The sequence below is a fragment of the Phyllobates terribilis genome, unplaced genomic scaffold, assembly GCF_046119375.1.
Source record: "Phyllobates terribilis strain yellow unplaced genomic scaffold, ASM4611937v1 Scaffold_7__3_contigs__length_470593459, whole genome shotgun sequence".
In the NCBI taxonomy this organism is placed as follows: Eukaryota; Metazoa; Chordata; class Amphibia; order Anura; family Dendrobatidae; genus Phyllobates; species Phyllobates terribilis.
In genome coordinates, this window is record NW_027362767.1 from 20,665,703 (window position 1) to 20,722,930 (window position 57,228).

Below are 57,228 nucleotides of genomic sequence, written 5' to 3' on the forward strand. Positions count from 1 at the left end.
CCACGTGGCTGTATGACCTCCCTACAGCGCCTGGGCATGCTCCTGATGAGGCTGAGTATTGTGTGTGGCCTCCACGTGCCCGTATGACCTCCCTACAACGCCTGGACATGCTCCTGATGAGGCTGAGTATTGTGTGTGGCCTCTGCGTGCCTGTATGACCTCCCTACAACGCCTGGGCATGCTCCTGATGAGGCTGAGTATTGTGTGTGGCCTCCATGTGCCTGTATGACCTCCCTACAACGCCTGGGCATGCTCCTGATGAGGCTGAGTATTGTGTGTGGCCTCCGCGTGCCTGTATGACCTCCCTACAACGCCTGGGCATGCTCCTGATGAGGCTGAGTATTGTGTGTGGCCTCCATGTGCCTGTATGACCTCCCTACAATGCCTGGGCATGCTCCTGATGAGGATGAGTATTGTGTGTGGCCTCCGCGTGCCTGTATGACCTCCCTACAACACCTGGGCATGCTCCTGATGAGGCTGAGTATTGTGTGTGGCCTCCACGTGCCTGTATGACCTCCCTACAACGCCTGGGCATGCTCCTGATGAGGCTGAGTATTGTGTTTGGCCTCCAAGTGCCTGTATGACCTCCCTACAACGCCTGGGCATGCTCCTGATGAGGCTGAGTATTGTGTGTGGCCTCCACTTGCCCGTATGACCTCCCTACAACGCCTGGGCATGCTCCTGATGAGGCTGAGTATTGTGTGTGGCCTCCACGTGCCTGTATGACCTCCCTACAACGCCTGGGCATGCTCCTGATGAGGCTGAGTGTTGTGTGTGGCCTCCACGTGGCTGTATGACCTCCCTACAGCGCCTGGGCATGCTCCTGATGAGGCTGAGTATTGTGTGTGGCCTCCACGTGCCCGTATGACCTCCCTACAACGCCTGGGCATGCTCCTGATGAGGCTGAGTATTGTGTGTGGCCTCCACGTTCCTGTATGACCTCCCTACAACGCCTGGACATGCTCCTGATGAGGCTGAGTATTGTGTGTGGCCTCTGCGTGCCTGTATGACCTCCCTACAACGCCTGGGCATGCTCCTGATGAGGCTGAGTATTGTGTGTGGCCTCCATGTGCCTGTATGACGTCCCTACAACGCCTGGGCATGCTCCTGATGAGGCTGAGTATTGTGTGTGGCCTCCGCGTGCCTGTATGACCTCCCTACAACGCCTGGGCATGCTCCTGATGAGGCTGAGTATTGTGTGTGGCCTCCACGTGCCAGTATGACCTCCCTACAATGCCTGGGCATGCTCCTGATGAGGCTGAGTATTGTGTGTGGCCTCCGCGTGCCTGTATGACCTCCCTACAACGCCTGGGCATGCTCCTGATGAGGCTGAGTATTGTGTGTGGCCTCCACGTGCCTGTATGACCTCCCTACAACGCCTGGGCATGCTCCTGATGAGGCTGAGTATTGTGTGTGGCCTCCACGTGCCTGTGTGACCTCCCTACAATGCCTGGGCATGCTCCTGATGAGGCTGATTATTGTGTGTGGCCTCCACGTGCCTGTGTGACCTCCCTACAACGCCTGGGCATGCTCCTGATGAGGCTTAGTATTGTGTGTGGCCTCCACGTGCCTGTATGACCTCCCTACAACGCCTGGGCATGCTCCTGATGAGGCTTAGTATTGTGTGTGGCCTCCACGTGCCTGTATGACCTCCCTACAACGCCTGGGCATGCTCCTGATGAGGCTGAGTATTGTGTGTGGCCTCCACTTGCCCGTATGACCTCCCTACAATACCTGGGCATGCTCCTGATGAGGCTGAGTATTGTGTGTGGCCTCCACGTGCCCGTATGACCTCCCTACAACGCCTGGGCATGCTCCTGATGAGTCTGAGTATTGTGTGTGGCCTCCACGTGCCCGTATGACCTCCCTACAACACCTGGGCATGCTCCTGATGAGGCTGAGTATTGTGTGTGGCCTCCACGTGCCTGTATGACCTCCCTACAACGCCTGGGCATGCTCCTGATGAGGCTGAGTATTGTGTGTGGCCTCCACGTGCCTGTATGACCTCCCTACAACGCCTGGGCATGCTCCTGATGAGGCTGAGTATTGTGTGTGGCCTCCACGTGCCCGTTTGACCTCCCTACAACGCCTGGGCATGCTCCTGATGAGGTTCAGTATTGTGTGTGGCCTCCACGTGCCCGTATGACCTCCCTACAACGCCTGGGCATGCTCCTGATGAGGTTCAGTATTGTGTGTGGCCTCCACGTGCCCGTATGACCTCCCTACAACGCCTGGGCATGCTCCTGATGAGGCTGAGTATTGTGTGTGGCCTCCACGTGCCCGTATGACCTCCCTACAACGCCTGGGCATGCTCCTGATGAGGCTGAGTATTGTGTGTGGCCTCCGCGTGCCTGTATGACCTCCCTACAATGCCTGGGCATGCTCCTGATGAGGCTGAGTATTGTGTGTGGCCTCCACGTGCCTGTATGACCTCCCTACAATGCCTGGACATGCTCCTGATGAGGCTGAGTATTGTGTGTGGCCTCCACGTGCCTGTATGACCTCCCTACAATGCCTGGACATGCTCCTGATGAGGCTGAGTATTGTGTGTGGCCTCCACGTGCCTGTATGACCTCCCTACAACGCCTGGGCATGCTCCTGATGAGGCTGAGTATTGTGTGTGGCCTCCACGTGCCTGTAAGACCTCCCTACAACGCCTAGGCATGCTCCTGATGAGGCTCAGTATTGTGTGTGGCCTCCACGTGCCCGTATGACCTCCCTACAACGCCTGGGCATGCTCCTGATGAGGCTGAGTATTGTGTGTGGCCTCCACGTGCCCGTATCACCTCCCTACAACGCCTGGGCATGCTCCTGATGAGGCTGAGTATTGTGTGTGGCCTCTGCGTGCCTGTATGACCTCCCTACAACGCCTGGGCATGCTCCTGATGAGGCTGAGTATTGTGTGTGGCCTCCATGTGCCTGTATGACCTCCCTACAACGCCTGGGCATGCTCCTGATGAGGCTGAGTATTGTGTGTGGCCTCCGCGTGCCTGTATGACCTCCCTACAACACCTGGGCATGCTCCTGATGAGGCTGAGTATTGTGTGTGGCCTCCACGTGCCTGTATGACCTCCCTACAACGCCTGGGCATGCTCCTGATGAGGCTGAGTATTGTGTTTGGCCTCCAAGTGCCCGTATGACCTCCCTACAACGCCTGGGCATGCTCCTGATGAGGCTGAGTATTGTGTGTGGCCTCCACTTGCCCGTATGACCTCCCTACAACGCCTGGGCATGCTCCTGATGAGGCTGAGTATTGTGTGTGGCCTCCACGTGCCTGTATGACCTCCCTACAACGCCTGGGCATGCTCCTGATGAGGCTGAGTATTGTGTGTGGCCTCCACGTGGCTGTATGACCTCCCTACAGCGCCTGGGCATGCTCCTGATGAGGCTGAGTATTGTGTGTGGCCTCCATGTGCCTGTATGACCTCCCTACAACGCCTGGGCATGCTCCTGATGAGGCTGAGTATTGTGTGTGGCCTCCGCGTGCCTGTATGACCTCCCTACAACGCCTGGGCATGCTCCTGATGAGGCTGAGTATTGTGTGTGGCCTCCATGTGCCTGTATGACCTCCCTACAACGCCTGGGCATGCTCCTGATGAGGCTGAGTATTGTGTGTGGCCTCCGCGTGCCTGTATGACCTCCCTACAACACCTGGGCATGCTCCTGATGAGGCTGAGTATTGTGTGTGGCCTCCACGTGCCTGTATGACCTCCCTACAACGCCTGGGCATGCTCCTGATGAGGCTGAGTATTGTGTTTGGCCTCCAAGTGCCTGTATGACCTCCCTACAACGCCTGGGCATGCTCCTGATGAGGCTGAGTATTGTGTGTGGCCTCCACTTGCCCGTATGACCTCCTTACAACGCCTGGGCATGCTCCTGATGAGGCTGAGTATTGTGTGTGGCCTCCACGTGCCTGTATGACCTCCCTACAACGCCTGGGCATGCTCCTGATGAGGCTGAGTGTTGTGTGTGGCCTCCACGTGGCCGTATGACCTCCCTACAGCGCCTGGGCATGCTCCTGATGAGGCTGAGTATTGTGTGTGGCCTCCACGTGCCCGTATGACCTCCCTACAACGCCTGGGCATGCTCCTGATGAGGCTGAGTATTGTGTGTGGCCTCCACGTTCCTGTATGACCTCCCTACAACGCCTGGACATGCTCCTGATGAGGCTGAATATTGTGTGTGGCCTCTGCGTGCCTGTATGACCTCCCTACAACGCCTGGGCATGCTCCTGATGAGGCTGAGTATTGTGTGTGGCCTCCATGTGCCTGTATGACGTCCCTACAACGCCTGGGCATGCTCCTGATGAGGCTGAGTATTGTGTGTGGCCTCCGCGTGCCTGTATGACCTCCCTACAACGCCTGGGCATGCTCCTGATGAGGCTGAGTATTGTGTGTGGCCTCCACGTGCCAGTATGACCTCCCTACAATGCCTGGGCATGCTCCTGATGAGGCTGAGTATTGTGTGTGGCCTCCGCGTGCCTGTATGACCTCCCTACAACGCCTGGGCATGCTCCTGATGAGGCTGAGTATTGTGTGAGGCCTCCACTTGCCCGTATGACCTCCCTACAACGCCTGGGCATGCTCCTGATGAGGCTGAGTATTGTGTGTGGCCTCCACGTGCCCGTATGACCTCCCTGCAACGCCTGGGCATGCTCCTGATGAGGCTGAGTATTGTGTGTGGCCTCCACATGCCCGTATGACCTCCCTACAACGCCTGGGCATGCTCCTGATGAGGTTCAGTATTGTGTGTGGCCTCCACGTGCCTGTATGACCTCCCTACAACGCCTGGGCATGCTCCTGATGAGGCTGAGTATTGTGTGTGGCCTCCACGTGCCCGTATGACCTCCCTACAACGCCTGGGCATGCTCCTGATGAGGCTGAGTATTGTGTGTGGCCTCCGCGTGCCTGTATGACCTCCCTACAATGCCTGGGCATGCTCCTGATGAGGTTGAGTATTGTGTGTGGCCTCCACGTGCCTGTATGACCTCCCTACAACGCCTGGGAATGCTCCTGATGAGGCTGAGTATTGTGTGTGGCCTCTGCGTGCCTGTATGACCTCCCTACAACGCCTGGGCATGCTCCTGATGAGGCTGAGTATTGTGTGTGGCCTCCATGTGCCTGTATGACCTCCCTACAATGCCTGGGCATGCTCCTGATGAGGCTGAGTATTGTGTGTGGCCTCCGCGTGCCTGTATGACCTCCCTACAACACCTGGGCATGCTCCTGATGAGGCTGAGTATTGTGTGTGGCCTCCACGTGCCTGTATGACCTCCCTACAACGCCTGGGCATGCTCCTGATGAGGCTGAGTATTGTGTGTGGCCTCCAAGTGCCTGTATGACCTCCCTACAACGCCTGGGCATGCTCCTGATGAGGCTGAGTATTGTGTGTGGCCTCCACTTGCCCGTATGACCTCCCTACAACGCCTGGGCATGCTCCTGATGAGGCTGAGTATTGTGTGTGGCCTCCACGTGCCCGTATGACCTCCCTACAACGCCTGGGCATGCTCCTGATGAGGCTGAGTATTGTGTGTGGCCTCCACGTGCCCGTATGACCTCCCTACAACGCCTGGGCATGCTCCTGATGAGGTTCAGTATTGTGTGTGGCCTCCACGTGCCCATATGACCTCCCTACAACGCCTGGGCATGCTCCTGATGAGGCTGAGTATTGTGTGTGGCCTCCACGTGCCCGTATGACCTCCCTACAACGCCTGGGCATGCTCCTGATGAGGTTCAGTATTGTGTGTGGCCTCCACGTGCCTGTATGACCTCCCTACAACGCCTGGGCATGCTCCTGATGAGGCTGAGTATTGTGTGTGGCCTCCACGTGCCTGTATGACCTCCCTACAACGCCTGGGCATGCTCCTGATGAGGCTGAGTATTGTGTGTGGCCTCCACGTGCCCGTATGACCTCCCTACAACGCCTGGGCATGCTCCTGATGAGGCTGAGTATTGTGTGTGGCCTCCACGTGCCTGTATGACCTCCCTACAACGCCTGGGCATGCTCCTGATGAGGCTGAGTATTGTGTGTGGCCTCCACGTGCCCGTATGACCTCCCTACAACGCCTGGGCATGCTCCTGATGAGGCTGAGTATTGTGTGTGGCCTCCACGTGCCCGTATGACCTCCCTACAACGCCTGGGCATGCTCCTGATGAGGCTGAGTATTGTGTGTGGCCTCCACGTGCCCGTATGACCTCCCTACAACGCATGGGCATGCTCCTGATGAGGCTGAGTATTGTGTGTGGCCTCCGCGTGCCTGTATGACCTGTCTACAATGCCTGGGCATGCTCCTGATGAGGCTGAGTATTGTGTGTGGCCTCCACGTTCCGGTATGACCTCCCTACATCGCCTGGGCATGCTCCTGATGAGGCTGAGTATTGTGTGTGGCCTCCATGTGCCTGTATGACCTCCCTACAACGCCTGGGCATGCTCCTGATGAGGCTGAGTATTGTGTGTGGCCTCCGCGTGCCTGTATGACCTCCCTACAACGCCTGGGCATGCTCCTGATGAGGCTGAGTATTGTGTGTGGCCTCCACGTGCCAGTATGACCTCCCTACAATGCCTGGGCATGCTCCTGATGAGGCTGAGTATTGTGTGTGGCCTCCGCGTGCCTGTATGACCTCCCTACAACGCCTGGGCATGCTCCTGATGAGGCTGAGTATTGTGTGTGGCCTCCACGTGCCTGTATGACCTCCCTACAACGCCAGGGCATGCTCCTGATGAGGCTGAGTATTGTGTGTGGCCTCCACGTGCCTGTATGACCTCCCTACAACGCCTGGGCATGCTCCTGATGAGGCTGAGTATTGTGTGTGGCCTCCACGTGCCTGTATGACCTCCCTACAACGCCTGGGCATGCTCCTGATGAGGCTGAGTATTGTGTGTGGCCTCCACGTGCCTGTATGACCTCCCTACAACGCCTGGTCATGCTCCTGATGAGGCTGAGTATTGTGTGAGGCCTCCACTTGCCCGTATGACCTCCCTACAACGCCTGGGCATGCTCCTGATGAGGCTGAGTATTGTGTGTGGCCTCCACGTGCCCGTATGACCTCCCTACAACGCCTGGGCATGCTCCTGATGAGGCTGAGTATTGTGTGTGGCCTCCACATGCCCGTATGACCTCCCTACAACGCCTGGGCATGCTCCTGATGAGGTTCAGTATTGTGTGTGGCCTCCACGTGCCTGTATGACCTCCCTACAACGCCTGGGCATGCTCCTGATGAGGCTGAGTATTGTGTGTGGCCTCCACGTGCCCGTATGACCTCCCTACAACGCCTGGGCATGCTCCTGATGAGGCTGAGTATTGTGTGTGGCCTCCACATGCCCGTATGACCTCCCTACAACGCCTGGGCATGCTCCTGATGAGGTTCAGTATTGTGTGTGGCCTCCACGTGCCTGTATGACCTCCCTACAACGCCTGGGCATGCTCCTGATGAGGCTGAGTATTGTGTGTGGCCTCCACGTGCCCGTATGACCTCCCTACAACGCCTGGGCATGCTCCTGATGAGGCTGAGTATTGTGTGTGGCCTCCACGTGCCCGTATGACCTCCCTACAACGCCTGGGCATGCTCCTGATGAGGCTGAGTATTGTGTGTGGCCTCCACGTGCCCGTATGACCTCCCTACAACGCCTGGGCATGCTCCTGATGAGGCTGAGTATTGTGTGTGGCCTCCACGTGCCCGTATGACCTCCCTACAACGCCTGGGCATGCTCCTGATGAGGCTGAGTATTGTGTGTGGCCTCCACGTGCCTGTCTGACCTCCCTACAACGCCTGGGCATGCTCCTGATGAGGCTGAGTATTGTGTGTGGCCTCCACATGCCTGTATGACCTCCCTACAACGCCTGGGCATGCTCCTGATGAGGCTGAGTATTGTGTGTGGCCTCCACGTGCCCGTATGACCTCCCTACAACGCCTGGGCATGCTCCTGATGAGGCTGAGTATTGTGTGTGGCCTCCGCGTGCCTGTATGACCTGTCTACAATGCCTGGGCATGCTCCTGATGAGGCTGAGTATTGTGTGTGGCCTCCACGTTCCGGTATGACCTCCCTACAACGCCTGGGCATGCTCCTGATGAGGCTGAGTATTGTGTGTGGCCTCTGTGTGCCTGTATGACCTCCCTTCAACGCCTGGGCATGCTCCTGATGAGGCTGAGTATTGTGTGTGGCCTCCATGTGCCTGTATGACCTCCCTACAACGCCTGGGCATGCTCCTGATGAGGCTGAGTATTGTGTGTGGCCTCCGCGTGCCTGTATGACCTCCCTACAACGCCTGGGCATGCTCCTGATGAGGCTGAGTATTGTGTGTGGCCTCCACGTGCCAGTATGACCTCCCTACAATGCCTGGGCATGCTCCTTATGAGGCTGAGTATTGTGTGTGGCCTCCGCGTGCCTGTATGACCTCCCTACAACGCCTGGGCATGCTCCTGATGAGGCTGAGTATTGTGTGTGGCCTCCACGTGCCTGTATGACCTCCCTACAACGCCAGGGCATGCTCCTGATGAGGCTGAGTATTGTGTGTGGCCTCCACGTGCCTGTATGACCTCCCTACAACGCCTGGGCATGCTCCTGATGAGGCTGAGTATTGTGTGTGGCCTCCACGTGCCTGTATGACCTCCCTACAACGCCTGGGCATGCTCCTGATGAGGCTGAGTATTGTGTGTGGCCTCCACGTGCCCGTATGACCTCCCTACAACGCCTAGTCATGCTCCTGATGAGGCTGAGTATTGTGTGAGGCCTCCACTTGCCCGTATGACCTCCCTACAACGCCTGGGCATGCTCCTGATGAGGCTGAGTATTGTGTGTGGCCTCCACGTGCCCGTATGACCTCCCTACAACGCCTGGTCATGCTCCTGATGAGGCTGAGTATTGTGTGTGGCCTCCACATGCCCGTATGACCTCCCTACAACGCCTGGGCATGCTCCTGATGAGGCTGAGTATTGTGTGTGGCCTCCACGTGCCCGTATGACCTCCCTACAACGCCTGGGCATGCTCCTGATGAGGCTGAGTATTGTGTGTGGCCTCCACATGCCCGTATGACCTCCCTACAACGCCTGGGCATGCTCCTGATGAGGTTCAGTATTGTGTGTGGCCTCCACGTGCCTGTATGACCTCCCTACAACGCCTGGGCATGCTCCTGATGAGGCTGAGTATTGTGTGTGGCCTCCGCGTGCCTGTATGACCTCCCTACAATGCCTGGGCATGCTCCTGATGAGGTTGAGTATTGTGTGTGGCCTCCACGTGCCTGTATGACCTCCCTACAACGCCTGGGCATGCTCCTGATGAGGCTGAGTATTGTGTGTGGCCTCTGCGTGCCTGTATGACCTCCCTACAACGCCTGGGCATGCTCCTGATGAGGCTGAGTATTGTTTGTGGCCTCCAAGTGCCTGTATGACCTCCCTACAACGCCTGGGCATGCTCCTGATGAGGCTGAGTATTGTGTGTGGCCTCCAAGTGCCTGTATGACCTCCCTACAACGCCTGGGCATGCTCCTGATGAGGCTGAGTATTGTGTGTGGCCTCCACGTGCCCATATGACCTCCCTACAACGCCTGGGCATGCTCCTGATGAGGCTGAGTATTGTGTGTGGCCTCCACGTGCCCGTATGACCTCCCTACAACGCCTGGGCATGCTCCTGATGAGGTTCAGTATTGTGTGTGGCCTCCACGTGCCCATATGACCTCCCTACAACGCCTGGGCATGCTCCTGATGAGGCTGAGTATTGTGTGTGGCCTCCACGTGCCCGTATGACCTCCCTACAACGCCTGGGCATGCTCCTGATGAGGTTCAGTATTATGTATGGCCTCCACGTGCCTGTATGACCTCCCTACAACGCCTGGGCATGCTCCTGATGAGGCTGAGTATTGTGTGTGGCCTCCACGTGCCTGTATGACCTCCCTACAACACCTGGGCATGCTCCTGATGAGGCTGAGTATTGTGTGTGGCCTCCACGTGCCCGTATGACCTCCCTACAACACCTGGGCATGCTCCTGATGAGGCTGAGTATTGTGTGTGGCCTCCACGTGCCTGTATGACCTCCCTACAACGCCTGGGCATGCTCCTGATGAGGCTGAGTATTGTGTGTGGCCTCCACGTGCCCGTATGACCTCCCTACAACGCCTGGGCATGCTCCTGATGAGGCTGAGTATTGTGTGTGGCCTCCACGTGCCCGTATGACCTCCCTACAACGCCTGGGCATGCTCCTGATGAGGCTGAGTATTGTGTGTGGCCTCCACGTGCCCGTATGACCTCCCTACAACGCCTGGGCATGCTCCTGATGAGGCTGAGTATTGTGTGTGGCCTCCACGTGCCTGTATGACCTCCCTACAACGCCTGGGCATGCTCCTGATGAGGCTGAGTATTGTGTGTGGCCTCCACGTGCCTGTATGACCTCCCTACAACGCCTGGGCATGCTCCTGATGAGGCTGAGTATTGTGTGTGGCCTCCACGTGCCCGTATGACCTCCCTACAATGCCTGGGCATGCTCCTGATGAGGCTGAGTATTGTGTGTGGCCTCCGCGTGCCTGTATGACCTCCCTACAATGCCTGGGCATGCTCCTGATGAGGCTGAGTATTGTGTGTGGCCTCCACGTTCCGGTATGACCTCCCTACAACGCCTGGGCATGCTCCTGATGAGGCTGAGTATTGTGTGTGGCCTCTGCGTGCCTGTATGACCTCCCTACAACGCCTGGGCATGTTCCTGATGAGGCTGAGTATTGTGTGTGGCCTCCATGTGCCTGCATGACCTCCCTACAACGCCTGGTCATGCTCCTGATGAGGCTGAGTATTGTGTGTGGCCTCCGCGTGCCTGTATGACCTCCCTACAATGCCTGGGCATGCTCCTGATGAGGCTGAGTATTGTGTGTGGCCTCCACGTGCCAGTATGACCTCCCTACAATGCCTGGGCATGCTCCTGATGAGGCTGAGTAGTGTGTGTGGCCTCCGCGTGCCTGTATGACCTCCCTACAACGCCTGGGCATGCTCCTGATGAGGCTGAGTATTGTGTGTGGCCTCCACGTGCCTGTATGACCTCCCTACAACGCCATGGCATGCTCCTGATGAGGCTGAGTATTGTGTGTGGCCTCCACGTGCCTGTATGACCTCCCTACAACGCCTGGGCATGCTCCTGATGAGGCTGAGTATTGTGTGTGGCCTCCACGTGCCTGTATGACCTCCCTACAACGCCTGGGCATGCTCCTGATGAGGCTGAGTATTGTGTGTGGCCTCCACGTGCCTGTATGACCTCCCTACAACGCCTGGGCATGCTCCTGATGAGGTTGCAGATGGTCTCCTGTGGGATCTCCTCCCAGACCTGGACTAAAGCATCCGCCAACTCCTGGCAGTCTGTGGTGCAACGTGACGTTTGTGGATGGAGCGAGACATGGTGTCCCAGATGTGCTCAATCGGATTCAGGTCTGGGGAACGGGCGGGCCAGTCCATAGCTTCAATGCCTTCATCTTGCAGGAACTGCTGACACACTCCAGCCACATGAGGTCTGGCATTGTCCTGCATTAGGAGGAACCCAGGGCCAACCGCACCAGCATATGGTCTCACAAGGGGTCTGAGGATCTCACCTCAGTACCTAATGGCAGTCAGGCTACCTCTGGCGAGCACATGGAGGACTGTGCGGCCCTCCAAAGAAATGCTACCCCACACCATTACTGACCCACTGCCAAACCGGTCATGCTGAAGGATGTTGCAGGCAGCAGATCGCTCTCCACGGCGTCTCCATCCTCTGTCACGTCTGTCACAACTGCTCAGTGTGAACCTGCTTTCATCTGTGAAGAGCACAGGGCGCCAGTGGTGACTTTGCCAATCCTGGTGTTCTGTGGCAAATGCCAAGCGTCCTGCACGGTGTTTGGCTGTGAGCCCAACCCCCATCTGTGGATGTCGGGCCCTCATACCACCCTCATGGAGTCGTTTCTAACCGTTTGTGCAGACACATGCACATTTGTGGCCTGCTGGAGGTCATTTTGCAGAGTTCTGGCAGTGCTTCTCCTGTTCCTCCTTGCACAAAGGCAGAGGTATTGGTCCTGCTGCTGGGTTGTTGCCCTCCTACGGCCCCCTCCACATCTCCTGGTGTACTGGCCTGTCTCCTGGTAGCGCCTCCAGCCTCTGGACACTACACTGACAGACACAGCAAACCTTCTTGCCACAGCTCGCATTGATGTGCCATCCTGGATGAGCTGCACTACCTGAGCAACTTCTGTGGGTTGTAGAGTCCGTCTCTTGCTACCACGAGTGTGAAAGCACAACCAACATTCAAAAGTGACCAAAACATCAGCCAGAAAGCATTGGTACTGAGATGTGGTCTGTGGTCCCCGCCTGCAGAACCACTCCTTTATTGAGGGTGTCTTGATAATTGCCAATAATTTCCATCTATTGTCTATTCCATTTGCACAACAGCATGTGAAATTGATTGTCAATCAGTGTTGCTTCCTAAGTGGACAGTTTGATTTCACAGTAGTTTGAACCACTTGGAGTTATATTCTGTTGTTTAAGTCTTCCCTTTATTTTTTTGAGCAGTGTATATATCTATAGAAATTTCATCTGGGGTTCAGTACCATAGTAAGGTGCATAGTGCTTATCCATAGATACAATATTCTAATTAATATGTCCCTACATAGTAAGTATCATACACTAAATTTGTTTCTCATCTCGGTTGTTTAGAGTGGCAGCATGATTCATATGTCCTATAAAATCAAAGCAAGTAAAATACATAAACTGACAGTGCATACTAAGCCAAAAACATCTCCTCCTGCTGGGATGGCACCACAAACGTCCCGACGCGCGTTTTGGCGTCTGCCTTCATCAAGGGCGTAGCGTCAGAGCAGCAGAGTTATATGCCATGGGACCAATCACAGTACGGTTGGTGGGCGAATTTTTATCGCTGCATAGTGCGTTCATCCATGCCGTCGAGTGCCTCATGCACCGCGTCGTCCAGTAGCGGGGTGGGTGACTCGAGCAGTCTCCCGATCACGTGGATGCACTATGCACTGATAAAACCTGCCCACCAACCGTACTGTGATTGGTCCCATGGCATATAAATGAACCCCTCTGCTGGTTACAACTATTTACATTTTATCCCCTCCTGTTGCCTGTCATTGTAATAAAGATTAATTTTTATATCCGATATTATTTGTGGTTATACTCTCTTTTTTTGTGTGAATTGGTGATATATGATGATAGTATATGTGCCATCGCAGCAGGGCTGTGGAGTCTGTGTCCATTTTGGTGGAGTCGTAATCGGAGTGGGTATAAAATGGACCGACTCCAACTCCTAATATATAGAATAAATTGGGTACAGTAGTTCAATGCAGTTCGTGGGGGATATTTTTTCATAAGAATTTGAGAAAGTTACGAAATATCCTATAAATGTCTGGATCTAAGGGTCTGGACTTTTAGCTGAGATGAATCTGTGCTACAGTAAATTTATCACTTACACATGAGCCGTGTATGAGGGAGTCGTTGTCGGTGGCATGGAAATTGAGGAGTCGGGAGGTTTGGCTTACCAACTCCACAGCCCTGCAACGCAGAAATGCAGCAGAGTTGGGTCAGGAATATGTCATCACACTGGTATCAACATGACCACGTTCATTGTTATTAGTAGCAATGAAGTACTTGAAGAACAATTATGGTGTTACATTGCACGAGTACAAGCCGTAGGCATCATTCACACGAGCATAGATGCTGTCCATGCACACCACGGACCATTATAGAAAGCGCACACAATGGCGTTAGGCTGAACTAGATCGTACAGATAGATGTACAAAAAAGGCACAACAAACTTGGAAAAGCATTAAAATTATGGAGTGTTTTACAACATAACACTGCAATAAAAAAAAGATTGGATTCCCATTGTTTCATTATATATTCGGGACTCCGTCAGGGGTGTCCATCTGTAGCCACATAAATCGGGATTCAGACTAATATCCTGACCAAGCCGTTCACTGTAATGAGCCAAACTCATAGTGAATGGATCCTTCAGGGGTTCTGTCCAAATTCTATTTTCAGTCATTCACTTCTTACAGAGTCCTGGACCTTGGGATCTAACATAACGTGAACATAGCTGTATGGAAGCCAAGAAAAATGCTCACTCCTTGGGTGAAATGATCTTTTAGTGTGAAGAAAAACCTCATTGTTCTCGGCAGCACATGTTCCGTTGTACATGCTGCCGAGAATAATGGAAGCTTATGAGCTCTGAACCATCTATTATCGATCTATTACTGATCGTTTAATGCAAATCTGAAGCGAGGTTGACATAGAAAACAGACTATTAAACAATTGCCAATCAGCAAAGAAAAAGTAGCTGATCGTGGCCTATTTAGTGCCGTTGGTCGGCTGATGTAAACAGACCTTTAATTTGCAAGTCTTATTAGAAAAAGAAAAGCCAACTAATAATTTAGACAAATTTTTGCACAATTTTGCCACAAGTCTTGATGAAGGTGTTGGAAAATGTATCTAAAAGTCCATTTATTACACAGGCAGACCTCGCTTCAAATTGCCCCCTGAACGACCTGCAACAGATCAGTAATATATATGACACAGCTACTCTGGAAAATTCCCCAAAACTTGGGGTAGATGGATTGATTCACCCCTGATTAACTGGTGGGGAAGTGCGCCGCATTAGCTGACCAGGGGGAGAGAGGGAGGAAGGCGTCTGGAGTATTCCTTCCTGCCCGTTATCAACCCATCTCCCAAACAGAAGTAGCAATGATAATTGTTTAACTTAGGCTGTGTGCCCACGTAGCGTTTTTCAAGCGTTTATGCTGCGGAACTTCCTTTAATACTGTTACTACTATGTAGTAAATGTACATTTGGTCCTGGTAATGATTTATTGAACACTAAAACTTGTTTTCCAACAGTTTCTGCACATCTTGCTTTTTTTTTTTTCCTCCAGCAAAATATACTCAATATTATTATATTTTCCATTCCTTTCATTCTTCCTCATGACTTTGGCTGAAAAAAAAAAAAAAATAGCAGAGAAGTACTGGCCTTAGTTAGCGGTGTGGTTTTGCTTCCTCACATATCAATCACTTTCCATAGGAATTAAATGTGCACAGTAAACAACAATTAGAGGGGAATGCAGCGTCTCAGTCAGGACTTTCGTCACGGCGCAGTATTTGTCATGTGTCCTTCCCCTTTAATAGTTATTGTTGCTGTTGTGCAAAGGACATTTTAACAATGAAAGTGAACTTTAGGAGGAAGGTTCGCAGAGTTTTGTGTAGATGAGGTATGTGCATAGTTCACCGCTCCCTGCCGGCTCCTAGCAACATGCAAAAGTGCTAATAAAGTGGCGTCCCTGCGGCTCTGCACCATGTCAGACAATTACTAATCTTAATGAGACGATTGCAGAGGTAAAAGTGTTAAAATTAAATATCAGAGGAAAAAGTGTCTCTTAAATGTAATTGTTCCTCCATATTTACCAAGACTTTTTTTTTTTTTTATACCAGTAAGTAAAGGAAGGCAACTGAAATTATTTGTTGCAAATGGATTAAAAGCATATCCTTGTCTTCTCGGTGTCGCTCCTTCTGGGGGCTGGATTGGATGTTGTTGTAAAATAGTGGACAATCCCTTTAATTTGAGTCACAATTTGTAGCAGTTTAGGCCAAGAGCAGAGCAGCTAAATAGAGCAAACAGTTTAGAAAAACTCAATGTTTATGTATAATGATGATGATGATGATCGGACACTGCTCTGGAAAAGGGGGATTGCAGGGTGCGCCGGGACTGCTAAATCTTACTAGGGGTTCGTTCAGACGTCTGTGAGCTTTCGCATGTGCTAAAACTGCGCTGAGTTTCATCAGTGTTTGCTCAGGGATTTAGCTACAATCAATGATTATCACATATGAAAAAACTAAATAAACTACAGCTTCTTCTATACGTTACAATGTTGATCACGGACAGCACACTGACGCCTTAAGTGATTTTCACAAACCCATAGACTTATAGGGGTCATTTTCATCCATGACTCCACTCAAAAAAACAGATTGGTCCTTGTGATTTAATCTGGCCACTGTCCCCAAAAAACATGGGACATAGGAACAGCCCTATAGACTATAAAGGGCACATGATCTCTCTGTGTGAATCCAAGGATAGAAGATGCATGCAATAATGAGGCCTAGCAGACGTTTTATGCACAAATCTTAGTCCAGAGATTGCAACGTGACTAATTTATTAAGTGGCTGGACTACTTCATGAATTTGTTGCATTTTTGTCTGTCCTTGAGTGTAAAAAGCAAATCTAACAGCAGGCAAAGATTTGGACTATGATTTTAACCAGTTTCTGGCATAAATCATATAGAATATATCCAGCAGCGATCGTGCTGTCTCTTTCTGCTGAGGTGCCGCCTAACTTTTTCAAGTGGTTTATAAATGAAAAATGCCAGTATTTGTACAAAACAGACATGCACCAAAAATATGCAGCTTTTTGCCACCAGATAACCGGAGTAAGTTAATAAATCGTGATGAGCGAGCGTGTTCTATTAACCCCTTCGGCGAGCACGCTAGGGTGCTCGCCGAGTATTTTGGCATGCTCGGTATTTCTTTTAACGTCGCAAGTGTCACGGCTGTTTGATGACTGCCTGTCAGACAGGCAATCTCTACATGATTGAGTGAGCGTGTTCTATCACTATTAATAAATCTCAGCGTTTGTTCTGTTTTCTCTACATTTTTCAAACCACTTTTTTTTTTTTTAATTTAGATATCCAATTTCTTACAAGTTAAGATGTCTGCTTAATATTAATTTAAGTAATGTTCAGTGAGCCGGACACAGCGACCATGAATCTTACTCCTGTCAATGGCACTATTTTGGGGTGTTAGCTTTTATCAATAACTATACAAATGAATGGGGAGTTATGGATTAATGTAGCTCAGCCGCTCCTGGCCGTGTCTGTGGTGGTCACAACCATAGATTTAGCCATGAAAGGCTTGGATCGGAATAGCCCATAAATCTGTTGGCATTTCTGGCAGGAGCCTGCCGTGCTACTATACCGATTTTGTTGGTACACAGGCGGTGCTCAAAGGTCTCATACACACGACCGATTTTCTCGTACGAGTGCTTTCCATGGTTTTCACGTATAGCACTTGTGCCTATGATATTCTATGGGGCCGTGCACATGTAAGAGTTTTTCAGCGGAAAAATTCGGACACATGTCTGATTTTAATCTAAGTGTCAGATAAAATTTAGCAGTGCAAGTCTATGAGTCCATGAAGCAAAATCAGACTGCACTCGGATGACATACAAGTGAGGTCCAATATACACGGACTGATAGAATGGAGAAACTTTTTTTTTTTCCTCTGCCTGGCCCAAAAAAAAAAACTGACGTCAGTCTGAGCAAACTCTGATCAGAATAATCGGACTATTTTTATTGGATGTGGAGGACACTGCTGTATGATCCTACCTGACATCTCTTTCAGGACCCTTTGACTAACAATTGCCCATCATAGATATGGGCCATTTTTCGCTCCCGTATTGACCCTTTTTTTAATCCCCTGCCAATCATGAAATTGTCATGCCGTGGTGTCATCAATTATACAGTACAGACCAAAAGTTTGGACACACCTTCTCATTTAAAGATTTTTCTGTATTTTCCTGACTATGAAAATTGTACATTCACACTGAAGGCATCAAAACTATGAATTACCACATGTGGAATTATATACTTAACAAAAAAGTGTGAAACAACTGAAAATATGTCTTATATTCTAGGTTCTTCAAAGTAGCCACCTTTTGCTTTGATGACTGCTTTGCGCACTCTTGGCATTCTCTTGATGAGCTTCAAGAGGTAGTCACCGGAAATGGTCTTCACTTCACAGGTGGGCCCTGTCAGGTTTAATAAGTGGGATTTCTTGCCTTATAAATGGGGTTGGGACCATCAGTTGTGTTGTGCAGAAGTCTGGTGGATACAGAGCTGATAGTCCTACTGAATAGACTGTTAGAATTTGTATTATGGCAAGAAAAAAGCAGCTAAGTAAAGAAAAACGAGTGGCCATCATTACTTTAAGAAATGAAGGTCAGTCAGTCCGAAAAATTGGGCAAACTTTGAAAGTGTCCCCAAGTGCAGTTGCAAAAACCATCAAGCGCTACAAAGAAACTGGCTCACATGAGGACCGCCCCAGGAAAGGAAGACCAAGAGTCACCTCTGCTTCTGAGGATAAGTTTATCCGAGTCACCAGCCTCAGAAATCGCAGGTTAACAGCAGCTCAGATTAGAGATCAGGTCAATGCCACACAGAGTTCTAGCAGCAGACACATCTCTACAACAACTGTAAAGAGGAGACTTTGTGCAGCAGGCCTTCATGGTAAAATAGCTGTTTGGAAACCACTGCTAAGGACAGGCAACAAGCAGAAGAGACTTGTTTGGGCTAAAGAACACAAGGAATGGACATTAGACCAGTGGAAATCTGTGCTTTGGTCTGATGAGTCCAAATTTGAGATCTTTGGTTCCAACCACCGTGTCTTTGTGCGACGCAGAAAAGGTGAACGGATGGACTCTACATGCCTGGTTCCCACCGTGAAGCATAGAGGAGGAGGTGTGATGGTGTGGGGGGGCTTTGCTGGTGACACTGTTGGGGATGTATTCAAAATTGAAGGCATACTGAACCAGCATGGCTACCACAGCATCTTGCAGCGGCATGCTATTCCATCCGGTTTGCGTTTAGTTGGACCATCATTTATTTTTCAACAGGACAATGACCCCAAACACACCTCCAGGCTGTGTAAGGGCTATTTGACCAAGAAGGAGAGTGATTGGGTGCTACGCCAGATGACCTGGCCTCCACAGTCACCAGCCCTGAACCCAATCAAGATGGTTTGGGGTGAGCTGGACCGCAGAGTGAAGGCAAAAGGGCCAACAAGTGCTAAGCATCTCTGGGAACTCCTTCAAGATTGTTGGAAGACCATTTCCGGTGACTACCTCTTGAAGCTCATGAAGAGAATGCCAAGAGTGTGCAAAGCAGTCAGCAAAGCAAAAGGTGGCTACTTTGAAGAACCGAGAATATAAGACATATTTTCAGTTGTTTCACACTTTTTTGTTAAGTATATAATTCCACATGTGTTAATTCATAGATTTGATGCCTTCAGTGTGAATGGACAATTTTCATAGTCATGAAAATACAGAAAAATCTTTAAATGAGGTGTGTCCAAACTTTTGGTCTGTACTGTATGTTGTCACTAAAGTTTTCACACTACCCTGTTCTGACGCCCAGTCCTCCATGGAAGCTGGGACAAGACAGTCTTCATTTCTGCGCCTGGTATCCTCGGCGCCTCTTGTGCTTGCTCGGCCCGGTGACGTGCATACGTACATCACCCACCTTTTGATACCTAGAAAATACAGGAGGCGCCCAGGATGCCAGGTGCAAAAGTAAAGCCTACTTTGGTCCAGCTGTCACTAAGGACTGGATGCCAGAAAATGGCACGGCAATTTATTTATTTTTTTATAAATCAGTTTATACCTAGTATCTAAGTTAATATTGCTTTTCCCTCCTGTAGTCTGATCTTAAACAATGCAAATACGGTTTTCTTGTCTGACAAAAGATATCACAGCAGAGGAAAACAGATATGTTTGACAATTTTGTGCAAAGAAAAGATGAAACCGATAAGCTGTGAACTGAGAGGTGCTTACACCCCAAACACGAGATTTTAACAAAGAAACTTCCATTCTTCTGCATCCCTGGAAAAGCACGTAACCATCACAAGAGGAATCACATTACATGAAAAAAATTTAATGGTCCCAAATATAGATTCAACAACTCATACACCCAGGGTGGGGGAAAAAAAAAAAAAAAGGAATACAAAATGATATAAATCATGACACGAGGTGACCACATCTAGAATTCCACTTTTTTTTGTTGTTGTTGCTGTTTTTAATCAAGATGGGGTTGAGATTTTCCCCTACACCTTCAAAAGAAAGCTGCAGTTTAAGGGCATAAGGGAGAAAGAGTTTGAAGAAAAAAAAAAAAAAGTCAGAATCGGCTCAACCCACCGAGGGTTTATTTTAAAACATTTTGTGACAAATGACAGAAAAAAAAAAAAAAATTCATATTCAGGATGTGAGAATCCTATATGGGCAGAAGAAATGTTCCACCCAGTCAGAAGTGCTGGCATCCATTGTATATATAGCTGCAGACTTTCCTCCTCTGAACAGCGCCATCTCAGAGCCTCTCTCCTTCTCTTGCTTTAAGCTTCGGAGCATCTGACCAGCCAATCGAGAGTTCAATAAAACTCCTGCCCTGTTGGCTTTTATTTTTTTTTATATATTTTTTTAATTTGACTTTTATTTCCTTCCCTGAGAAAAGGGCAATTTGTGGTCTGCGGGAGAGTACAAGGCGTCCAAGTCCTTTCCAAATGTCATGTCTTCCCTCCCTCGTGCTCCTGGAGATTGGCACTTGAGCAGATGTCTACATGTTGGTTTGCGTCAGACTCGCTCACAGCACGGTGTGCCCGGCTGCAGTAGTTTTTTTTTTTTCTGTATTTTTTTTTTTTGTGAGAGATCAGTTGTTTGATGGGATTTGATCAAACAAAATTGCTGGTATTAAGAGCCAAGCCTAGCTTTCTTACTGACTGGTAGAGTCTCTTCCTTCTCCTCCTCTTCTTCATCATCTTCTTCCTCATCATCATCTGGATAGTCTACTAGTCCCACAAGGCCTCCCTGGCAAAAATAAACAGGAATACTATTACATCAGAGATTACAACAGGCTAGCTACTCAGAAAAAAAAATCCTACAAAGTACCTTTAAAAATTAAAAAGCTTAAATGGGTCATCCGGCTCTGCTCACTTCTACATCGAGGGGTGAGCGGGGCGGGTGAAGTTATGTCTACAGATGTCTAGTATTTCAGGTATGTGATACCGATACCTGCCACTCGTGAGCCGGGGACGTTACTGCCCCTGCTCACCTCACAATAAAGAAGAGAGATTAGAGCCAGATTATCCCTTTATAGGACATTATCACTACTCCACAGGGTAAGTGTTTGATCAATGCGGGGCCACCACTACAATAGGGGTCACTGGTTCCCAGTTTCTCGGCCAGATGGACGGAATAGAACAGCAATGGCACCAGTTTTCTATAAATTTGGGGTGCACCAGGCTTGGCAAACGTCCGCCATTGTGTGATTGCAATATAGCTGGCACGATCAACATACCTTTGTAGTAATAGCTGCCGTCTGGGGTGTGCTTTTGGAAACTGATCCAGGAGAACCAGGAGATCCCGGTGAACCAGGTGATCCCGGTAAGTTGCTCGCTGTCGACTGGCTGGTGAGGTTTGTCTTTGTCCCTCCAGAAAAGGAAAGCTTAAAACTTGAACTCTGGCGGCCGGCGAGATTGGTTTTTAGAAGAACCTCTTTTTCTTCACTTTCCTTCACTGTAAATCAAGATGAAACAAGGGCGAGACAAAATGTTAGAACAGTCTCGGTCTCACCAAATGACATCTATTTATTGAACTCGCTAAAACTAAAACTTGGAAGAGGGAAAAAACAAAATAAAAAAAACTATCTAAACATTGCATTACTTTCCTTGATTACAGAGAATGAATCATATTTATGAAGCAAGAGTGAGTGCAGAACAAGTCCACTTTTAAAGGACCGGAATTGGCGCTGCTGAGACTATGTTATAAGAAGAGACACTCTTATAAATTACAGAATTTTATCTTAGATTTTTGGACAACACATTTTGGCTGAGAACCTCAGGCTTCATAACGTACAAAAAAAAAAAAAAAATTGTACTAGTTTAAGCTGAGCGACATTGTAAATGCCTCATAATACTGTGTAAGAAGTTGTTCCCATTCATAGCGCAACTCATCAAGGTGAGTGCACAGCTAAAAAGCGACCCCAGCATACAGTGGGTACGGAAAGTATTCAGACCCCTTTACATTTTTCACTCTGTTTCATTGCAGCCATTTGGTAAATTCTAAAGAGTTCATCTTTTTTCTCATTAAAGTCCACTCTACACCCCATCTTGACTGAAAAAAAAAGCAAATGTAGAAATTTTTGCAAATGTATTAAAAAAGAAAAACTGAAATATCACATGGTCTTAAGTATTCAGACCCTTTGCTCAGTCACATGCTGTCCATTTCCTTGCGATCCTCCTTGAGATGGTTCTACTCCTTCATTGGAGTCCAACTGTGTTTAATTAAACTGATAGGACTTGATTTGGAAAGGCACACACCTGTCTATATAAGACCTCACAGCTCACAGTGCATGTCAGACCAAATGAGAATCATGAGCTCAAAGGAACTGCCCAAGAAGCTCAGAGACAGAATTGTGGTAAGACACAGATCTGGCCGAGGTTACAAAAGAATGTCTGCATTACTCAAGGTTCCTAAGAGCACAGTGGCCTCCATAATCCTTAAATGGAAAAGTTTGGGACCACCAGAAGTCTTCCTAGACCTGGCCGTCCAGCCAAACTGAGCAATCGTGGGAGAAGAGCCTTGGTGAGAGGTAAAGAAGAACCCCAAGATTACTGTGGCTGAGCTCCAGAGATGCAGTAGGGAGATGGAAGAACGTTCCACAAAGTCAACTATCACTACAGCCCTCCACCAGCCGGGCCTTTATGGCAGAGTGGCCCGATGGAAGTCTCTCCTCAGTGCAAGACATATGAAAGCCCGCATAGAGTTTGCTCAAAAACACATGAAGGACTCCCAGACTATGAGAAATAAGATTCTCTGGTCTGATGAGATGAGGATAGAACTTTTTGGGGATAATTCTAAGCGGTATGTGTGGAGAAAACCAGGCACTGCTCATCACCTGCCCAATACAATCCCAACAGTGAAACATGGTGGTGGCAGCATCATGCTATGGGGGTGTTTTTCAGCTGCAGGGACAGGACGACTGGTTGCAATTGAAGGAAACATGAATGCGGCCAAGTACAGAGATATCCTGGATGAAAATCTCTTCCAGAGTGCTCTGGACCTCAGCCTTGGCCGAAGGTTCACCTTCCAACAAGACAATGACCCTAAGCACACAGCTAAAATAACAAAGGAGTGGCTTCAGAACAACTCTGTGACCATTCTTGATTGGCCCAGCCAGAGCCCTGACCTAAACCCAATTGAGCATCTCTGGAGAGACCTGAAAATGGCTGTCCACCAACGTTCACCATCCAACCTGACGGAACTGGAGAGGATCTGCAAGGAAGAAATGCAGAGGATCCCCAAATCCAGGTGAGAAAAACTTGTTGCATCATTCCCAAGAAGACTCATGGCTGTACTAGCTCAAAAGGGGGCTTCTACTCAATACTGAGCAAAGGGTCTGAATACTTATGACCATGTGAGATTTCAGTTTTTATTTTTTAATACATTTGCAAAAATTTCTACGTTTGCTTTTTTTTTCAGTCAAGATGGGGTGCAGAGTGCACTGTAATGAGAAAAAAAATGAACTTTTTAGAATTTACCAAATGGCTGCAATGAAACAAAGAGTGAAAAATTTAAAGGGGTCTGAATACTTTCCGTACCCACTGTATAGGCCATATCATACTGTCATATTGACTAAGCTCAGATTGCCCCTCTAGGTCTCTCTTCTCCCCTCACTTCCCTCTCAGGGTTCCTGCTACTTCTATATTTATAAAGTAATTTCTTAATGAAGAAGACAACACAGAGCAATCCAACCACTTCTATATCAGGATGATAAACATGTCAGACATAGAAATTTATGAAGGGCTGTGCTCCACTGTTATATGTTAAAATATTGCATTTTTTTGCACGAGCCATAAAATCTTTATTTTCAGAAATTTTTCCCTTGGCATAAATTATGGAAAAAGTTAACGCCAGCAACCTTAACAGCCTTAGAGCAGTGCTTGCAAGCTGTATAGCAAAGAACTTGCATGCACGCACTCCTCGCCTAAGAGACCAGCCACCGCTACAAAGCAGTACACAAAATTATAAATCAATCCAGTGCCGAGAACAGAGCGGATTTTTAATAAGAGGTAAATTGCAAAGTTGCTTGTTTTTTTCTTTTGAAATTTTTTTCTTTGCAATTTTATCCAATTACGATGATGAGACAACGCCTTTAAAGTGACAGGTGATTCTTTGAGTATTTGAGAAGGATCCCTAATGTAAAGTTGAGCACCTTCATAAACCTTCCCAAGTGCTCTGTAAAATAAAATGGTAACATCCATGTCTAGCTTAATAGACCTGATCTGTTTTTCTCTGCAGCATCAGACGTCCGCTTCCATAAGTTCTTACCACAAATGCTGACCAAATAACGTTCCTTGTTCCACTGCATCCACTCTCTATGTAGTAACTTCAGACGAGCCAAATGAAGCCAAAGGAACTGGAGCTTATATCTGAAAGCCAGGTCTGAACTGTTCATGCTCCAATTCATTCTTTGCCAAGTTGAAAGTTACTAATATAAAGATCAATGAGTGACCTTGATAAATATACGGCCTCCTCCACACGTTAATGGTTGAAATTGACAAATACTTACATTTTTTTCTCTCCATGAATTTGCTGATGGGGTCCATCAGATCTTCACTGCTCTTTATTTTGTCAGCAGGTAGCACCATTGGATCCCCATCCTCCAGATCTTCCTCATCGTTGTTGAACCACATCTCCTCCTCATCCTCTATAGAGCGAGCATCTCTACGGTACCGGTGATTCCTGAGGATGGACCGCATGCTACGCAGCAAACCAACATTAATTAGTTCACAGGTCTAATTAATCCTGTAAAGATGGGAATGGGGCAAGAGCTGACGTGTCGAATCTCTAATGATGAATATTCACAACTTTACGAAGTTGCCGATCATGAGACTAACAGGAGAAAAACTGCAGGAGGCAGCAGTAATAAGGTTCATTACTTTCCGTGCCTTCTCCATCGCTGTATACATAGTGCTAAGGAAGAGCTGTGTACACAGCAATAGGACGCTTCCTCCTCCATACACAGCGGTCATGATATGGCTGGGTATATTTAGAAGGCAAAAGAAGACCCCCTGACACTTTCGTTATGCAACCAGGAGGCTGAATTTCCCTTGTAACTAAGGTTAATATACCAGCCCCAGTTACAAGGGAAAGAAGATAAAAATATTTTAATATTTAAAGTATTTTATGACCTATAGTGGGAACAAAGTGTAAAATAAAAAAAAATGCCACTGTCAATCCACATTGCTGTTACTAGTCCCACCCAGTAAAAAAAATATATATAGACGTGTCCAATATATATATAAAAACATGTTACAGAATGGGTTAGCAAATTTTAAAATGTATTTTAGTGGTCATAAAAATAAATAAATAAAAAAAAAATAGACACTCATTTCCCTTATTTTTCCCACTGACATCGCCCGTTATCCGAGGAAAAAGAAATAAAAAAAAAATAAAACTTTATCATGAAAAAAAAAAAAATGCAAAGATTACTTTAATATATGAATGAGAAAAACATGTATAGCTCATTAAACCACATGTATGAAAAAAAAAAAATGTGCCTGGTCAGGAATGGGGGTAAATAGTGGTGAACTGGTGAATAAAATGCAGTCACTATTACTAAATGAATTTCTGGTGTTAGCATGAAGCAGATTCTCGTCAGTGTTATGCAAGCAGATTTCTCCATGCTCGACCAATCAGAGCCTAAACTAAAAAGTTATAAAATAAATACAGAGGACATTACTAAACATTACACAATCCTCCATAATAACACGGCTCTTGGACACAAACCTGTCAAGTTTGGGGTTGTCTTGTCTTTCACGTTGCTGATCATATCGCAGCTTAAGTCCTTTGAATGTCTGTACATATTCCACATCCTCTAATGCTTTCCAGTAATTCTCAATGACATGAGCCGTTAATGATTTGATGTCCTCCTGTAGGGGGGAAGGACAGGAATCGCATCCATCAATGAGGTGTAGAGTGCATAGATATTCAAGCAATAAGGCTTTTATTTTCCATTTCTCATCAATAGCATTGGGGGACACAAGACTGAGGGTATAAGCTCTGCCACTAAAAGGCTCAACAGTTGATAAAAAAAAAAATGCTGGCTCAGTCTGGTGGGCTATGCCCTTTCCTCAGACACTAGGCAGGTCCATTACTTTTTCTCTCTGCAGGTGCCGACGTCCCACACTTTATATTCACAATTCCAGGGAGGACAATAAGTGCGCTTTACAGTAGTGTACCTCTCTGCCAATACCATTTACTGCCAATCTCACAGATCGCTGCTGCAGTGGAGTGCCGGTGTCCCAATGATCCATGAGAATACACTGAAATATTGACCCTGTGGGTATCTGATGATGTCCAAAATACCCTCCCACCACCAGTTCATCCTGCCCTTATTCTTTAGGCTTGCCATGTGCTGCTCCCTGGGGTCTCCCTCCTCTTTATTCCCCTTGTGACATCCATCACCCTGCAAGTCTTCTGCTTTACAGCCACTCTTCCCGTGTTCTGTACTTTATCACTTCTCCTTGCGACTCTGGGGTCTATTTTGCTGTGTTCTAGGAGGGTTTTTTTTGTTGGTGTTTACAGAGCCTCTTCCTAGTCCCTTGTAATCTGTGGCCTTTCCTTTCAGGCCTCTGGGTTGCTTCTGCACTAAGCCAGGGAGCCTCACTAATCAAGCCCTCAGCTTTTCTCACAGGTAGGCCACAAACTTTGTATTTCCTTTAGACTAACAGAAGTTATGGCGTACCAGTGCCTGAAATTTGTGGCTATGACCGTCGACAGCCAGGTATGGCGAGTTTTTCTTGCACCACAGAAGCTCAACCTGCTTAAGGCCGGAGTATCTCGCTTCCGGACAGAATCTTGTGCTCCACACGTTTTTGTATGAGGGTTCTGAGCAGGGTGATTTTTTTTTTTTTTTTGTGGCTGTAGCCTTCGCCCAGTTTCACACACGCCCACTACAATATTCCATCTGGGTTCTTAGGAATAAGTCGGTGGACTCGTTGAATTATTTCATCCATCTCGTGTCTTGGTATTCGAGGCCACAGAGACCTTCTTTGGTAGTTAAGGGGAATCTGTCAGCAGGTTTTTGCTATGTAATCTGAAGACAGCAAGCGATAGAGGCTGAAACACATAATTCAGGGATGTGTCACTTGTCAAAGTGTGTGTGGTTGTTTACCATCTTTGACTAAGAGATTAACATTGCTGGACTATTCCGGCAATGCCCCCCTCCCTGGGCACCTCAATGTCAATGGACTTTTTACATATAGAGCCTGATGGGGGCAGAGGCAGCTTTCTCAGCTCTGCTTCATGCTAAATCTAAAAACTCTAATTGTGTCAGAACTGCTGCACCCAGTAAACTAAGTGATACATCATTGGATTCAATTTCTCTTTACCTAAATTATGCGGCTCGCAGAAGAGGTAGCAAAAACCTGCTGACAGATTCCCTTTAGCAGCCCCTGCTCTACATGGGCAGAGTTCTCGCTAATCTATTTCTTCTGCTTTGGAGTTCTCAAGTGGGCCAAAGGAAAAGGTATCCCAGAGATCACGATAGCTCTGCACTGGCCTCGGCCGGCACGGTACTCCAGACGTATTCCGCTAGTCACAGATGCTCCATAGCGACTCTCTTCTCGACCACCTTTTACAAACTTCTCTGCTGCATCCTATTACTCCTATGTTGTGTTTAGCAGCGTGGCTGTTGAAGGTGAGGTTCTGAGATCGATGTGTCTGTCTGACTATTGTCCAGATAATGTTGAAGACTTGAAAGCTGGGAGGTTCTACTTTAGCTGGAGGGACTTTCATCTCAGGGATTTCCCCATTTGTAGGATTCCTACCTTTCAACAATCAGGTGTGGATGTAAGCCTCAGCTTCGCCTCCTTAAAATGGACAGTTTCTGCCTCTTTCAGCTTAAGGTAACTTTTCACAAACAGGTTAAGACCTTCTTTTCAGGGGTTGGCTCATTATAAGCATCCGGTGGAGAATTGGGACCTTCCCCTTGTCCTGTCTCTGCACCAGGAGTCTCCCTTTGAGAAGCTTTGTAGAATCTACCCAAAGTTCCTTTAGTTGAAAATGGCATTTCTGTCAGCCATAACCTCCTTTCGTAGGATGTCTGAGTTTGCTGCACTTTCCTCCAGGTCTCATTTCATTTAAAGGTGGGTCTCTGCTTTCCACATCAATGAGAATACCGTCCTCACTTCTTTTTACCCATCTCATGTTCAACCCTAAGAGCATTCTCTCCACCATCTAGATCTGATCAGGGCCTTTAGGGTCCATCTTTTGCTTAAAGATGCCTGTCAGCCTCCAAGACAACTATGGCACAATGGATCAGCTTGGCTATTGTGGAAACTTAAAGGCCAGGGACAATTTTCCACCTGGGCAGTCAGGCATCAGGTCTCTTTCTCAAGCCTGTCACCTGTATCTCTGTTCAAACCTTTGTCAAATTCTACAAGATCCACTCTATGGCTTTTGCCGATGCCGGCTTAGGAAACAAGATATTGCAGGCTGCTGTCTACTAGGCGGTCCGCATGGTCAGCTTTTGTTTTTCTCATCCATTGGGAGTGCTCTGGAAAAGCCCACACTGAGCGTCGGGCCTTCTAATGGCAGGGCGTATACCCACAGTCCTGTCCCCCCCTCCCAAAGTATTCAATGACAAAGGGAATTTACAGCAAGTACAAAAATCCAATTATCTTCTTATATTGATCAAATACAACCCAGAACTCACCACTCGGACATATTCAAAGATTTCTATGATGGCAGAATTTAGAAGGTTATACCGGGAACCATTATTGAGAAACGCTTTAACCACAGGCTCAAACAGGAAGCTTTTCACTATGTATCTGTTATAGAATTCATCCTTCAGACCAACTATTTTCCGCATGAACCGCAGGGCACCTGAAATAACATCATAGTTGTATTAAAACAGGCTTTTCACTAACCATACTAAATTAAACCTTTGGTAAAAAAAAAAATATATATATATATCTATATATTATCTATAATATACTTACCTTGTAATGTCTTTACATCCTGTTCCATCCAAATGTGCCCGGATCCCAGAATTCCAAGAGGCGGAAGTTTGTCAACTGCCATATTGGGACACCCAAGTGATGGGTGTCTCAATATGGAAACCGCTGGTGGTACCAGCCTCTTGAGCGGTACCACCAGCGGAACACAGTCGCGAACACGCCGCCGCCAGGATCAGCCGAATGATTCACTGACCGCCGCCATCTTTGTACAGGAGGAGCGCATACGCAGTTTTAATGTGACCGCCGCTATGTGCCTGCACAAAGATGGCGGCGGCCTGATAGCTCAAAAGAGAGAACACATGAGGGAAGAAGACAGCACAGGGGTGGAGAGAGAGAGCAGACAAGGGGGAGAGCACATGGGGTACACAGGTCAAAGAAGAGATCACATGAGAGGAGAAGACAGCAGATGGGGAGAGAGACAGAGAACAGGGGGGAGACAGCTGAAACAGGACAGCACATGAGGGGAGAACACAGCACAGGAAGGAGAGAGACAGGAGACAAGGGGGATAGCACATGGGGTAGACAGGTCAAAGAAGAGAGCACATACGGGAGAAGACAGCACATGTGGGAAAGAGAGAGTGGATAGGTGGGTGAGCACATGGGGGGGGGATTCTCAAAGCTGCAAAGCCTGCCCTCATTGTGACATTACCGCCCTCCCGATGCGATAGCACCGGGCCTCAATCTAGTAGCAATAATAATCAGTTTTACCATATTTTGTTGTTCATCTCTATCTGAAAATTCATGCAGTCTACCTACGATATGGTATTCTGAATAACATATGTTGGGGGGGGGGGGGTTTCAGGGTATGGGGTTAAACACATTGGTTGAAAATGTTATTTGTATATGTGCAACTGTTAGAAAATGAATAAAAGTTTACTGGATTTAAAAAAAAAAAGAAGAAAATTCATGCAGTCTTCAAAAAAATGTGATTTCATAGTGACCCCCTGGGAATCCCTTCTGATGTATAGCACCATGGAATCAATGGTGCTATATAAATGAATAATAATAATTACTGTCCTTATTTACCAGTGTCCCATATGATAAAACTGCATGGACTGCACACCACACAGCTCTATAGAACACAGGTATAATGAAGACGACCGTTCAGATTATCTGACCGCATTCTTATTTAGGAGACTATGGGAAGAAAGGCACACTAATATCTGTAATTCAAGATGATGCGAGAAGCAAATATGAGGCTGAACGATTAAAAGATACAAGGGGCGATTCAAGACCGCCATTTCTCTAGCTGGTCTTGATGAAGGAGCGTTTTGAAGCAGACATTCATGATTCATTAAGAGGCGCGAGCCTCTACGTGCGTCACACTACAAATCTTACTCTAGCAGAGGATGGAGTAAGATTTGTGGCATAGCGAATGCCGCCGCTCGTCATGAATTTGGAGAGTGGGGATCATCAAGCCTCCGTCCTAGCTCTGCCTACTTTATCGAAGCTGGGGCGAGAATGGTGGGAAAATGCCAGAAATTAAAAAAAAAAATTTGCCCACCCCTGTGCAAAACTACTGTAAGACTGTGTGCCCACTATGCGTTTTTCAAGCATTTTTTCTGCGGAATTTCCGCAGTGAAAACGCTTAAAAAACGCTTGGTAAAACGTGTCCCATGGTCCCCAATGATAATCGGCATGTGCTGTGCACATGCTGTGGAAATTTCCGCTGTGGATTATCATTGCGGAAAAATCTGCAGCATGTCCATTATGTTTGCGGACACGCAGCGTAATTGCCGCCATTGACTTGCATTGAATCGCTTAATACCTGCATGACTACATGTGCACATGTGGATATTAAGCGATTCAATGTGCGGATGGTACCCAGGACTGGAGAAGAGGAGACTCTCATCCAGACCCGGGTACCATAGTATCTGTAAAAAAAAAAAGAACATTATACTTACCTTCCGATGTCCCCTGGTCTCCTCTGTGGTGTGTCCTGGCTGCCCAGCGGCTCGCGTTGGTCTTAAAAGGAACTTCCATGACGTCATTTAGTCATGTGACAGGTCTCGCGACCACTGACGTCGGCGGTCGCGTGACCTGTCACATGACTAAATGTCGTAATGGAAGGTCCTTTTAAGACCATCGCGAGCCGTACAAGAGACCGGACGCATCGTACAGGATACCGGGGGCCATCGGAAGGTGAGTATAATGTTTATTTTTGACCATTTTTATTCTTTTTTTAAACTGTTAACTTGGTCACAATATATAAATCAATGCCGGCTGCATGGATTTATATAGTGTGACCAAGTTATCAAGCACTTTTCCAAGTGATGCTAAAATCGCTTGGAAAAGCGCTAGATAACCCGCATGCAAAAACGCTTGACAAACGCTTCTACCTGGCGGGAAAAACGCATGAAAAATCTGCATGCGTTTTTCCTGCCAGGGAGATGCCGAAAAAAATCTGCAGCATTTCTGCATCGTGGGCACATAGCCTTATTGTGAACAGTTAAGCAAGTTGAAGATGAAATGATCTCTAAAAGGCCTATAGGTAAAGATGACATTTCCTTGGTATATATATTGTGAGGCAGTGACTGGGATCGTATACGAGGGACGTTATATCTCCCTCAGAATGTGTACAGAGACCTATTAAATCCATTGGAGTGCATTGCAGTCACAAGCACAACTGCAATGCAGGAATGAAAGTGAGCAATGACCTGGTCAGGCTATCTGGCTAAGGCAGACTAGTAAAACCCGGCAGGGCCTTCATTTCTTGGAGGAGGCTAGAGGAAGGCAGTGGGGCGGCTCCTCCCTCCAACCCGGGTTTTCCAGTGGCTCTTGCCACAGGTCCTTTAAAACCCTGCACTAAGGATTAGTGTTGTTCAGTGTTGGGACCTGCTAGGAACGAAGCGGGCCTGTGTGTAGCTGAACCCACGCCTGGTGAATGTTGGTTGTGCTTTCACACTCGTGGTAGCCGGAGACAGACTCTACAACCCACAGAAGTTGCTCAGGTAGTGCGGCTCATCCAGGATGGGACATCAATGTGAGCTGTGGCAAGAAGGTTTGCTGTGTCTGTTAGCGTAGTGTCCAGAGGCTGGAGGCGCTACCAGGAGACAGGCCAGTACACCAGGAGACGTGGAGGGGGCTGTAGGAGGGCAACAACCCAGCAGCAGGACCGATACCTCTGCCTTTGTGCAAGGGGGAACAGGAGAACTGCCAGAGCCCTGCAAAATGACCTCCTGCAGGCCACAAATGTGCATGTGTCTGCACAAACGGTTAGAAACCGGCTCTATGAGGGTGGTATGAGGGCCCGACGTCCACAGATGGGGGTTGTGCTCACAGCCCAACACCGTGCAGAACGCTTGGCATTTGCCACAGAACACCAGGATTGGCAAAGTCGCCACTGGCGCCCTGTGCTCTTCACAGATGAAAGCAGGTTCACACTGAGCACATGTGACAGACGTGACAGAGTCTGGAGACTCCGTGGAGAGCGACCTGCTGCCTGCAACATCCTTCAGCATGACGGGTTTGGCAGTGGGTCAGTAATGGTGTGGGGTGGCATTTCTTTGGAGGGCCGCACAGCCCTCCATGTGCTCGCCAGAGGTAGCCTGACTGCCATTAGGTACCGAGATGAGATCCTCAGACCCCTTGTGAGACCATATGCTGGTGCGGTTGGCCCTGGGTTCCTCCTAATGCAGGACAATGCCAGACCTCATGTGGCTGGAGTGTGTCAGCAGTTCCTGCAAGATGAAGGCATTGAAGCTATGGACTGGCCGCCCGTTCCCCAGACCTGAATCCGATTGAACACATCTGGGACATCATGTCTCGCTCCATCCACCAACGTCACGTTGCACCACAGACTATCCAGGAGTTGGCGGATGCTTTAGTCCAGGTCTGGGAGGAGATCCCACAGGAGACCATCCGCAACCTCATCAGGAGCATGCCCAGGCGTTGTAGGGAGGTCATACAGGCACGTGGAGGCCACACACAATACTGAGCCTCATCAGGAGCATGCCCAGGCGTTGTAGGGAGGTCATACAGGCACGTGGAGGCCACACACAATACTCAGCCTCATCAGGAGCATGCCCAGGCGTTGTAGGGAGGTCATACAGGCACGTGGAGGCCACACACAATACTGAGCCTCATCAGGAGCATGCCCAGGCGTTGTAGGGAAGTCATACAGGCACGTGGAGGCCACACACAATACTCAGCCTCATCAGCAGCATGCCCAGGCGTTGTAGGGAGGTCATACAGGCACGTGGAGGCCACACACAATACTCAGCCTCATCAGGAGCATGCCCAGGCGTTGTAGGGAAGTCATACAGGCACGTGGAGGCCACACACAATACTCAGCCTCATCAGCAGCATGCCCAGGCGTTGTAGGGAGGTCATACAGGCACGTGGAGGCCACACACAATACTCAGCCTCATCAGCAGCATGCCCAGGCGTTGTAGGGAGGTCATACGGGCACGTGGAGGCCACACACAATACTCAGCCTCATCAGGAGCATGCCCAGGCGTTGTAGGGAGTAGTGTTGAGCCACCCCCGTAGTGTTCGGGTTCGGTTCGGTTCGTCGAACACCGGGATGTTCGAGGAACTGTTCGTCGAACACCTTAGAACACCGTCGAACACCGTTAAAACCAATGGCAGGCAAACAAAAACACATAGAAACACATAGAAAACACCTGCAAAGGTGTCCAAAAGCTGACAAACTGCTCAGAAGACACTCTCTTTAAAAAAGCCGGCCGGCAAATTCAGCAGCGGCATACACCGGTACCCGACAATTTAGACAAGAAGGAATAGAGCATCACACATAGATTAGATAGATAGAAACATGTCAGTCACACATATAAGAAGCACAGTGACAGTGTTGGTTACTGCACTTGTCATTTAGTGTAAAGGATTTATTAAAAAAATAATAGTGTTTTCATGCACTGTCTCTTTAAAAAAGCCGGCCGGCAATTCAGCAGCGGTACCCGACAATTTAGAACAGAAAGATAGAGCATCACACATAGATTAGATAGATAGAAACATGTCAGTCACATATATATGAAGTACAGTGATAGTGTTGGTTACTGTACTTGTCATTTAGTATTAAAATAAAGGATTTATTATTAAAAAAATTGGCGTGGGGTTCCCCTTAATTTTAGGCTCTAGCGGAGGTTAAGCAGACGGCTGGGGCAGATGTTTGAAGCCTGGGAAGGGGTAATACCCACGGAGCTTCCCAGGCTACTAATATCAGCCCCCAGCTGAATACATAGCCTTTACTAGCTATTAAAATGGGGGACCCCCCAAAAAAATGACGTGGGGTCCCCCCTAATTTAATAGCTAGCAAAGGCTAGGCAGACAGCTGGGGGCTGATATTAATAGCCCAGGAAGGGAGCCATGAATATTGGCCCCCTCCCAGGCTAGAAACACCAGCCGTCAGCCGCCCCAGAAATGGCGCATTCATAGGATGCGCCAATTCTGGCACTTAGCCTCGCTCTTCCACGCTGCCCTGGTGCGGTGGCAGGGGGTAATAGGGTTGGGGTTGATGTCAGCTTATAATGCCAGCTGACATCAAGCCCAGGTTAGTAATGGAGAGGCGTCTATAAGACACCCCCATTACTAACCCCATAGTCAAAGTTAAAAAAAACACAAACACCCAGAATAAAGTCCTTTAATTGAAATAAAGACACAATCCTTTATTGTTCTAAATTAAACCATACTTACCATCACGCCCATTCCAGCTGAAGCCAACGATCTCCTGCAATAAAAGAAAAATAATAAAGCAACCTCATCCTTACCTTTCCATGGTTCCCACGACAGCTTCAGCTCTGCTACATCGAGATGACAGGCTGGACCGCAGCAGAACGCTGCCATCCAGCCTGTCATCCCGCAGACACTGAGAAGCGCAGGCTTGCTTGCGCTGCTCAGCGTCTCTCTGTGACGACATCCAGATGAGCCGAGTTCATGTCCAATGAACTCGGCTCACCTCATGCACGTCACTGACAGCGTGGGAAAATTCTCACGCTGAAGCGCTGAGTGCAGGAGAATTTTCCCACGCTGTCAGTGACGTGCATGAGGTGAGCCGAGTTCATTGGACATGACCTCGGCTCATCTGGATGCCGTCACAGCGAGACAGTGAGGAGCGCAAGCATGCCTGCGCTTCTCAGTGTCTGCGGGATGACAGACTGGATGGCAGCGTTCTGCTGCGGTCCAGCCAGTCATCTCGATGTAGCACAGCTGAAGCTGTCGTGGGAACCATGGAAAGGTAAGGATGAGGTTGGTTTATTATTTTTCTTTTATTGCAGGAGATCGTTGGCTTCAGCTGGAATGGGTGTGATGGTAAGTATGGTTTAATTTAGAACAATAAAGGATTGTGTCTTTATTTCAATTAAAGGACTTTATTCTGGGTGTTGTGTTTTTTTTAAATACTTTACTAGAAATTCATGGCGGTCATGTCTAATACTGGCGTGACCCCATGAATTTTGGGCTTGGGGCCAGCTGATAATACCAAGCTGGCCCTAACCCCTTTATTACCCAGTGAGCCACCGCACCAGGGCCCTGGATGAGTTGGGTACAGCGCCAGAAGATGGCGCTTCTATGAACGCGCCATTTTCCGGGGTGGCTGCGGACTGCAATTTGTAGCGGGGGGCGGCCCAGAAAGCTTGGGCCTCCCTGCGCTGCAGATTCCAGCCCCCAGCTGCCTAGTTGTACCTGGCTGGACACAAAAATAGGGCGAAGCCCCACGTACTTTTTTTTTAATTATTTCATGAAATTCATGAAATAATTAAGAAAAAAAGGCCTTCCCTATATTGTTGTGTCCGGCCAGGTACAAATAGGCAGCTGGTGGTTGGGGGCAGCCCGTTCCTGCCTGCTGTACCTGGCTGGACACAAATATAGTGCGAAGCCCCACGTCAATTTTTTTAAATTATTTCAGGAAATTCATGAAATAATTTAAAAAAAATTGACGTGGGGCTTCGCACTATATTTGTGTCCAGCCAGGTACAGCAGGCAGGAACGGGCTGCCCCCAACCACCAGCTGCCTATTTGTACCTGGCCGGACACAACAATATAGGGAAGCCCTTTTTTTCTTAATTATTTCATGAAATAATTTAAAGAAAATTGACGTGGGGCTTCGCCCTGTTTTTGTGTCCAGCCAGGTACAACTAGGCAGCTGGGGGCTGGAATCCGCAGCGCAGGGAGGCCCAAGCTTTCTGGGCCACCCCCGCTGCAAATTGCAGTCCGCAGCCACCCCGGAAAATGGCGCGTTCATAGAAGCGCCATCTTCTGGCGCTGTACCCAACTCATCCAGGGCCCTGATGCGGTGGCTCACTGGGTAATAAAGGGGTTAGGGCCAGCTTGGCATTATCAGCTGGCCCTAAGCCCGAAATTCATGGGGTCACGCCAATATTAGACATGACCACCATGAATTTCTAGTAAAGTATTTAAAAAAAACACAACACCCAGAAAAAAGTCCTTTAATTGAAATAAACACACAATTCTTTATTGTTCTAAATTAAACCATACTTACCATCACGCCCATTCCAGCTGAAGCCAACGATCTCCTGAAATAAAAGAAAAATAATAAAGCAACATCATCCTTACCTTTCCATGGTTCCCATGACAGCTTCAGCTCTGCTACATCGAGATGACAGGCTGGACCGCAGCAGAACGCTGCCATCCAGCCTCTCATCCCGCAGACACTGAGAAGCGCAGGCTTGCTTGCGCTCCACAGTGTCTCTCTGTGAGGGCATCCAGATGAGCCGAGTTAATGTCCAATGAACTCGGCTCACCTCATGCACGTCACTGACAGCGTGGGAAAATTCTCCTGCACTCAGCGCTTCAGCGTGGGAGAATTCTCACGCTGAAGCGCTGAGTGCAGGAGAATTCTCCCACGCTGTCAGTGACGTGCAGGAGGTGAGCTGAGTTCATTGGACATGAGCTCACCTTATGCACGTCACTGACAGCGTGGGAGAATTCTCCTGCACTCACCGCTTCAGCGTGAGAATTTTCCCACGCTGTCAGTGACGTGCATGAGGTGAGCCGAGTTCATTGGACATGAACTCGGCTCATCTGGATGTCGTCACAGAGAGACGCTGAGCAGCGCAAGCAAGCCTGCGCTTCTCAGTGTCTGCGGGATGAGAGGCTGGATGGCAGCGTTCTGCTGCGGTCCAGCCTGTCATCTCGATGTAGCAGAGCTGAAGCTGTCGTGGGAACCATGGAAAGGTAAGGATGAGGTTGCTTTATTATTTTTCTTTTATTGCAGGAGATCGTTGGCTTCAGCTGGAATGGGCGTGATGGTAAGTATGGTTTAATTTAGAACAATAAAGGATTGTGTCTTTATTTCAATTAAAGGACTTTATTCTGGGTGTTTGTGTTTTTTTTAACTTTGACTATGGGGTTAGTAATGGGGGTGTCTTATAGACGCCTCTCCATTACTAACCTGGGCTTGATGTCAGCTGGCATTATAAGCTGACATCAACCCCAACCCTATTACCCCCTGCCACCGCACCAGGGCAGCGTGGAAGAGCGAGGCTAAGTGCCAGAATTGGCGCATCCTATGAATGCGCCATTTCTGGGGCGGCTGACGGCTGGTGTTTCTAGCCTGGGAGGGGGCCAATATTCATGGCTCCCTTCCTGGGCTATTAATATCAGCCCCCAGCTGTCTGCCTAGCCTTTGCTAGCTATTAAATTAGGGGGGACCCCACGTCATTTTTTTTGGGGTGTCCCCCATTTTAATAGCTAGTAAAGGCTATGTATTCAGCTGGGGGCTGATATTAGTAGCCTGGGAAGCTCCGTGGGTATTACCCCCTTCCCAGGCTTCAAACATCTGCCCCAGCCGTCTGCTTAACCTCCGCTAGAGCCTAAAATTAAGGGGAACCCCACGCCAATTTTTTTAATAATAAATCCTTTATTTTAATACTAAATGACAAGTACAGTAACCAACACTATCACTGTACTTCATATATATGTGACTGACATGTTTCTATCTATCTAATCTATGTGTGAAGCTCTATTCTGTCTGTTATAAATTGTCGGGTACAGATGCTGAATTGCCGGCCGGCTTTTTTAAAGAGACGGTGCATGAAAACACTATTATTTTTTTTTGATAAATCCTTTACGCTAAATGACAAGTACAGTAAGCAGCACTTTCACTGTACTTCGTATATATGTGGCTGACATGTTTCTATCTATCTAATCTATGTGTGAAGCTCTATTCTTTCGGTTCTAAATTGTCGGGTACTGGTGTATGCCGCTGCTGAATTGCCGGCTTTTCATGTTTCACTGTTGGCACTGTTCCCATCGATTTGGGCAACCACTGTAATGCCACAACCACCATGGCTGTGGCATTACAGTGAGTGGCAGACAATCCCTGCATGATTGGTGCACTAAATAGCGTCAGACATGCAGGACACGCTTTTGGTGCACGAACAGTTATCGAACATAACCTCGAACAGCCGAATTTTTTGCAAATCGTTCGGGTTCGTCGAACAACTCGAACACCGCCCAAAACAGCTCGAATTTGAGATTGGCGAACAGTTCTAGTCGAACACCGCTCATCTCTAGTAGGGAGGCCATACAGGCACGTGGAGGCCACACACAATACTCAGCCTCATCAGGAGTATGCCCAGGCGTTGTAGGGAAGTCATACAGGCACGTGGAGGCCACACACAATACTCAGCCTCATCAGGAGCATGCCCAGGCGTTGTAGGGAGGTCATACGGGCACGTGGAGGCCACACACAATACTCAGCCTCATCAGGAGCATGCCCAGGCGTTGTAGGGAGGTCATACAGGCACGTGGAGGCCACACACAATACTCAGCCTCATCAGGAGCATGCCCAGGCGTTGTAGGGAGGTCATACAGGCACGTGGAGGCCACACACAAGTACTGAGCCTCATTGTGACTTGTTTTAAGGACATTACATCAAAGTTGGATCAGCCTGTAGTGTGTTTTTCCACTTTAATTTTGGCGGTGACTCCTAATCCAGGCCTCCATTGGTTAATAAATTTGATTTCCATTGATGATTTGTGTGTGATTTTGTTGTCAGCACATTCAACTTCGTACAGAACAAAGTATTCAATGAGAATATTTCATTCATTTCAGATCTAGGATGTGTTATTTAAGTGTTCCCTTTATTTTTTTGAGCAGTGTATTTATATTTTCACCGATGCAAACGTTTGGGCACCCTGCATGGTTAGCGCCCCCTTTTGAAAGTATCACAGCGTTTTTCAATTCTTGTTTGAGGGAATTTCATCCATTCTTCCTTGGACAATTCTTCCATTTCTGTGAGATTCCTGGGTCGTCTTGCATGCGCTGCTATTTTGAGCTCTAGCCACAGATTTTCAATGATATTCAGATCAGGGGACTGTGAGGGCCATTGTAAAACCTTCAGCTTGCAGGTAGTCTATTGTGGATTTTGACATGTGTTTAGGATTATTATCCATTTCTAGAAGCCGTCCTCGTTTCAGCTTTTTTACAGATGGTGTTAGGTTTGCATCAAGAATTTGTTGAAATTTCATTAAATTCATTCTTCCCTCTACCCGTCAAATGTACACGGTGCCATTGGCTGCAAGACAACCTCACAACATGATTGATCCACCACCATGCTTAATGGTTGGTGAGATGTTCTTTTCCTGATTTTCTGCGCCCTTTTTTCTCCACACATACCTTTGATCATTGTGGCCAAAGAGTTCTAATTTACCTCATCGCTCCACAGGACTTGTTTCCAAAATTCCAAAGTGCATCAGGCTTGTTTAGATGTTCTTTTGCAGACTTCTGAAGCTGAATTTTACAGTGAGGACACAGGAGAGGTTTTCTTCTGATGACTCTTCCATGAAGGCCATATTTGTGCAGGTGTCTCTGAACAGTAGAACAATGTACCACAACTTCAGAGTCTGCTAAATCTTTCTGGTGTTTTGCAGTCAAGCGGGGGTTCTGATTTGCCTCTCTAGGAATCCTACAAGCAGCTCTCACTGACATTTTGCTTGGTCTCCCAGACCTTATCTTGACCTCTACTGTTCCTGGTAACTGCCATTTCTTAATTACATTTCGAACTGAGGAAAGGGCAACTTGAAAATGCTTTGCCATTTTCTTATAGATTCTCATGCTTTGTGGGCCTCCACCATTTTCAGAGCTCGGCAGCTGCTTAGAAGAACCCATGGCTGCTGTTTTTTGGCCCAAGGTTAGGGCAGGCTGGGTTTTTATAAAGCTGGAAATTTGCATCACCTGGCCTTTACGAATGATGATAGTGAAAAAGTCATAACCTTAACAGGCTAATTAAGGTCTGAAACCTTGCTCAAAGTTATCTGAACACACAAATCGACAGAGCGCCCAAACTTTTGCATCAGCCCAATTTCTTTTTTTTGTAATTCTTTAAATTTAAAAAAATGACAAAATATATATAAAATACAAAGGAAATATGTCATCTTTAACTTTAGGCCTTTTAGAGATCATTTCATCTTCAACTTGCTTAACTGTTCACAATAACAGTAATTTTGACCAGGGGTGCCTATACTTTTACATGCCACTGTATGTATGTAAGAATTACATAAAATGAAGGCCCACATCACAAAAAAAAATAAAAAAATATATATTTGGATATCTGAACCAACCAGGAGAAAACAATAGTGATAGTGAATGATCATAGGTACAGCGACGTAATTCCAGGCGCTAATCAGTCTGTCACAATCAAGAGGTAAACACTAATCATGGCACAATAACGTGACCAATTGTTAATAAATTAAATGAGGTAACGTAATGCTGGACAGTCTAACATTGCCATATAAGAGTGAGTGAGGAGTGTGGCCTGTTTTTAAGCTTTGCTGTTACAGCACTCCAGAAAATCAGAACTGATACTCACACAAGGCCAGAAAGGAGTGCACTGAGGACATGAGTACCAGCACTCTGCGCAGGATGTCCTTGTTGATGATGTAGTTCTTTATGTGATACGTGTGATGTTCAACACAAAACGTCAGCAGCTCCAAGATCAGTGCCAACAACTGAGCCGTCTGGAAATCATCTAAAAGTAAACCAACAAACAAGTTAGAGGAAAGCTATATGTTTTAGGTCAAATACTAAAATCCATATTGTCCTACTATCACCACGTGTCATAATCTGAACCTAACATACATTACGCTTTTTACTGTTTAAAACACAGCTATCTGGAGAAAAAAAGTATTACTTAGAAAAGTAATAAAGTTTGGTATCAGCATGTATACAATTGAAGACAGCGGATTTAGAAAATTCTGAGCTAAGGGAAGAGTTTGTCATATCATTATACTATTTATTTAAGGGGGATTGTTGCACACATGCACATAATACAATTTAAAATGACCCCAAATGCGGCAGAACCAAAGTTGTTTCCGTTTTTTCTTTTAACATAAAGATGTAGTTGCCTCAGAGCACCAGTTTGTGTCGACTAGCCAAGTAATGACACCTTCTCTCTAAATGAAGATATATATATATATTGTGATGCCCCCTTGTGCTTGCTGACCTTTACTGGGTTTCTCCTCTGTAGTGTTAGCCAGTAATGGAGCAGTGAGGACGTGCATGCAATGCTTGTAGAAAAAGCCTAAGAACTCGGTCTTCTCCGTTTTCTATGAAAACAAATAAAAGACTCAATTTGAATGAATCCCAACAATGACAACACAAGTCTCTGCACAAAAGTTGTGACTTCGATATAAAGCAGAGCGAGGGTGCAAATGTACAAGACACGGAATTAACGGAAAAGACAACTATACAGGGTTAAATCAGAACATCACAAATGCGAAATAACAGGTGGAAGAACATTAATAACACACACACACGCATACAACAGAAACTAGTAACAGATAAAAGCTGAACCAGTGCAAAGTCAGACAACCGATTACCAAACAGGGTAACTCCTTACACTTGTGGTTGCCAGCATGTTATCAGGATCTACTAAAGTCCTCAGCAGTCCCGTCAGCTGCACAGCTCCTCCCAGCTCAGGATCAGTGTCGCAAATCATATGCTCAATGATTAGGTTAATCAGCAAGATATCCTAATGAAAAAAAACAACACAAAGTCTTCACAGGTAAGTAATAACTGTATGAAACATTGTACTTACCATTTTATAAAAGGAATTGTATTTTATAGAAACTTCTTATACTCAATAGATTGTCCTAAAATGTCACTTCAAATCACTTTAAAAATATAGATGTTTTAGGTCCTGTACCCACAAAGTGTAGTGTATATGCTGTGGATATTTTTCCCCCATGAAAACCTGCTGTGTTTAACTTCCAAAGTAGATGTGATTTCGTGAAAACTCATACCCCCTGTTGAACTGTGAACTTTTTTTTCTATAGGCTTTATAGCTTGGAGAAAAAAAAAAACACTTGTAAAACTGCATGTAAATAAAAAAGTACAGAATCCGTAGTATAAAAATGCTGCTTTAAATCTATACCAAAAACACAGAGGACTCTGTGGGAACGGAGGAAAGTGAAGTACTGCCAGTATAGTACGAGCAGGATTGGAGGAAGTGTCCACACTCCCAGTAATTGGGAGAAATGCAGGTTGCCCAGCAAAGGTACTGGGAGACAGAGCAGTGAATATAATCATATGGCTACAGAAAAAAAACAACTTAAAACTTGGATAGTACATAAGATCAAGTGAGTTTGCAGCCTTTTTTTTCTCCATCATTTTTATTGAAAAATCAGCTTCTTTTAAATTGAAGAGAAAACAATCAACATACTAAAAATAATGCAAAAAAAAAGAAACTTACATCATCATTCTGCTGCGATTCCTGCATTACGAACTCCCGCACCATGGATGGGTTGTACTCCACAAGGTAGGAGAAGATATCGGTGGCCGCACTGCGGACCTGCGTATCGTCCATACCCTGAAAATGACACAATTCTAAATATCTATTGATAATATTTACAAGGAGTTTTTCTTACAATCAAAGCGTATTTGCTAGCTGCTGCTGGGACCTGCACTAATCACGAGAGTCTCATCGGCAAATTGCAGACAAGCCTGGCTCCGAGGGATCATCCACATTGTGGACGGCTGATTATGCTGCCTTTTTATTGCGTGCATTATTCTAGTCTATAAAAAGGTACAATGTTGCGCCTAACCCCCCCCCATCATCATCATCATCATCATCAGTCCATGTAGAAAACTGGCCATGTGCATTGGCTATAATAAGGCAGTGTGTAGTATGTGGCGGACACACAGACCAATTGTACCCTCATCTAAATCAGCCTTAATAAACTGGCATCGATACCAGAGTGCTAAACTTAGTTATTTTTTATCATCATCACCACATATGCCCAATTTATGTTGTACTTCATTGTTTCTTTATAATATGAAGTACAGAACCCCCTTCCACATACCAGTATTACTTCCAGGGCAGGCAGGATGCCCATGTTAGATAAAGTCTTGAAGAAAGCATCTCTGTTCTGAGGTTGTAATGTTTGGGAAAAAGCACAAAACTCTTTCAGGAAGTTCACCTGTAAAAAGCAAAATCAGCACAAGGGTGATAAGGATTCAATAACAAAAAAAAAAAAAATTAACAGTGTGTAAAGAGTTACAAGTGCCCGGGTTTACAGCGGTTTACACACCAGCTCCTGACGTTTCTCTTCATCTGTCGCTTCGTCTGTCAGGTGCGCAAATAATTCTGTTAAAAATTTCTCATCCTCCTAGAAGTCAGAGGACAAAATTAGAGAGTTATCGGCTTGTATGGTAGGATTTATATCATTGGCATTAAAAACTTCATTTTGCTGACATTCAATAGATATTTTCCTCATTCTGCTCAAACGAGCATACAACCTGGAACAAGAGTTTAACAGAATAATTGCCATGGTTACTCACAATCACGTTTTTTCCTATCCTGGGAGTAATGATAATTGTAAACGAATACGAAGGAAAATAAAATCAGACTGAAAAGAAATGAGGTCATGTTTCCACGTAGCGTAAATGTTGTGGTTTTTACCGCTACATTTAAAATCTTCTTTATTTAACAGTCCAAGAAAAGTGGATGTGAATTCAAGAAAACTCTGTGTGTTTAAAGACGCTGTTGGAGTTTGCACTTTTTGTTGCATTTTTTTTCCCTATTGAACCAGAAAACATGCATGTAAAAAACTGCAATTGCAAAATTCCAGCACTTTACTTAAAAATTGAAAGAAAAAAAAATAAAAAATCACTGCATCAAATATGGATGGGATAAAAGGGTAAACACAGCAAAAACACAATAAGAAGAGCAGATTGCTATTGTGTGTTTTTGTGCGAACACCTACAGAATAAAATCAGCCTTTTTAAAGTGGGAACATCGAGGATACTGTCACAGGAGCTCTCAATCTGAAGGGGCCCATGTTAATGCAGAACCATTTAGGCTGAATATATACACCTCATGAATGTTAGAAGACTCGTGCATTTATACAATAGGGTACTTTGGTCTTCGGGAAATAATTCTTGAAGATGTATTCTGATGCAGGTTGTTAGCAATGTTACCAACGGTATCTTTATTCTTTTTGCAATGTGCTGCCATGCTCATTCCCTATGCAAAAAATGACTGATTAACTGCATCTCCTTATATGTTCTTCAGTGATACTACACAAATCTGTCACATTAGTGTCTTACAATGCAAAGTGGCAAACAGCAAAAGAGAGACACGGAGAAAAAAAAAAAATGGTTAAACCAATATCGGGCTTAGCCAAGTTTGTAACTGCAGGTCGTAGTCATGGGATGAGATTTGGTATGTAGGTTTTTTCATAACACTGTAAACTCTTGGGTGGAATACCCCTTCAACCTTTGCACACATAGGCTGGGGCTAGACAGTGACTTTGGTCGCTCAGCCAAAAATAACCCCGTGCCGCTGCCCCAGTGTAATGCAGGTGAATAGGGCCTTGTAACGACCATCTCTAGGGTAACCACAAATCTAACTGGTCCTGACTTTTTAGCACCTTGCATGTCAAGCTTGAGAAAGGTCCCCAATTTGGGACCGAAACGTCACCACAGCGGCTATTAAACAACTATTTTTTCACTTTATAATTGAACTGCCTCCATTTTTTTGGATATTTGAAATGTAATTGGTGATATCCGCATTGAAATCTAAATGTAAAAACACAAAACATTTCACAGTGGATTTGCTAGAAAACCCATGGCAGAATTTGTTTGCTGCAATTGGACTGAACCGTAGTATCGTTGCATATAATATTATTGACCTACTTGTGAGATAGGTCATAAATATCAGATTAGTGAGGGGTCAGATATCTTACACTCCCCCCCTCTCAGCCATTATTACCTCTGTAAGAAACCTATAATCCAAAAATTAATTCCAATATTAATGAAAGCACACATGGCATGCCTAAAATATCATATAAATGTTACTCCATAATAATCAGAAATCAAACACATGTATATAAACAATTAATGTTTTATTGAGGCACACAACTGTACAATAAAAAAAATGTAAAAGGTTAAATCATTAAAATCAAGAAGAGGGCGATGAGAGACAAAATAATGAAGGTAAGGAGACAATAAAAGGGGTAATATCAATGAATGATGACAACAGGTATGTATATGCACATCCACAAAGTTAACTACAATACAATCGTAAAAGTCAGATCTTTAGAAATTTGGTACAATGTAATAAACACAAGTAGTGAAATGTAATGAACAAAATTAAATAAATATTAAAGAGCTAAACATGAATTATAGTCAGGCATACACAAAAATAAAAAAACAGAATGCGTCACTAAATCAGCCCCTACCTCAGACCTTTCCACGCGTTTCGACACCAGATTAAGTAGGGTCAAAACATGCCTCGGGGTCTGGGGTGAAGGCTGATGCGGTGACACATTCCATTTTTATTTTTGGCTTCGTCTGTCTATAAGGCATCTCTATCTATTAAATTATTGATGTAATTTTGTATATTACATTGCACCAAATTTCTACAGATCTGACTTTTAGAACTGCATTGTAATTAACTTTGTGGATATACATACCTGTTATCATTAATTGGTAGTACCCCTTGAATTGTTTTCTTAGCTTCATTATTTTGTCTCTTCCATCAGCCTCAACTTGCTTCCATTGCTTCTTGATTTTAATTATTAATTTTTACATTTTTTTTTTTAATTGTATTGTTGTGTACCTCAATAAAATATTTATTGTTTCATTTCTGATTATTATGGAGTAACACTTATATGTTATTAGCTCTGGCCTGATAAAACAGCTGATAAGTGGGCGCGCTGGGTACCTCTGATCAGATACTGAAGACCAATCCTAACAACAGGTCATAAATATCATGCCTGGAAAGACTTAGAAGTAGAGAAAGATATCAATGCTTATACAATCCTCTTTGACAGGTGCATTTTCTACACTGACCCAGCATTGTGTTGTGATGCCGCTGCATGTATGCATGGTGTCTAATTGTAACACAATGTTCTACACTCTCATCAATAAACTTTATCAACATTGTCATTAGGGTAGGTAACATTGACAGCCATTTTCTGTCATATTTTTGTAAAAAAATCATTAAAACACTGCTGTAACCTATACACAATAACCGGAGCAGTGGTGCAGACATGGTGCTGGACTCTGGGAGGGTGAGCACTGTCTGATTTTGTTGTTATTTTTAACACAGCAATCATCACTTTTTTCTTCTTTTTTTTTTTTTTTTTTTTTTACAAAAAGATGAAAGGAGACAAGTTCATTAAATCATGAGAATAAAAACTAAAAATTAACCCAGAAATAAAGTCCATACACATTTGGAAAGTGTATCAAAAATGTAAAGATAGAAATCAGATCTGGAACTAAAACATCACAAACACCAGAATTAGTCAGTTTTCTCAGGTCGGTTGCTGGAGAGGAGACAAATATTGATAACTCACCTGTAACATACCAACTATCTCCACTTTATTAAAAAATATGAAGGAGTGAAGCGTAGACAACATGTTTTCTTCAAAGACAGAGGGGGTGGGCAATACCACATCTTGTATGTATTGCACTCTGTACGTCTGGTGGATTTTCTGTTTTAGCTCAGGGTCCGATATGGGGATCACTTCCTTAAATTTAGCAGTTTTTGTTAGAAACTCCCTGTGCTTCCGCTGAACAGATAAGGAGGGGTCGTACTCCAGGCAGCCAATGATGTCCATGATGCAGTCTTCAGAAAACATGACTTCAAAGAGCGCAGTTCGGTTTAAGAGGAAAATGCCCTTAATAATTTCATACAAGTGGTGTAATCCTTCAACGTTCTCCAGGTCTTCACACACGTGAAAAAGTTCAAGGAGTTTTTTAATGTACCCCTCGTTCTCTAAAGACAGAGATAATTTTTCACGACGGAGCGGAGAGGGCAACGAAGAGGCCACGACTTCAGCGATTTCCTCTAACCGACTAAGTTCACAGGAAGGCAATTCCAAGCCTGGCGAGGACATATCCTCGAAACGCTCCTCTTCCGATTCATCCACCAGATCCTGAGTGATATCCACGGAAGGGTCTTTCCCTTGTACCTGCAAGAAAAGGAAAAAAATATGTTTTTATTGGATTTAGATGCAAGTACATATTTATTAAGTATGCGAGAAGAGAATGCACGATATGAAAAGAAGTATATCTTGCACAAAATACCGCATGTTTTCCAAAACTGTCCTTTAATAAAATGTTGCTACGTGGTGGGTGTCTGAAGGCGGCCACCTCCGTCATGCACAGACAAGGTCATAAGCTGTAGGAATAATGCACATGTACATTGCTGCTGCTGGGCTTCTAAGCCCAAACATTCATTACGTACCTGACATATTTTCTCCCAAATCTCATCGCATCCAGCCTTTTCTTGAAAACTCAATGCCAGGTCATAGTTTTCAGCCTCCGACCAAACGATCAATGTGTCCTACAAAAAAAAAAAAAAAAAAAAAAAAAGAACAATTAAATACAGTACAAAAAAAACAATACATTTTATATAGAAAACTAAGAAAGGAAAGATTTTGCACTTAAAAGTTTTATAAGGGTCATCCACTATTTTTCATACTAGAGATGAGCAAATCGATTCACAGGAAGCGGGTCCAGAGGATAAGTCCGTATTCCTCGGCTGCTGGACAGGAGCCCTGCAAACTGCCTCCTAAGGGCCAAAATCCACAGCTCCTCTTTTGATTAATCAGCCTGGCCACTTAATAAAAACAGGAGTCAGGAATGGAAGGAAGGTAGGAGACGGGTTTGCAGGGCTCACATTCAGCGGACACAGAATAATGCCCTGGCTGCTGAACCAGGGGTCCTACAAATTGATTTGCTCATTTCTGCAGTTCAGTCTTGAGTCTCTTTTAGACACAGACATCCCTGCATAGCCTTTGTAATGTGGAGACCCCAGTAGTTGCTCTGAGAGATGCAGAAATTCAAAAATGTCCCTTTTAAGGCTGGAAATAGATGGCGACTGGCCGCAACACAGGTTGTAAGGCCAAATATCGCTCTGTACCACTGCTACATTCCAGCGTAATGCAGATGGAACGGGACTGCGACCCCCCTAGGGTAACATGACAAGCAATCTTAATTTACTTCAACTTTTGCAACTTGAGAGTTCATTCGCCGGCATTCTGCTGCAACATAGCAGCGGCACAAAGTGATCTTTGGCCACGTGACTTGTGTCGTAGCCTAAGGCGACGTGGCCAAAATGATTTAGAATGATGCATTAGGGAATGTCAGGTACAAGTGATCTTAAATCATTGCAGGGCTGTAAGGATTATCCAATCCTCCGTATTAAGTTGCAGTTTCATTTCTCATACTATAATCATTTGTGAGATAGATGCACTTTAAATCAAAGCCAATTCCCAGTCAGCAATAAGCAAAGACTCTGTTTGCCGCCATACTTCATCCATGAACACCGCTTTGATGGTGCCATTATTTTAGTTATAACACGAGCTCTACACATTCATTAACTTTCTCAGCATCAAAGCAAATAGAGAATGAGGAAGAGGAATGTAGAAGAGGAAAGGTATCGGATTAAGGGCTCATGCAGATGTCAGTGGATCGCGGTCCGATCGTGAACCTTGTGTTACATATAACCAGAAGTTTTGGTATTTACCTGCTGTTTCTGGTAAGCAGTGTTTGGGTTAATTTTTGATTCCAAAAGTAACGAGCCTAAAAAAAAAAAAAAAAAAAAACATGAATAAATCCAATGTGGCTGCCGTTATCTGGATAACACATAATCACACATCTGCCTTATGTCTCTTAATAACTGAATGCCATGGACTAGAAAAAAAGGGGGGAAAAAAAACAGACTTTGCTTTTACTATTATTTCGGTGGCACCAGAGTACAATACATGGTACACAGAGGGCAGATACGGCAGCTCTGTACAGAATATTGCCTTATTTACAATCAGCATTTATTTTCTATGTCCGATAGGAAAGCTTTTCATCTTTTGGATCCTACACATTGTACATTTGTTTCAGGACCACGTTTAGTTTTCATAAGAGGGACCAAGAGCAAAGAAAAGGAGGATGTCAGGAATGTCGACATTTGCTCCAAGCAAAATCTGATTTTTTGGGGGGGTTTGGTGTTTTCCATAAACCACCCATAGATCCTGGTAATAAAGGAGAATCCTCTGTCAGTAGAATATGAATAGGCACTGATAAACTCTTGTCTCTCCTCATTGGAGCAGTCTGCTCAGTTTCCTGATAAATCCTTAGAAATAACAGCTACCGGAGATAAATGTACATGCCCGAAAAAACTTTTGAGAGTTTTGGTGCACAGAAGTAGTAAAGTACAGTAGTTGTTCATGGCAACCAATGAAAATCCGCATCTCAAATAGAAAATGAATACAAGACCTTCCTGGTTGTCATTGGCAACTACTCCCCTTTTCTTTGCAGCAGTTTTGATACCCCTTTGTGGTTTTCTCTGTAAAAAAGCTCAGTCAGAAAAAAAAATTATAAAAAAAATACTCCTCGTCACATCCAGAACCTGAAAACCTGGGTTAGATCAGACTTCACATTTTCTGGCATCTAATTCAAATTTGCAAACTATCCTGCAAAATTGTACAAAATAAGCAGCTAAACACAGCTGTAACAGGCTGCTCAGACTGAGCAGAAATTCTCTTATCACACCTCAACTCCATTATAACTGTGACAAAAGTTTCCGGTTCTGCTGATCGGTGCAGGTCCCAGTAGTCCAACCCCCACCAATCTTCAAATGATCTCCTAACTAATGGGTTGGTGAGAACTTATTTTCACTGGCCATCCCCTTTAAGTCAAGGGGGGGGACCCCGGACACTGTCACCATTACCGTGGGTGGGGACCCCGTGTGCTGTCACCATTACAGGGAGGAGGGGGCACGCTGTCACAATTACCGGGGGTGGAGGATATTGGGGGCCTGCACGCTGTCACCATTACCGGGTGGGAGGAGGACCCCGCGCGCTGTCACAATTACCAGGGGAGGGCGGGTGGAACCTTTGCGCTGCCACTGTCACCATTACCGGGGGGGCATGAACCCGGACCCCGCAAACTGTCTCCATTACCGGGGGGGGCGCGGCACGACCCTGCACGCTGTCACCATTACCGGGGGGGGGGGGGGGGGGGGCAATTGGGGGCCCGCACACTGTCACCATTACCGGGGGGGGGGGGGGGGCACGATCCCGCACACTGTCACCATTACCAGAGGGGGGGGCACGACCCCGCACGCTGACACCATTAAGGGGTGGGGCGATTGGGGGCCGCACGCTGTCACCATTACTGGGGGGGGGGGGCACGATCCCGCACACTGTCACCATTACCAGAGGGGGGGGCACGACCCCGCACGCTGACACCATTAAGGGGTGGGGCGATTGGGGGCCGCACGCTGTCACCATTACTGGGGGGCATGACCCCGCACGCTGTCACCATTACCGGGGGGGGGGGGCTGGCTCTGCACACTGTCACCTCCGCCTGTGGTCGGTCGACACTCACCGTCGCTCTCGGCCCGCACCAGCAGGGACATGCCCTTCAGCCGGTCCACGTAACCGGAGGACACATGACCGGTGCCCCGGTCGTCCCACTGCCGGTCCTCGTTCAGGGTGTAGACCTTCACCCGCCGCCGGGTGTCCGTCATCCTGGCGGCTGTCTGCTCCGGGAGGCCCGGTCCCCGGGCTGTCGTGACTCCCGGCCCCCGGTCAGCAGCGCCCGCTCTCCGGGCTTTTCTAGAACGTATAGACCGGAACACAGGCCTCAATCTCCGGGCTTTCCTAAAGGCCGCACTCCGGCTGCTCTGTCGCGCTGCTCCGGGTCTGTGGGCTCTTCTAGCGCCCGCCAGGCCCAATCCCCGGACCTTCCTGACACCCGTAGCGGCTTCTTTCTCTACCACTCTCCGTAGCCCTGGCTTTCCGCGTCTTCTAGTCACCCCTGTAGGCCTCAGGTTGCCGGTGAGTCGTGACGCCGCCGAGAGCTGATCCCGTCAGGCCGGCTCCCGCTGCTCTCTACGGTGGAAGTGAGGTAGGCCGGAGCCCGGGGGCTGGCTCTGCGCTAATGGCGGGAAGATGAGAAGTGGAGCCTGGGCCCGTCCTCAGTGTCCCGGCCGCTGCTCTCCGCTCACTCCCGGTGTCCCCGCCCCTCTGCCCGCCGTGCCTGGCCCAATGTGTCCGTCACAGCGCAGCCGCCATATTCCTCGTCCCCTCCCTCTGCGCTCTCTCACCGCCCCCCGCTGTCTGTACTCATGGTCAGTGGTAAGCAGTCACCCCAGCATTAAAGGAAAGAACCCCAATATGGAGGCTATAGATTACATCACATCATTACCTCAGAGGAGTCAGTGACCGAACCCCAAAAATCACCTCAGAGGGGTCTGTGACCGAACCCCAGAAATCACCTCAGAAGGGTCAGTGACCGAACCCCAGAAATCACCTCAGAGGGGTCAGTGACCGAACCCCAGAAATCACCTCAGAGGGGTCTGTGACCGAATCCCAAAAATCACCTCAGAGGGGTCAGTGACCGAACCCCAGAAATCACCTCAGAGGGGTCAGTGACCGGATCCCAGAAATCACCTCAGAGGGGTCAGTGACCGAACCCCAAAAATCACCTCAGAAGGGTCAGTGACCGAACCCCAGAAATCACCTCAGAGGGGTCTGTGACCGGATCCCAGAAATCACCTCAGAGGAGTCAGTGACCGACCCCAGAAACCACCTCAGAGGGGTCAGTGACCGAACCCCAAAAATCACCTCAGAAGGGTCAGTGACCGAACCCCAGAAATCACCTCAGAGGGGTCAGTGACAGAACCCCAGAAATCACCTCAGAGGGGTCAGTGACCGAACCCCGGAAATCACCTCAGAGAGGTCAGTGATCGACCCCAGAAATCACCTCAGAGGGGTCAGTGACCGAACCCCAGAAATCACCTGAGGGGTCAGTGACCGAACCCCAAAAATCACCTCAGAAGGGTCAGTGACCGAACCCCAAAAATCACCTCAGAAGGGTCAGTGACCGAACCCCAGAAACCACCTCAGAGGGGTCAGTGACCGAACCCCAGAAACCACCTCAGAGGGGTCAGTGACCAAACCCCAGAAATCACCTCAGAGGGGTCAGTGACCAAACCCCAGAAATCACCTCAGAGGGGTCAGTGACCAAACCCCAGAAATCACCTCAGAGGGGTCAGTGACCGGATCCCAGAAATCACCTCAGAGGGGTCAGTGACCGAACCCCAAAAATCACCTCAGAAGGGTCAGTGACCGAACCCCAGAAATCACCTCAGAGGGGTCAGTGACCGAACCCCAGAAATCACCTCAGAGGGGTCTGTGACCGAACCCCAGAAACCACCTCAGAGGGGTCAGTGACCGAACCCCAAAAATCACCTCAGAAGGGTCAGTGACCGAACCCCAGAAATCACCTCAGAGGGGTCAGTGACCGAACCCCAGAAATCACCTCAGAGGGGTCTGTGACCGAACCCCAGAAACCACCTCAGAGGGGTAAGTGACCAAACCCCAGAAATCACCTCAGAGGGGTCAGTGACCGAACCCCAGAAACCACCTCAGAGGGGTCAGTGACCGAACCCCAGAAACCACCTCAGAGGGGTCAGTGACCGAACCCCAGAAACCACCTCAGAGGGGTCAGTGACCAAACCCCAGAAATCACCTCAGAGGGGTCAGTGACCAAACCCCAGAAATCACCTCAGAGGGGTCAGTGACCGAACCCCAGAAATCACCTCAGAGGGGTTAGTGACCGAACCCCAGAAATCACCTCAGAGGGGTCAGTGACCGAACCCCAGAAATCACCTCAGAAAGGTCAGTGACCGAACCCCAGAATCCACCTCAGAGAGGTCAGTGACCGGACCCCAGAAATCACCTCAGAGGGGTCAATGACCGAACCCCAGAAATCACCTCAGAAGGGTCAGTGACCGAACCCCAGAAACCACCTCAGAGGGGTAAGTGACTGAACCCCAGAAATCACCTGAGGGGTCAGTGACCGAACCCCAGAAATCACCTCAGAGGGGTCAGTGACCGAATCCCAGAAATCACCTCAGAGGGGTCAGTGAACGAACCCCAGAAATCACCTCAGAGAGGGGTCAGTGACCGAACCCCAGAAACCACCTGAGGGGTCAGTGACCGAACCCCAGAAACCACCTGAGGGGTCAGTGACCGAACCCCAGAAACCACCTGAGGGGTCAGTGACCGAACCCCAGAAACCACCTCAGAGGGATCAGTGACCGAACCCCAGAAATCACCTCAGAAGGGTCAGTGACTGGATCCCAGAAATCACCTCAGAGGGGTTAGTGACCGAACCCCAGAAATCACCTCAGAGGGGTCAGTGACCGAACCCCAGAATCCACCTCAGAGAGGTCAGTGACCGGACCACAGAAATCACCTCAGAGGGGTCAATGACCGAACCCCAGAAATCACCTCAGAAGGGTCAGTGACCGAACCCCAGAAACCACCTCAGAGGGGTCAGTGACTGAACCCCAGAAATCACCTGAGGGGTCAGTGACCGAACCCCAGAAATCACCTTAGAGGGGTCAGTGACCGAACTCCAGAAATCACCTCAGAGTGGTCAGTGACCGAACCCCAGAAATCACTTCAGGGGTCAGTGACCGAACCCCGGAAATCACCTCAGAGGGGTCAGTGACCGAACCCCAGAAACCACCTCAGAGGGGTCAGTGACCGAACCCCAGAAATCACTCCAGGGGTCAGGGACCGAACCCCGGAAATCACCTCAGAGGGGTCAGTGACCGAACCCTGGAAATCACCTCAGAGGGGTCAGTGACCGAACCCCAGAAATCACCTCAGAGGGGTTAGTGACCGAACTCCAGAAATCACCTCAGAGTGGTCAGTGACCGAACCCCAGAAATCACTTCAGGGGTCAGTGACCGAACCCCGGAAATCACCTCAGAGGGGTCAGTGACCGAACCCTGGAAATCACCTCAGAGGGGTCAGTGACCGAACCCCGGAAACCACCTTAGAGGGGTCAGTGACCGAACCCCGGAAACCACCTTAGAGGGGTCAGTGACCGACCCCGGAAATCACCTCAGAAGGGTCAGTGACCGAACCCCAGAAATCACCTCAGAGGGGTCAGTGACCGAACCCCATAAATCACCTCAGAGGGGTCAGTGACAGAACCCCAGAAATCACCTCAGAGGGGTCAGTGACCGAACCCCAGAAATCACCTCAGAAGGGTCAGTGACCGAACCCCAGAAATCCACTCAGAGGGGTCAGTGACCGAACCCCAGAAACCACCTCAGAGGGGTCAGTGACTGAACCCCAGAAATCACCTCAGAGGGGTCAGTGACCGAACCCCAGAAATCACCTCAGAGGGGTCAGTGACCGAACCCCAGAAATCACCTCAGAGGAGTCAGTGACCGAACCCCAGAAACCACCTCAGAGGGGGTCAGTGACCGAACCCCAGAAACCACCTCAGAGCGGTCAGTGACCGAACCCCAGAAATCACCTCAGAGGGGTCAGTGACCAAACCCCAGAAATCACCTCAGAGGGGTCAGTGACCGAACCCCAGAAATCAACTCAGAGGGGTCAGTGACCGAACCCCAGAAACCACCTCAGAGGGGTCAGTGACCGAACCCCAGAAACCACCTCAGAGAGGTCAGTGACCGAACCCCAGAAATCACCTCAGAGGGGTCAGTGACCGAACCCCAGAAATCACCTCAGAGGGGTCTGTGACCGAATCCCAAAAATCACCTCAGAGGGGTCAATGACCGGATCCCAGAAATCACCTCAGAGGGGTCAGTGGCCGACCCCAGAAATCACCTCAGAGGAGTCAGTGATAAACCCCAGAAATCACCTCAGAGGGGTCAGTTATCGACCCCAGAAATCACCTCAGAGAGGTCAGTGATCGACCCCAGAAATCACCTCAGAGGGGTCAGTGACCGAACCCCAGAAGCCACCTCAGAGGGGTCTGTGACCGAACCCCAGAAATCAAATCAGAGGGGTCAGTGACTGAACCCCAGAAATCACCTCACAGGAGTCAGTGACCGAACCCCAGAAACCACCTCAGAGGGGTCAGTGACCGAACCCCAGAAATCACCTCAGAGGGGTCAGTGACCGAACCCCAGAAATCACCTCAGAGGGGTCTGTGACCGAACCCCAGAAATCACCTCAGAGGGGTCAGTGACCGACCCCCAGAAATCACCTGAGGGGTCAGTGACTGAACCCCAGAAACCACCTCAGAGGGGTCAGTGACCGAACCCCAGAAACCACCTCAGAGGGGTCAGTGACCGAACCCCAGAAACCACCTCAGAGGGGTCAGTGACCGAACCCCAGAAACCACCTCAGAGGGGTCAGTGACCGAACCCCAGAAACCACCTCAGAGAGGTCAGTGACCGAACCCCAGAAATCACCTGAGGGGTCAGTGACCGAACCCCAGAAATCACCTCAGAAGGGTCAGTGACCGAACCCCAGAAACCACCTCAGAGGGGTCAGTGACCGAACCCCAGAAACCACCTCAGAGGGGTCAGTGACCGAACCCCAGAAATCACCTTAGAAGGGTCAGTGACCGAACCCCAGAAATCCACTCAGAGGAGACAGTGACCAGATCCCAGAAATCACCTCAGAGGGGTCTGTGACCGAACTCCAGAAATCACCTCAGAGTGGTCAGTGACCGAACCCCAGAAATCACTTCAGGGGTCAGTGACCGAACCCCGGAAATCACCTCAGAGGGGTCAGTGACCGAACCCTGGAAATCACCTCAGAGGGGTCAGTGACCGAACCCCAGAAACCACCTTAGAGGGGTCAGTGACCGAACCCCAGAAACCACCTTAGAGGGGTCAGTGACCGAACCCCAGAAATCACCTCAGAGGGGTCAGTGACCGAACCCCATAAATCACCTCAGAGGGGTCAGTGACAGAACCCCAGAAATCACCTCAGAGGGGTCAGTGACCGAACCCCAGAAATCACCTCAGAAGGGTCAGTGACCGAACCCCAGAAATCCACTCAGAGGAGACAGTGACCGGATCCCAGAAATCACCTCAGAGGGGTCAGTGACCGAACCCCAGAAATCACCTGAGAAGGGTCAGTGACCGAACCCCAGAAACCACCTCAGAGGGGTCAGTGACCGAACCCCAGAAACCACCTCAGAGGGGTCAGTGACTGAACCCCAGAAACCACCTCAGAGGGGTCAGTGACCGAACCCCAGAAATCACCTCAGAGGAGTCAGTGACCGAACCCCAGAAACCACCTCAGAGGGGTGAGTAACTGAACCCCAGAAACCACCTCAGAGGGGTCAGTGACCGAACCCCAGAAATCACCTCAGAGGAGTCAGTGACCGAACCCCAGAAACCACCTCAGAGGGGTGAGTAACTGAACCCCAGAAACCACCTCAGAGGGGTCAGTGACCGAACCCCAGAAATCACCTGAGGGGTCAGTGACTGAACCCCAGAAATCACCTCAGAAGGGTCAGTGACCGAACCCCAAAAATCACCTCAGAGGGGTCAGTGACAGAACCCCACAAATCACCTCAGAGGGGTCAGTGACTGAACCCCAGAAATCACCTCAGAAGGGTCTGTGACCGAACTCCAGAAATCAACTCAGAGGAGACAGTGACCGGATCCCAGAAATCACCTCAGATGGGTCTGTGACCGAACCCCAGAAATCACCTCAGAGGGGTCTGTGACCGAACCCCAGAAATCACCTCAGAGGGGTCAGTGACCGAACCCCAGAAATCACCTGAGGGGTCAGTGACCGAACCCCGGAAATCACCTCAGAGGGGTCAGTGACCGAACCCTGGAAATCACCTCAGAGGGGTCAGTGACCGACCCCAGAAATCACCTCAGAAGGGTCAGTGACCGAACCCCAGAAATCACCTCAGAGGGGTCAGTGACCGAACCCCATAAATCACCTCAGAGGGGTCAGTGACAGAACCCCAGAAATCACCTCAGAGGAGTCAGTGACCGAACCCTAGAAATCACCTCAGAAGGGTCAGTGACCGAACCCCAGAAATCCACTCAGAGGAGACAGTGACCGGATCCCAGAAATCACCTCAGAGGGGTCTGTGACCGGATCCCAGAAATCACCTCAGAGGGGTCAGTGACCGAACCCCAGAAATCA

General features: G+C 47.8%; 1 protein-coding gene across 2 annotated transcripts; it reads right to left on the bottom strand.

Annotated features, from left to right (window-relative positions):
- Nucleotides 1–19,692: 19,692 nt before the first annotated feature.
- Nucleotides 19,693–51,380, bottom strand: PPP4R3A (protein phosphatase 4 regulatory subunit 3A). 2 transcript variants are annotated; one of them, XM_073638249.1, is made up of 15 exons: nt 50,666–51,376; nt 48,810–48,865; nt 47,526–47,624; nt 46,633–47,250; nt 43,363–43,440; nt 43,135–43,251; nt 42,525–42,641; nt 41,673–41,804; nt 41,277–41,379; nt 40,644–40,802; nt 28,552–28,721; nt 25,623–25,765; nt 24,403–24,593; nt 21,130–21,347; nt 19,693–20,639 (listed from the first exon to the last, which is right to left on the bottom strand). In XM_073638249.1, the coding sequence occupies exons 1-15, from the start codon at nt 50,805–50,807 to the stop codon at nt 20,523–20,525; spliced, it is 2,460 nt and encodes an 819-aa protein (XP_073494350.1). In that variant the 5' UTR covers nt 50,808–51,376; the 3' UTR covers nt 19,693–20,522. The 2 variants fall into 2 exon arrangements, 1 of the variants encoding a protein (XP_073494350.1); XR_012247308.1 differs by lacking the exon at nt 19,693–20,639 and adding an exon at nt 24,162–24,321 and having other exon boundaries at nt 21,212–21,347; nt 50,666–51,380.
- Between the last annotated feature and the right edge of the window lie 5,848 nt (nt 51,381–57,228).

Excerpts from the sequence above, each read along its gene's own strand:
- PPP4R3A (XM_073638249.1), bottom strand. The coding sequence starts at position 50,807 with ATGACGGACACCCGGCGGCGGGTGAAGGTCTACACCCTGAACGAGGAC. Across the intron at positions 25,766-28,551 it reads TCTTTGAATATGTCCGAGTG|GAGGACATCAAATCATTAAC; the intron begins GTGAGTTCTGGG and ends TCCCCCCTACAG. Across the intron at positions 21,348-24,402 it reads ATTCATGGAGAGAAAAAAAT|TGAAGGAAAGTGAAGAAAAA; the intron begins GTAAGTATTTGT and ends CTTGATTTACAG.